General features: G+C 48.5%; 1 protein-coding gene across 1 annotated transcript; it reads left to right on the top strand.

The window, feature by feature from the left end:
* Window positions 1-30,354: 30,354 nt before the first annotated feature.
* Window positions 30,355-50,807, top strand: LOC119435409 (multiple C2 and transmembrane domain-containing protein 1-like). Its single transcript, XM_037702277.2, has 4 exons — window positions 30,355-30,696; window positions 45,824-45,909; window positions 48,401-48,623; window positions 50,525-50,807. The coding sequence occupies exons 1-4, from the start codon at window positions 30,368-30,370 to the stop codon at window positions 50,790-50,792; spliced, it is 906 nt and encodes a 301-aa protein (XP_037558205.2). The 5' UTR covers window positions 30,355-30,367; the 3' UTR covers window positions 50,793-50,807.
* The last annotated feature ends 9,194 nt before the right edge of the window (window positions 50,808-60,001 follow it).

Consider the following 60,001-nt stretch of genomic DNA (forward strand, 5'->3'; position numbering starts at 1 on the left):
TTTTCGAGAGCTAGTGAAGCTATACTAGTCCAGGTGCAACCAAATTAGGAAGGCCCACTCAGCTTCAACAAAGTCGCGCCCACACCAGAACAGGAATCGGCCTCCCTGGTGCAGTAATCGGCCACTACCTCCCTCATGACTCCAACATATAACCCATGGCCCTCAGTACCCAGCAGCTGCGGAGCACCTGACCAAGGCGGCAGAGAGACCTGTGACGTGGCAGAGAGTGCTAAGAATCTCTGGGTCCGGACTGGCCTCCACTGGAAACTGAACCTGGCAACGTTCAACACGCGCACCCTCTCCAGTGCGGATAGCTTAGATGGGCTATTTGAGGAATTACCAGGCATTGCCTAGGATATTATTGGTTTTAGTGAGGTTAGCAGCACTGGTGATGCTTATAAAGTGCTGAATAACGGCCACGTCCTCCGCTACAGAGGTCTTCTAGATAAGAGAGAATTCGAGGTAGGATTTCTAGTCCATGAGGACATAGCGGGCAATATTGATGAATTGTACATAATTATTGAGAGGGTAGCAGTCGTCGTAATAAACCTGAATAGAAGGTATAGAATGAAGGTAGTACAAGCCTATGCCCCAACCACCAGTCACAATGATGAAAGAGAGAGAGATAAATGAGATGCGAAAGACAGGGAGGTTAACTGGAAGGTGGATATCCAGTTTGCTACCCTACACTGGGGAAGGGGTAATGGGAGACAGAAAGATAAAGAAAAATGCACACACTTAGAGACGGAGATTAAAAAACATACAAGGTGTTTGTGCAAAGTCAGTTTGTGCAAAGATGCAAACTCAGTATACCGTAGTCATGGGCGACTTCAATACAAAAGTGGGGGGAAAGCAGGCTGGTGAGCAAGCAATTGGCAACTACGGCATCGATTCTAGGAGCGCCAGAGGAGAGATGTAGGTAGAACTCGCGAAAAGAAATAGGCTCCGAATAATGAATACCTTCTTCAGGAAGCGCAGCAACATGAAGTGGATCTGGGAAAGCCCTAATGGAGAAACAAGGAATGAAATAGATTTCATACTCTCTGCCGATCCAAGCATAGTGCAGGATGTAGAAGTGTTAGGTAGGGTAAAGTGCAGTGACCATAGGTTAGTGAGGTCTAGGATTTCTCTCAATTTGAAGAGAGAAAGAGTAAAATTAGTCAAGAAGAAACAAGCCAGCTTAGACGCAGTAAGGGTAAAAGCAGACCCATTCAGTCTGGTGCTCGCAAACAAATATGCAGCTCTAGAACAGGAAGATGAAGACAACATAGAGGTACTGAATGAAACCTTAACTATGCTGATCTCAGAAGCAGCAATTGAAGTGGGAGGTAGGGCCCCAAGGCAACCAGTACGTAAACTCTCCCAAGTAACAAAGGATCCAATAAAGAAACGACAAAACATGAAAGTGGAAAGCTCGAGACGTCACATAGAATTCGCTTAACTGTAAAAACTTATCAACAAGAAGAAAGTAAGGGATATTCGAAATTATAACGTTGGAAAGGTTGAAGAAGCAGTAAAATACGGAGACAGCATGAAATTAGTGAGAAGAAAACTTGGCATAGGAGAAGGCAAGATGTATGCGCTGAGAGATAAGCAGGGCAGTATCATCAGCAATTTCGATGACATAGTAATAGCAGCGGAAGAATTCTTTAATGACCTGTACAGAGCCCCAAACAGCCAACCTACTTTCATTCGTAGTAGTGATGAACGTGATACAGAGGCTCCTTCTATAACTAGCGTTGAGGTTAGAAGGGCCTTGAACGACATGAACAGGGGAAAAGCTGCTGGAGAAGATGGAATAAAAGGCGATTTATTCAAACAATGAGGAGATATCATACTTGAAAAGCTTGCGGCCCTTTATATGCAATGCCTCACGACTTCAAGTGTGCCAGAAAGTTGGAAGAACGCCAACATTATACTCATCCATAAGAAGCGAGACGTTAAAAATATAATAATTATACACCCATTAGCTTGCTTTCAGTATTGTATAAGATATTCACCAAGATAATTTCCAATGTAATCAGGGCAACACTTGACTTTAGCCAACCAAGAGAACAGGCTGGTTTCAGGAAGGGATATTCTGCCATGGATCATATCCATGTCATCAATAAGGTAACCGAGAAATCTGCGGAGTGCAATCAACCTCTTTATATAGCTTTCATGGGTTATGCCAAGGTATTTGATTCAATAATACCAGTAGTCATCGTGGGGTCTCACATGTGCTCTTGGGACAAAGGAACGACACATAGTAGTGCAAACAATCAAAAGGGCATTTATTGCGCCTTTCATACACTAATGCACACTAGCCGAATTACAACCAATAGAACATTCACATGGGCGCGCGACAAATCAAGTAAGTCCGACTCACCGCGACCCGATAGCGAGCGAATACGTTCGCCCCATGCTATGACACCATCGCCTAGTCGTTCACGTGTACAGTCACGCGAACGGTGGCGCGCTCGAACGATCCGTGTTCGTCCATACCGGTGTCCTGCTCTAAGCCTCGCGCGACGGTCGCGCGAAGCGGGCCGGCGCACGCGCGAAGCGTTCGTGCGTGTTGGTCGCCGATCCCCAGCCCAAAGAGAGAGCGCCTCCGACTTTTTTCTCCCAAGTGACCTCGCCGTTCGGTGGCGTTAGCATCGCGACACTAGCGCCATCTCTCGCAACGCGCCGCAACCACCGCCGGGCTTAGCCACGCAGAGAAGCCGGACTACAGGAGACATGCGGGGAAAAGAACATCAGGGTACGCGTGAGAGTCGCGCATCCCCACATCCCCCAACCTTAAATCACTGCACATACGCCGGCGAAACATGTCACAAGGCCTATCAACGCGCGCGTCGCGAACAAAAGTTAGTACATGCGACAGTGGCGCCGCCGAGTAAATCTCCACGCGTTATCCACAACGTGCGAGCAGACATTGACTCTGGGGTTCACCGCTGGCGTCCGTTGGTCACAGCACCACGTCTGCAGATTTGATGGCACGACTCCAGCCCAGGACTACGGAAACGGCGACGCAGAAGTCGGCACGAGCAAGCGTCGCTCGCGCCCTGCTGACGAGAGCCGCAGCAGCCGTTGGTGACTGCCGGCTCTTTTCCCAGCCGCCGAGGGTTGCGAGCCGGACATTGGCGGCCGCCGAAGTCGCTGCGCCGAATCGACCACAGGCATCTTCAAAGCCTGGGGTAGCTCGATTGTAGTCCGGGGCAGCAGCGCTGACGATGTGCAGGTGACAGCAAACCAGGGGTGACTCCGCTCACGCTGCGTACACTCAACGCACTCGACAAACACTAAAGTAGTGCAAGGGAGAGGAATTCGGCATACGCATCGCCCACGTGGTACGATGTTCAATTCGGATAGCAAAAATTTCGGGTGGCATTGCAGATGCTAAGTTCACGTGTACAAAGCTTGCTTTCTTGAGTCGAACGAGTAATTTCAATTCGTGCGAGGTGAGCTAATGAAGGAAGCAATGTGGACACCTCAACACCACGGTCCACCAGGTTGTGTCCCTCAACGTGCGACAGGCGGCTTTATTAAGCCTTAGGCCTAATGCGTCGCTACTTTGACAACAACCGGCATCCAAAAAAAAAAAGAAAACATCACCCAAAATGGGCACAAGAACAGGCAGCTGCGAGGAGACGTTAGCTCTGTGAGGTGGTCCTACTCCGCTCGGTGCACACAGCATCCGAGTTGACGGCGCCCACCGTCCCAGACGGTGTCGGAGCGCCTGGTGCCAGGCCGCAATACCAGTCAGCCCGAAGCGGCACCCGTGGCCCGCGGCCACCCGGCTCCCTGAGCCTCGACTTCCGAAGTCAAAGATATAGAAGAAGCTATTTACATCAGAAATTCGGACCACCCACGAGGCTTCCGTACTCACTCGCTTCAGGCTTGCCAATGATCCGCGGGCGCTAGGCCTTGCTCTCCCAGGATGCAGACCACGTGGCTCTCGTACCGACGAGTGTACTTCAAAACACTCGCGAAAAGGCTTAGCATGTTGAAAAGTTCAAACACGCTACAGCAACCGTCGCCTCGCTCAAGAAAGCACACCGCCGACACTAGCGATCAAAATCTACGCTAGGACTACGCTTCGGTTGAAACATCTCGAACCGAGCAAAACTGTTAAAATTATCGTCCGATGCCCCAAGAGGTCCACGTTGGGCAGCCAGATGTGGGGTCTCTTGATGTGGTGTACTCTTGGGACAAAGGAACGACAACACAGTAGTGCAAACAATCAAAAGGGCATTTATTGCACCTTTCATACACTAATGCACACTAGCGGAATTACAACCAATTGAACATTCACACGGGCGCGCGACAAATCAAGGAAGTCCGACTCACCGCGACCCGATAGCGAGCGAATACTTTCGCCCCATGCTATGACACCATCGCCTAGTCGTTCACGTGTACAGTCACGCGAACGGTGGCGCGCTCGAACGATCTGTGTTCGTCCATACCGGTGTCCTGCTCTTAGCCTCGCGCGACGGTCGCGCGAAGCGGGCCGGCGCACGCGCGAAGCGTCCGTGCGTGTTGGTCGCCGATCCCAAGCCAAAGAGAGAGCGCCTCCGACCTCTTTCTCCCAAGTGACCTCGCCGTTCGGTGGCGTTAGCATCGCGACACCAGCGCCATCTCTCGCAACGCGCCGCAACCACCGCCGGGCTTAGCCACGCAGAGAAGCCGGACTACAGAAGACATGCGGGAAAACAACATCAGGGGACGCGTGAGAGTCGCGCATCCCCACATCATACAGGCATTGCGTAATCAAGGAGTACAGGAGGTATACGTGAATATCTTAGCAAATATCTACAACGATTCCATATTTACCTTGGTTCTCCACAAGAAAAGTAGAGTTAGCTATCAAGAAAGGGGTCAGGCACGGAGACGCAATCTCTCCCATGCTATTCACTGCATGCTTAGAAGAAGTATGCACACTCTTAAACTGGGAAGGCTTAGGAGTGAGGATCAACGGCGAATATCTCGGCAGCCTTCGGTTCGAAGATGACATTGTCCTATTCAACAACAATGGAGACGAATTAAAACAAATGATTGAGGCCTTAACCGAGAAAGTGTAAGAGTGAGGTTGGAGATCAATATGCTGAAGACAAAGATAATGTTCAATTGCCTGGCAAGGGAACAAGAATTCAGGATCGCCAGTCAGCCTCTAGAGTCTGTAAAGGAGAATGTTTATCTAAGTCAATTACTCACAGGGGACCCTGATCACGAGAAAGAAATTTACAGAAGAATAAAATTGAGTTGGAGAGCATACGGTAGGCATTGCAAAATCTTGACTGGGAGCTTACCACTGTCGTTGAAAATAAAAGTGCACAATCATTGCATTCTACTGGTGCTAACATATGAGGCAGAAACTTGGAGGTTAACAAAGAATCTTGAGAACAAGCTAAGGACTGCATAAAGAGGATGATACGAAAAATGTTAGACGTAACGTGAAGAGACAGGAGCGGTGAAGATCAGAGAGCAAACGGGGATAGCCGATATTCTAGTTGACATTAAGCGGAAAAAATGGAGCTGGGCAGGCCATGTAATGCACAGGATGGATAAGCGGTGGACCATTAGAGTTACAGAATGGATACCAAGAGAAGGAAAGCGCAGTCGAGGACGGCAGAAAACTAGGTGGGGTGATGAAGTTAGCAAATTTACAGGCGCAAATTGGAATCAGCTAGCGTAAGAGAGGGGTAATTGGAGATCGCAGGGAGAGGCCTTCGTCCTGCACTGGACATAAATATAGGCTGCTGCTGATCATGATAAGAATATCTGATCGTTTCTGCAATCCTTCAATTGCTGTTCGTTCGTGGAGGTGCAGGTTTTGTTTGAACGAAATGCGTCTACCATAGGCCTCGAGAATGCCACGTTGCACAGCAGAAATATACAAACCGAGAAATGTATCCCGTTGAGTGGGCGGGGCCCAGTGTTGGCAGGAAGATATGTAATTGGGCGTGTATCGCTCGTGAAAAAAAACTCCTTTAGCCTCATATTTCCCGGGAAGTCATCTAAATCTTAAGCTAGCTGAAATTCGTTATAACCACCTGCAGCCGAGTAGAACTTCAAACCTCACGAAAGCACAGCCATTTCCGAGTCAGATAAGACCACGTTTTAAATGTTAACTATGTTAGAATATTTGGACAGACACGTACATTTGCTACAAAAAGGTTCAGCATCAACAGCTACTTCCCTCAGCTAGAGATGTTGAAGGCTAAAGCTATCACGTAGAAGCTTCTTGGACTTCTTTTGTATTTTTGATTGTTTTTCCTGCTCGTACTCAACGAGCAAGGGACATTCAAAGGGACTTAATACACAACCTTTGCGCAACTGTCGTTCACTTTTCAATAACCTTTTGACGAATGATCGATAATGATCGATAACAGTTCACATGATATCTAATGATGCCCGTATCAAGGTGTCATTCCATTTCGCAAGATTTCAGCTTGCCATTTGAAGGGTAACTGGTTCAAGGGAGACAAGAATTACCTTAGGTACAGTCAGGGCAGCCAAGTATACATTCAACGTACACGCGTGAACTTCATATCTGACACGCTTAAATAATTTTTCTAATTTGAAACAAGCACTGTTTTTGGTAGTACCTCTCGGTTGAAGTAGTTAGTAGTCCATTCCAAGAAGTCGCGGTTTTGGCTTGGCTGCTGTTTCTTAGTGAATACTGGTGAGATGGAGGAACACAACCAGACATTTTCCGTGTGGAGCATTATTGTCTCTTGAGCTTGGGAGTAGGGATGATGTTGGTGGAGTACTCTTGCAGAGGCTGTTGTAGGACGGGGGGGGGGGGGGGGATGACACCGCGTAGGTAGTTCCGGTGCAGAAGGCCAGAATACCGCGGACACTTGCCCTGCGTGACAGAGCAAGTGTCTGCCGGGCAGGTGATAAAGCTGGGCAAAGCTGGGCATGTGATCCAGCCAGGAGGTAAACGGCCCGTCGGCAGTTTTTCGGAAGCACAGCTGTTTAATGTGGCTCGTCATCAGCGCAACGCTCTCGCAACTCGGGTGAAGTCCATTTGCAACGAGGACGCGCACCAACGCAAATCATTCCAAGCCATGGTCAAGAAAGAATACTCGTCGGCTCGTGACGACGGTGGCGCCGTGGGCGACAGTGCAGGCCATAGAAACTCTATGGTGCAGGCGCAGCCGTGAAATTGGCTTTCCCTGAAACGGATGGTTTTTGCCCATGCGACCAGATTTGGCAAATAGGGGCGCGAGCGGCGAGTTCAATCAGATGCGCAACTCGTCTCCCCAAGGGGAGCATATACAGTAACTCTACCGCGAACACACGCAAAGGGCCTCGAGCGGCCAGTCGCGCGGCAATTTTACGTGTATTCGCGGGCGTCTTTCACGCTCGGAACAATGACAGGTCGATAATCTCGGCGACCGTAACTTCTATTTTCGTTGTCAGCTGAAAGATGCGCGCTCACTTCTCATAGTTGTTGGCAATCGCCTCGAAGAGCTGACTTACCCAAGAAAAATCATAAAAGGCGGTTTGCTTCCACTCTTTATGCGGCTAATCGGTGCAGCTGTGGGATAAGCGATTTCGCGATATCCAAGTTTTGCGCTGTGAGTACTTTCGGAGCCACACGGTATTGCGTTCCCTACAAGGAATCTCTTTCACAATCACATTTGTTGCACAAGATACACCCACGGTTTTTTTTTTTACTAGTTGCAATAAACCCCCATAGTGAATCACCAATGCAGAATTTCCCCTTTGGCACATGGATTTTACTACCACTGCAATAAAACAACAGCGCGAAGTACTTTTTTTAATTAAACAACACATGCGCTAATTAAACAACACACAGTTCCACAACAACGCGCTTGCGTGGAAAGCTCGAACATGACCCTACCTCCTACTCTGAGGCCTCCGGATTTGGACGCCTGGCGCCTTCCCACTGGTCCCCCCGAGAGACGGCGCCTCATATTCCAGTCGTTACTTCAATTTTTACAAGAGTCAAAAATGATGAATAATATTTGAACCTCCTCTTTTATCCCTCCCCCCGCCCTGATGGATTCATTTCCTGGGGGCGGAAACTTTCTATGATTATTTTAATAAACGTTCTAACAACAACAACAACAAAAACACCGACGCTTATGTTATCTGATTGTATGACCGACGCGAATTGTCTAGAACTTTCTGGAAGACACGCGGGCATCAGGGATTAATCTGGAACCTTCGATGACTCAGGTAAAAAAGCCGACGCGTTTCGCCGCTGATCCGATTTTCGACGACCGCCGTCTGTGTTCGCCGCTTTCATTGTGCTTTGAGTGTAGCTTGCTTTTGTGTGCACAGGTTCGCCCAATAAAGAATCAGTTTCGTCATACACAGTTTTACTACTGTTTACTTCAGCGTCACTACTACGTGACATCTGGTGGAGATGCTAGTGCGTTCATGCAGCGAACGCCCCCGCAAGGCCGCGATCCAAGCCCGAAACCGAAGGACAACGTCAACGTCGCCAAGGACCAGCGAGCTAGCCGTAGGCAGCAAGGACTTCTGCCGGAGTACGGACTTCTTCCCGAGAAGACCACAGCGACCAAGAGGACAAAAGTCATGACCTCGGCAGCAGCTACCGTGACAGCCCCTGCGCCAACATCTGCAATCGTGATGCAACAACCCAGGGAGCCGCCGACTTTCCGCGGTTCGCCATGTGAAGACCCCGAAAGCTGGCTGGAGGCATACGACCGGGTCGCTACGTTCAACAAGTGGGACTGCGACGACAAGCTGCGCCATGTTTACTTCTCGCTTGAAGACGGCGCCAGGACCTGGTTCGAGAATAGGGAGCGTGCACTAACAACCTGGGACCTCTTCCGAGCCGCATTCCTGGACACCTTCACTAGCGTCGTCCGTAAAGAAAGAGCTGCAGCCTTGCTGGAAAACCGTGTACAGCTCCTGAATGAGAGCATCGGTATGTACACTGAAGAAATGACTCGATTATTCCGGCACGCCGACCCCGCTATGCCAGAAGACAAGAAAGTTCGCATGCTCATGCGGGGAGTTAAGCAGGAGCTATTCGCCGGACTTGTGCGGAATCCACCAACGACAGTCCAAGACTTTCTCTCGGAGGCTACGACGATCGAGAAAGCACTCGACTCGACATGCGCAACCGGCAATACAATCGCCGTTCGACGCCACAGTACGCCGAAGTCCAAGGACTCTCCCACGACCTACGAGACACCATCAGGGCGATAGTACGCGAAGAGCTGCAGAAGTTGCTACCGTCGTCGCAGCCTCAAATTGCTTCCATCGCCGATATCGTGCGGGAGGAAATCCAGCAATCGCTAGGACTTCCCGAATCACCGCAACCCCAGCCGGAAGCGATGACCTACGCCGCCGTCGCCCGTCGTCAAGGCCCCCCTCCGCGCTCGCGCCAGGGCCCCGTAACGCCGCAGGTCCGTCGTCCACCGCCGCCGCCGCCAGCAAGCCCGCCCGTCGCCCAGCGCAGCTACCAAAGGAAGACAGACATTTGGCGCGCCCCCGACCACCGCCCGCTCTGCTATCACTGCGGGGAAGCCGGCCATGTCTACCGCCGATGCCCATACCGCGAGATGGGCCTACGAGGGTTCGCTGTCAACGCACCACGTCCACAGCTTGGCGAGCGACCACGTGACATCGCCGACTACTTCACCGGAGCCCAGTGGCAACCACGACGACCCTCACGCTCGCCGTCACCGGGCCGCTACATCTCGTCGCATCGCCGTCAGTACACCGGTCCCACCCGGGGCCGATCTCCGAGCCCGAAACTAAAGGCAGCAACCGATGGAGGTGCGGTTGCTGTACGACGCAATGCCGAAGATCCTCCGCCGCCGACGACGACGACGATTCGCGAATCATCACGACGAGATATCAGCATGCCGCCTAGCAACAGCCTTGACAGCACTTCGCCGCAGAAAGAAGACCTTCCGACGCGACGTAGCAGCAGCAGAGCAAGCCGACTCAGCCGTGATCCGACGCCACGAATTAACCGCAACGCCAGACGCCGCTCTACCGATCTAAACGCGCTCATCGATGGTCATAACGTCACCGCTCTCGTCGACACTGGCGCCGACTATTCCTTCTTCAGTGGCGCGTTCGCCGCCAAGTTGAAGAAGGTGAAAACAGCCTGGCAAGGACCCGATATCCGGACAGCGGGAGGACACCTAATAACGCCGACTAGAATCTGCACAGCGTGAGTCACGGTAAACAACCGCACTTACCCGGCGAGCTTCATAATCCTGCAGCACTGTTCCAGGGATGTCATCCTAGGCATGGACTTTCTAAATCAACACGGTGCAGTCATCGACTTAAGGTCCAAGTCGATAACGCTTTCAACGCACAACGCGATACCACCGGCTACAAGCATAAGTTACCATGCCTTGAATGGGCTTGAAGAACAAGTCACCGTTCCGCCTCGCTCCAGCGTAATGATTTCCGTCGGTACCGAAATGCCTGCATACATGGAGGGCGTCTTCGAGGGTGATCATCACTTACTGCTCGACCGTGAAATTTGCGTCGCTAGAGGCATAGCTGAGCTACGTGCAGGGAAAGCAAGGGTGTTGCTCACGAACTTCAGCCCCGAATACAAGCACATCAACAAAGGCATTACGGTCGCCTACATCGACAAAATAGTACAAGCCAGCAGTGCTTTCGCCTTCACGGATTCCAGTGCACCTGCAACGACGACTATAAGACCTGAACCAACTTTCGACGTCAATCATAACCTTCCCAGGCATAAGAAAGAACAACTAAAAGCCCTGCTCCTGCAATACAAGGACTGCTTCTCGTCGTCGTGAAAAGTTCGACAAACCCCTGTCGCGAAGCACCGCATCATAACCGACGAAAATGTCCGCCCACTCCGTAAGAGCCCGTACCGAGTTTCGGCGCGCGAACGCGAGGCCATAAGGCAACAAGTCGACGAAATGCTACGCGATGACATCATCCAGCCGTCCAAGAGTCCGTGGGCGTCTCCCGTGGTGTTAGTGAAGAAGAAGGATGGAACCCTACGTTTCTGCGTCGATTATCGTCGCCTCAACAAGATCACGAAGAAGGACGCATACCCCCTCCCACGGATTGACGACGCCTTGGATCAACTCAACAACGCAAAGTATTTTTCGTCAATGGACCTCAAAACCGGCTACTGGCAAATCGAAGTCGACGAGAGGTACCGGGAGAAGACTGCCATTATAACACCAGACGGACTGTTCGAATTCAAGGTCATGCCGTTTGGTCTTTGCTCGGCACCTGCGACTTTCCAATGCGTCATGGATACAGTACTGGCAGGCTTGAAGTGGCAGACTTGCCTCGTCTATTTGGACGACGTCGTTGTGTTTGCCTCAAGCTTCGAAGAACACCTGCGGCGCCTTGAAACAGGTCTTCAAGCAATCAAAACCTCCGGACTCACGTTAAAGCCAGAAAAGTGCCGCTTCGCTTATGAGGAGCTCTTGTTTTTGGACCACGTCATCAACAAGTCTGGAGTGCGCCCCGACCCTCAGAAAACTGCGGCCATCTCGAACTTTCCTCCGACCGTTGACAAGAAGGCAGTGCGTAGATTTCTTGGACTGTGCGCTAAACGACTAAAACCAACGAAACCAATCCCAAACAAACAAAAACAAGGGCACTAAAAAACCTCGCGAAAACATAGATGGTTCGTGACGGACGACACCGAATCGGAGGACGACATGTGGCCAAGGCTACCAGCTAGAACCTCACGAACAAGATCTCCATCGCCGGAGGGACACCAATCCAGATCAAGTTCCAGATCGAGATCAAGACAAAGACCTGACATAGACTATAAGAATCAACCCAAATCAAGATCGAACTCTAAATCAAGACCAAGCATCAGTGCATCCGAACAAACTCTTTTTCCTTACCCAAACCACATTCCCAGGATCCAGAAGGCCGGTGCCGCAGAGAGACACACGCCCGGGCAGGGAGAGGAGGACAAGGGTACCAGGGTGAGTTGGGCGGAGGTGGCAAAACCGCAGGCTCCCATAACATCCAATATAGCATACCAAAGAGTGATAGCGGAAAACCGCGCACTCAAAGTGAGCTTGTCGGAGCTCAAAAAGGAGATCGCGTCTCTTAAACAACTATTAGACAAAACAGCAATCGCGAACTCTTCCACAACGGGTGGCGCGGAGAGTAACACAACAGAGCCTAAAACAAATTCAACGGAGCAAATGTTGCAACAATTAGTTCAACAGCTGCAGGGAGTACAAAACTTCCAACAACAGATGTTTAATGAAATTCAAAATCTTAAAACTTACGTGGACGAATTCATCAACAATCTACGGCAAATTAAAAGGAAAAGAGCCGGGGATAACCCCGGGACTCCACAACCACGCAAAACGAAAAAATGTAGTAGTCTCCGGCTCCTCCGATAATGAATTATCGACCCCACATGGCCAATAGATCACGGGTATTGGAGGAAAACATCGAAATTTGGCACTGGAACTGCCGCACCTACCAAAAGAGGGCAGCAGCCCTACAACAATTCATTAATACATCGTTAACCCGGCCAGATATAATCTGTCTCCAAGAGGTAGGAAATAAGCCGGTAAAGCTACGGGATTACTATACATATCAGGACCCCAAGCATTCGAAACTAGCGACGTTGGTGAGAAAGAACATCGCAACTAGTATTCATGAGCCCCTTGAAGGCTCAATTCATCACCAAATTATTGAAATTCACACGAAAAAGAGGGGGAAACCTAAATTTTTCATTGTTAATATATACAGCCCCCCCCCCCCCCCCCCCCCAAAGAAAAAGGCACAGATTTTGATAACATCATTGAATTAACAATTGGTAAAATGAATCACAAAGATAAATTAATTGTTGCCGGTGACTTCAATGCATCCCCCTCGCACTGGGGATACGTAAGGGATTCGGCACCAGGCTGGTGCAGGTCGCGGACAAGTTCGACCTAAAACTAGAAACGCTGCCGCTAGCGCCTACTAGACTGGGGAACAGTGTGAGTTTAGACACTTACCCCGATCTGACGTTTACCAAAAACATAGAGGCAGCGTCTTGGAAGAACCTAGATGAAACACTAGGCAGTGACCATTATATTGTCAGTCTATCAACCTCGTCACCAAAAATCCGTAGACAGCTTGGAACAGCCAACATAACCGATTGGGAAAAATTTAGAAAGTATCTCTTTGCAGAAGGGCAGATAGAAGATATCAACCAGTGGTCGGAAGAAGTGCGAACAGCACACTCGACTAACTCCAAGAGCATCACTCTGACGGTGGAACACCCGTAGACCCACATTTATTACACTTATGGGACTGCCGAAGAGGCCTCACAAAACGCTGGAAGCGTCAAAGGCTTAACAGAAAACTCAGAGCAAGAATAGAGGTAATTGCACAAGAAGCAAATGATGACGCACAGAAACTAGAAACAGAAAATTGGCTGGAGCTCAGTGATTCCCTAAGGGGAAACCTCTCACAAAGAAAACCTGGAACATACTTAGAAGTATGTTAGACCCAGCAGCAACAAAATCAGAATCGTCACGCGCCCTTGCAACCATAGTGGGAGAATTCCAAGGAACAGAAGGCGAACTCATAGCCAAACTGAAAGAAAGATACATAGGGGAACCAATTATTCAGTCATACTCGAAAGCATACGATGGGCCTCCGAACGAAATTTTGGACGCCCCCATAACGGAAGCAGAGCTTTTCGCAGCAACCCAGGCAGCTAAGAAAAATACAGCGCCTGGAAAGGATCGGTTAACTAATGCAATGCTACGGAACATAAATCATGAACAAATTAAGAAACTAACTGAATACTTTAACAGAGAGGTATGGCCAACCGGGAAAATTCCAGAGCAGTGGAAAGAGGCAGAAATAATTTTGATACCTAAAGCCGGCAAGGCTCGTAACATACAAAACCTCAGGCCGATCTCACTCACGTCTTGCCTGGGAAAACTTTTTGAGCGAGTCATCCACACAAGACTTAGAAACTATATAGAAGACAATAACCTCTTGTCAAACTATATGTATGGCTTCAGTCCTACTTATCAGTAGCGACAGCCAGCGCGCACATCGCCTAAAGCACGTGTTATTCATCACTGCAGATATCCCGCTGATAGCACTACGCTGCATCGGACGGAAGAGGACGCCGCAGACGCTGCTTCAGAAGTGACGCAAGGACTACGCATCCCGCCCACCAGGACACCATCTGGACCGGCGTATACAAGGAGCGCACTTGCAAGGGGCCAGCATTTGGCAGCAGCGACAGCCAGCGCGCACATCGCCTAAAGCACGTGTTATTCATCACTGCAGATATCCCGCTGATAGCACTACGCTGCATCGGACGGAAGAGGACGCCGCAGACGCTGCTTCAGAAGTGACGCAAGGACTACGCATCCCGCCCACCAGGACACCATCTGGACCGGCGTATACAAGGAGCGCACTTGCAAGGGGCCAGCATTTGGCAGCAGCGACAGCCAGCGCGCACATCGCCTAAAGCACGTGTTATTCATCACTGCAGGTTTGTTCACTGGCCACGTTCGCCTGAACTCTGTTCCCCTTTTTCGCTGTCGTTGCTGCCATTGAGTGTTATTCAATCCTTGACTCTTTTGTGAAAGTGATATCTACTAACCGATGGCTAAAACAGACAGAGAGAACCGAAATGACTTGCGGGAGCTGCGCGCTGAATTGAAAGCGGTGACGGACAGTATTAAGTTCATTAACGATGAGTTTGAAGATATGAAAAAGAAATTGAAGGAAGCTTGCCTTGAGAGAGAGGCCTTGAGGAAAGATAACGACAGTCTCCGCGCAAAGTGCAAAGAAAATGAAGATGAAATTCAGCAGCTGCAGAAAAGGCTCGCGCAGTCCGAGCAATATTCACGTAGGTCCAATATAGAGATTAAAGGGCTTATGGAAAAAGAAAACGAAAATGTCGGTGCCCTTGTGGCGAAAATTGGTGATGTAATTGGAGAGCCCATTACCGCTACAGATATAGAAATATGTCACCGTGTGCCAACCAGGGAAGCAGGCAAATCGAATGTTGTCGTGCAATTCAGAAGTCGACAAAAGAGAGACAGTGTTCTTGAAAAATCCCGGAAGGCAAGGCTAAGGAATAACCAAGTTGGAATTCCCGACGATGCACAGATATTCGTTAATGAGCATCTGTGCCCAGCTCTGAAAAGGCTTCTGTCGTTGACCGTAGCAAAGAAACGCGAGTTTCAATGGAAATTTGCATGGACGAAAAATGGAAAAATCTTTGCGCGGAAGTCCGAAACAGCTAGGGTAGTACACATTCAGTCAGAGAACGACTTGCAAAAGATAGTGTGAAGTGAAATATTTTTTTGTGGTTACATTTGCTTTGGTTACTTCTGAAGCATAAAATGTATCACGAATACGGTCTGCCTTCTGAAATCACGTTACCTGCGCACACGCAGCCCATTGTTACTGCGATCCACATGAACGCCCGCTCTCTTGTATGCAAACAGAATGAAATTTCTGCCTTTCTTAGTAGCTTCCATTTTACTTTTGATGTAATCATGTTCTCTGAAACTTGGTATACTGAAAACAGTGTCATGTTAGTGCTGAATGGTTATGCACACTTTTTTTCGAACAGAATGACTCGAGGGGGTGGAGTGGCCATGCACGTTAAGAGCACTATGCAGTGCGATTTAATGCATGAGTTTTCATGTGTGACCGCCGATTATGAAACGGTATGCGCAACAAGTGCTAGCACTTTATTACTTGTTGTGTACCGTCCCCCTTCTGGGAACGTTAGCAAATTCTTAACATATCTTGAAAAAGTGCTCGACTATGTGGCGTTGAACTGCTATCAACTTCTTCTTGGTGGTGATATGAACATTAACGTGCTTGACCTCAACTTATCGCGTGACTTCTCCTTCGCGCTAAGTGCCTATGGTTTTTGTAGTGTAATCAACACGCCCACCTGCGTATCTGTACGTAGCCAGTCTGCTCTTGACAATTTCATTGTTAGCGTGGACACGTCAATCCACGCGGCCGGTACTATTAGCTGTGGCATTAGTGACCACTGTCCGGTTTTCATCGTGTGCTCTTACTTTACTCGCAAGAATCAACAACGTAAATCAACCATGCTATACAGGCCTATGTCAAGTGAAAACATCAATTCATTTCGCACATGCGTGCTGAACTGCGACTGGTCTTCCATATATTCCCAAAATGATGCTTCAGAAGCCTACAATCAGTTCCTGTTGATCTTTCGTCGCATATACAACATTTCGTTTCCATACAAAACAGTAAAATTGAAAAAGAAGATTAGAAAGCCGTGGGTCCGTCCTGAACATGTAAAAATGATCAATGAAAAAAACAAGTTATTCAGGAAATTTCTGCGTTCGCGCGAATCTTCGGACCTTGCAACATTTAAAAAATACAGAAACAAATTAAACAAAGATCTCAGAAAAGCTAAGGATTCTTATTATCATGACCTGTTTTATGATGCGCAAAAGAAACCAGACATAACTTGGAGAATTATAAACGATGTACTTAATCCAAAAGTTCCGATTCTCCTGAGTTGGAAATAACTTTAAATAATAACAAAATCTCTGGTACCCCATTGGCCGAAGAATTCAACCAGTACTTCACAAACGTGGCGCCAACTACACAGGGCCCCATAGACGCGGGGATCACAGATAAGTGCACGCAAACTATTTTTTTGGAGCCAACAGATAATGCAGAAGTTTGTCGAACATTCATCGGACTGAAAAACAGTAAAGCAACTGATATTGATGGGTTCCAAGTTTGTCCTGTAAAATACGTGATTGATATTATTGCACCCTACTTAACATACATATTTAACTTGGTTTTTGAATCTGGTTCTTTCCCTAGTGCAATGAAAACAGCCAAAGTGTCAGTCATATTCAAGGGTGGTGATAAAAACGACTTGGGCAATTACAGACCGATCTCAATACTGCCAATATTTTCCAAGGGTCTGGAAAAAATTTTTCTCTCGTCTAAATGGCTTCCTTATCAAACATAACGCCCTAAACGACTGTCAACATGGTTTCCGCAAAGGACGCTCTACCGAAACCGCACTGCTTATCCAGAAGGAATTAATTATCAATAGCCTAGAAAAAGGAAACTTAGTTCTCGGAATATTTATTGACTATAGTAAGGCATTTGACCGTCTACAGCACAAAACTCTTTTAACAAAGTTGACGGCCTACGGTGTACGCGGAGTGGCTCATTCTCTGATGTGTTCGTATCTGCTTGATCGCAGGCAGAGCGTTGTCATAGGAAATAGTATTTCCTCCAGCAGGGCAATAGGGTCAGGTGTCCCACAGGGCAGCGTCTTAGGCCCACTTCTGTTCGACATCTACATTAACGACATGATAGACACGCTGAACGATGCAACAATCGTTCTATACGCGGATGATACCAGCCTGTTTGTCTCTGGTCCAGTGGCTGACGAGGTCATTCGTAAGGCGAACGCGTTCCTTTCCACTTTATTAGAATGGTCCTGCCGCAACGGTCTCAAAATTAATAACAAAAATACCAAAGCAATCCTGTTTAGGACCAGGGGCAGACAGATATCTCTATGCGACGAACTGCTGCTTGATAATGTACCAATTGAGATTGTTAGCGAACATAAGGTACTTGGTGTCATTTTCAATACTGTACTGAATTGGACACCCCATGTTGACATGTTGTCGAAATCCTTGGTATCAGCAACAGGTGCCTTGTCACGATGTCGCCATTTCTTTCCGGAAAACGTGAAATTGCAAATTTATCAGGCACTATTTGCGTCACATATTAACTACTGCACGCTAGTGTGGGGCACCACTACAAATACTAACATACACAAACTTCTTGTTCTTCAGAAACGTGCACTTCGAATTATAGCCAACGTTCCATATCTCCACACAACATTACACCTTTTCACCAAATTTAACATAATTAGAGTTACTGAGGTGTATTACTTTCGTTTGCTGTATTCATACTTATTTTCCTCTAAAAAGTTCTCCTCACTTCTGAAATCGCTGTCAGGACTACAACGGCAGTTAAGTGACCAACGCACCCGTAGCCAGGACAAATGGCTTGTCCCGATAAGGCGTACTAATTACCTAATGCAGTCACTAGTCTACAATGTCCCTTCTCTTTTCAATAAATATGAAAACGAAGGTATTGACGTTCATGCATTAACCCGGAAAGAAATGAGACATCATTTTTTGTTTTCCAGTGATCCATGACGCCTGTGCGTGAAAACAAGCGCGCAGATCTAATAACTGTTGTTAATGTATCGCTATCTTTCTTGGTATACTTATGGTATTTACTCTAGTTTTCATTATGACATGAAGTTGGGTTGTTTTTCTGCTTTTTACTTTTCAAAACTCTGTCAAATGACCACTGTTGTGCACGAACTGATATCTAATCTGTTTTGATTAATACAACCCATACACGCTTATATACTTTATTTTGTTGTACGCTGTCTGTAGTGCTGTTTTGTCCAATAAAAGCTGTTTACACAGCTTTTCGCCTGAAGGACCCCCAACAAATTGCAACAAAATGTTGGAAATAAAGATTTGATTGATTGATTGATTGATTGTCAGGTGCACGATATTTCATCCGAATACAGACGCGCCCGAGAGGACACGCTTAGTATTGCGACAAGCACTGGAAAATGAAGCGACCTCAGAAAAATCGCTGTGGACACGTGTTTGCTTTTTTTTATACGTGGGCATGCGCGTGTGCTGTCCGTTTGTGTGTGTGTGTGTGTGTGTGTGTGTGTGTGTGTTTGCGTGTGTGTGTGTTTGCGTGGGTTTACGTGTGCACATGTGTGTGTGTGTGAGAGACTTCATCGCTCGTGCGCAAACATTTTATTGCGATAGCAATTATATGGACACTTAAACCGGATTTCTGCCGTCGCCGTCGCCGTCAGGTTCCCCATAGATAAATCTTCACCGCGCGCCGTATGCCCGAGCGGAAGCGTGCGGGGACGCGCGCTATCACGGAGAGCGAACGCACTCATCTCCCACGCGCAAGCAAGGAAGCAGGAAGCCAGCGCCGGAGGGAGCCGGGGGGGGGGGGGGGGCGCACTTCTACTCTGCCAACAACCGCGCTCGTCGCTCGTCCGCACCGTCTCTTATCTCCACACGGCTCTGACCTTTATGCGCCGTGCATTCGCCGCTCAGTTTCCGTTGAAGCGATAGACTGCACGTACCTTCGCCCGCTGCGGCGTATGCTTGCTGCCAGCGTTTTGACAGTCGTTGTCTGCAGTCATTCAGTGTGATCTATTCGTGTTTGTTTGTGCGCGCTCACACCACGCTTGTTCATTCAGTTAGTAATAGTCGGGCCACATTTTCCAACGCACGCTACACATGCAATGCTGCCCGGATCGGCACTGCAGCGCTACAGGTGTGTCCCTTCGCACGCGCTGCCCACGGGAAGCGCTTCTCATCAACACCACCGTTTCACAAGCGCCTTCTCGTGGTCATCGAGTCTCTCTTCATGTCGGTCTACTTACGGCGCAGCACACCTGCTTACTTAATCAGCTCATGTTTACTACAATTCACATTGCTACCAAAGCCGCTCACCTTACTTCGTATGACATTGCTGTGTTGCTATCGCATTCATTGCTTCGCCCTTAGGGCGAAACTGTGACATTTTTTTTGGAAACCCCATTTATTGTACCCGCTGTCAGAGATGAATGTATATCGTGACGCAGGGTGTCGAACCGTACCGAGCCGGAACTGAACCGAAAACCGAAGCTGAACCGTTATTTTCAGCCCAACCGGAACTGAACCGAATGGTTATTTTTTCCGCCATCTTGGAAACGAATGCGAACCGGAACTTATGGGAAGAACCGTTCCGAATCGGTTCGACAAAGCGTTCAGAAGGCACTATAGGCGCGCTGCTATAGGACATTTCAGAGGGGAAGCCGGTCCCGTATTCTGCAAAACAATTCCCGCGCTACGGGCAAGACTCAAATAACGTCAGATAACCTCAACTCAGTTGCGACATTCGTTATGTCGTTAATGTTTTTAATTTTTGTGAAACCGGAGATGCCATTTACGCGATGAAAAAATCTGGGCGCTTTGCACAGGCTCGCGCGTCTTGGTCCAGCAAAGGGATCGCGGGACAATAGTGTTCCACTGTGTGTTCTGTTTTGATGCTGTACGCGGAGCGGCAGTTGTAATCCAACTACTCACGAGAAATATTCGTACATACACCTGACGTCCTTTCCGATGCTGCTTGGCGTCACGTGTGGTTCGACAGTGCTTTATGCGACGATGACGGTGAAAGAAAGTGGAAGGAAACGACCCCCGGTTTAATCTTCAGACCGGGACCCGCATTCACAGAAAGGTTATGACGTTACAATTGTTCGTAAGAGCTGATGTCGGCAAATCGTATTGCCGGACATGACAATTATTGCCAACGAAGCCGATCAACAGCAAGAAGCACTTACGAGAGGAAAGTTTTGTGAATTCGGCCCCAGATACATACGTGACAAAGATGTAAATATTTCTATACAGAACTCCAACGAATATTCCCCTTTTCCAGTGCAGTATACCCTACTGGGCTCAGCCTGGTTAGCCTCTCTGCCTTCCCCTTATGACTTCTCTCTCTCTCTTGAGCGTGGCGCAAGCTTCCTCTACTTGGTACAGGTGCCAGGCCATTACGTTGCTGTAACTGCTAAATAAGGCAACTAAACTAGGGGTAATGCAACCTCGGTAGCTGCTTTTTAGGTTCAGTGCACCACTGACATGAAATAATTGTTCTCCACCAACTATACAGCAAGCCACAAAATTGAGCAAGACCCCGTAATTTAGTAGACGCGTTAATGGAAACACTTGCGAAAAAAAAGAAGAAAAAAAAAACATACTAGCTTTTAAGTTTAAGCCCTTTGAAATGACAGAACTTTGACGGGTGCGTCGTTAGGACTTGGAAGCAGGCGAGCAGAACATCCTCTGTAAGGGCAACTCATCTCACACAGGTCTATATCATTGCCAAATCCTAATATACTAGTCCGTAATTGGTCCCTCAATCTCAATGGGCGGGGTGCTGCATGTGCACGTAGGTGTAAGGCAGCTTACATACCCAAGTAAATGGAATTACATTTGTTTTCAACGCACTGTGGGCACTGTGGCTTTCGAAAACAAATCACTGTAGGCCTCTGCGTCATGGTTCACAGTGTATTCAATTCGTTGCGTAAAATGCTGACGACACCAGAGATACGAGGTCTGTCCAGATGTTCGTTCGCGTACGTTAAAAAAAAAGCATTTCGGAAACGTTCAGATAAATCAAAGTATCCACCTTCAAAATACTCCCCGTTAGACAAAATACACTGATTCCACCTCTTATTCAATCGCAGAAAGCGCCATTGTAAGTCCTGTTAAGTGCGTCAGCATCAGTGTTGTTACTATTGAATTGACGTCACAACCCCAAATTGTAGCCCCTGGGAGCTCCAGTTCACATTTGGGGAGAAATAAAGGTTGCAGGAGGCTAAATCCGGCCATGCACAGTGATGGGAATTGTGTGCCTTAAACACACGCACTATCAGTGTAGATTGCGTAGGGGCATTGTCATGGTGCAAAATCCAGAGCCTCTATTTAACAAATTTCGTCGGACTAGGACGAATCCCTTGGAAAGCGGCATTCACAGCTTGACCTTCACGTATACAGATTCGCGATGCAGAATTCCGTGGCCGTGGAAAAAAAAAAAGACAAACAAACATGATCAGCATGGCTGATCTTTGCGCTGTTCTACCTGCTTTTCTTTCTTTTTTCTTTCTTTTTTTGGGCCGTGGCTCATATTTTTATTTATGCGAAGCATTCTTTGCCTCATTCCGGATACTTTGCGGTAAATAGGTAGGTTCTGTGTCACTCATTTATGGTCTATTTAATAAAAACAAATCCGTAACCGACAGTGATATCTAACCTCTGTCTTTGAGCAATGCTGCCCGAGGCTTAACCAACAACCACCAGGCCACGATCGCCTTTTCTCTTTATTTCCCTTTCTGGACGCATTACAACAACAGACAAAAATATTAAAGTTTAGGTGGCAACCGCTGTGAGATGGACACGAATTAGTTTTCATATATATCAATCATCACATCACATACATTAATCTACTCAGGTAGTTCAGACTGTGCCCCGTATACATCTCTTACATATGCGACACTCTCGATAAAGTTTTTGCACGCAGAACGTACGTTGACATCTGCATGCCGCACTTATATATGTGTCTTCTATTTACTGTGGAGGCCTAGAGGAGCATGGTAAGGTCATACTTTACGCCTCCCTTGTATTCAAGTGGTGTAAATCTGAATCTAAAGGAAACTCCTCATGGACAGCACGCTGGAGCATGTCCCAGAAAAATATGGGATCCCAACAGGGGGCTATGAAAGCACGTTCTATCGTTTCCGGTTTCTTGCCAAGTAAGCATTCACTGAACCAAGGTCCGAATAAGCCTTTCTGTTCAATCCAGGTTATCACAGAGAGAGCTTTAGTACGCAGTTTTTTTTTGGCACGTAAAACGCTCTAATTTAATTTTTTTAATTTTCATTTACTGATACAACATCCCGCGTGCTGTCCTTGTCTGAACAAAACACAGCGACATCATCAGCATACGCGAGGACCGTCCCGTGTGCCGATTGTAGTACGTAGCCAGCTATCTTATCACTGCTTAGGATAGAGAGGCACAGCGGTTCAAGGTATGCAGCGACAAGCAAGGCCGATATTGGCAATCCCTGACAAACACTTGAAAGCGTATGCACAATATCTGACGCGTCACCATTAACAACGACAAGCGTAGTACAATTTCCATAGGACATTTTTACACCTTCGAAAATAATGGACCCACGTTCAGGTGATCAAGGATCGCGTTAAGTATTTCACGAGACACGCGGTCAGTGGCATTTGCCAGGTCGAATTGCAGCGAGGGAACCGGATCTTCATTCGAAAAGTGTACGAGCAACACGAGTATTTGCAGCAATAGAACGAACTTTTATGCCTTTGATCTTTGAGCTATCGTGGCCTGATTGATACTATAGTTGAATGAAGCACGTCATTCAGGCCACGATCGCGGCCATTCTCCTCTCGTGCCGAAGGCGACTAGCTCTTTGAGAAGTTTCGTGCGTGCGTCACGTGCAAGTGTCTCGCATTGTTCTCTCGTGGAAGCTCGCGCTTTGAGACGCCGTGTTTGACTGCTCCGTGATCGGGATCGGCCCGGATTGCCCTGTCCTTTTCTCGTAGCAGCTAATGCTACGTAGAAATGGTGTGACGTTGCACTGTCTTCATAATCGGCCCAGGCTGATCATGTTTTAGCGTTTGTTCGCCTGAGTACAAATGTCATCGTCGTTTTTAACATAGGTCACATGACTTCGACATAGTTGCGTAAGACTGTATATAGAACCTTTAGTCGCAGGTGAAGTCAACATTCCGTGCTTCTTTCGCTTAAGCCCGTCGGGTATCTATGGAGAATCGAACCATCGACAAGTCATAAACTCGCGTTGAACGGCAGGAATACAAATCACGCCGTTGCCGGCATACGACCGTCGTCGCTGTTGTCTTGCTGCTGTAGTAACGCATACGCACTCGCGTCACGCCCACAATCGCTCGCCTTACACAAACACGTTGATTCACCTAGTAACGCTTTGCGGAACACCGAGGGATGCTTGATAGCCAGCCGCCAGCGAAATGCTTTGCACAATATCGACTCCTCCAGTGCGGGGAATGTGTGCAATTTTTAACGCGACATCGTTAAGGGTCCAGTGTCGCAGAAAATCCGGCGTCGGCGTCGATGTCGGCGTGAGCGCGGGCGCGCCGGCGTTGTTGGCGGAAATTTACCCGCCGCGGTGGCTCAGTCAGCTAAGGCGTTGCGGTGTGAGCACGAGACCGCGGGATCGAATCCCGGCCGCGGTGACCGCATTTCGATGGAGGCGAAATGCAAGAACGCCCGTGTGCTTGCGTTGTAGTGCACGTTAAAGAACCCCAGGTGGTCAAAATTAATCCGGAGCCCTCTACTACGGCGTGCCTCATAATCAGAACTGGTTTTGGCACGTAAAACCCCAGAAAAAAAGAAAGAAAAAAAGAAGAAGCAAATAATCACCCCGAACCACCCCGACCGCGCAGGGGCGCCCTCCAAGTGGCGCAAGGCGTTAGTTATCAAAATTGAATTTCTCAAAGTAAAATCTGTCAGAAAAATCGTAAAGTACGACTTAACCACAACCTACAGACGTGGTAGCGTCGGTTTGTAATTTGAATATACGAGAAAACATAATTCAGTTGCCGGGAAGCCTGATAAGCAGCCAGGGATGTTTGAATGCTATCGCGTTCCACTCTTAAAGGCGAAGCTAACTCCAAATTTTTTAACGCGACAGCGTTAAGCTAGGGCCCCGTGTCGCAGAAAACCCGGCGTCGGCGCCGGCGTCCGCGGCCGAGAATCTCATCCCCAACCACGCAGGCTCTCCGAATATATATAGGTATATGTATATGCCACGCCTTCTTATATGACGTGCGGTGTATGTTGGTTATATTGCCACACCATTCTATCACTAAAATTGCTCATACGTAGTCCTATATTCTTGACAAAGTTTATCCTCGGAACTTGAGAATGACAGCCGACACACAAATGTCACGAAAAAAACACCGACAGCAAAAGCCTTTCATGTTAAGTCTTTTTAGACTGAAATATTAAATTGCGAAACAATAACAGAAGCCTGAAAATTATGTAATTTTTCTGGCGCAGCTGTGCAGTACCTCCTGGATCGGCTCACCCAAGAGGCCGCGTTTCTACCAGAAAGCTCGCCTTCGTGCATAGCGTTCGCCGCCAGTGTTTACCGGTACCCATTACGGTTGCATAAACTGCAGTTGTCGGGAAGCGTGAGCAGCAGTCAGGGATCTTTGAATGCTATTCGAGAATGAGTCCTAGGATTCTTATTTGTTCCACTATGGGGATGGTCCTGCCGTTTTTGGTGCGAATTTGAATTTCTTTGTAGGCTCGGTCCCGGTTGTAACCCTTGGGTGGTCTGCCTTTGAGCGTGGGTTGATAGAGGAGGAGTTCGGAAATTATCCGGCGAGCACTCGAGGCCAGTATCTTTGAGATACTCCTCGATCGTGTCGACGGCCTCCTGGAGTCTCTGCTCGATCTCTCCATCGCTACCTTCAGACACCCAGATGGTCATATCACCTGCATATAAAGAGTGATGTATTGCGTGTACAGAGTTGAGCCGTTGCGGGAGTCCTATCATTATCAGATTGAACAGCATGGGCGATATGACTGTATCCTGCGGGGTGCCAGCTCTGCCCATGTGTCTCTCCTCAGATCTGAGTTCTCCCACTACGAGGGATGCCGTTCTGTCCACTAGGAAGACCTTGACAGAATTATATGCTATCGATCCTAAGCTTAATTGGCTGATTTGATTTAATATAGCTGCATGCGTTGCTTTGTCGAAGGCTTTTTTGAGGTCTAACCCTAGTCGATCTTGTTTTATTGTCTAGGATCTGCTGTTTGATTTGCAGCATGGCGTTCTGTGTGGATAGCTGGGCGCGGAACCCCAGCATGGAGTCTGGGTAAATTTACATCTCCCCAAGATAGTGATTGATTATATTGAAGAAGGTGTGTTCCATCAGCTTTCCAGCGCAGGACATGAGTGAAATGGGACGTAAATTCGATAGATCGGGGGGTATTCCGGGCTTGGGGATAAGGATTACTTTAGCATCTTTCCACTGTGTTGGGATGGCGCCTTCGTCCCAACACTAGTTTATACATTGCGTGATGTTCTCTATTGCTTGATCGTCTAGGTTCTGGAGAGTTCTATTGGTGATTCCGTCTGGTCCCGGTGCGGATTTGGTGTTGAGCTTCTGTAGCGCTGCCCTGATTTCAGTGCAAGCCGCCCCGGAGTTTCTGCGACACGTGGTCCTTAACGCTACCGCGTTAAAAAGTGCACGCGCAATATTCAGACTTGTCACGCAGCAGTTCGCCTCGTACCAGGTTTGAAAAACTATGGTGGCCGCTTCTGGTGCAGCACGTCACGAACGTGCTGGGTCAGGAGGCATGAGCTATATCAGGAGGCCCGGACTTGGGCTTTAGTACCTTGATAAGTGATGATAAGTGGTTCTTGAGGGAAAGGGAAAGGTTGGCGCTATCTTCTGCAGCCCTTGAGGGAGCACGGCTCAGTACCTTCGGGGCTAATAAATGTTATTTCTCTCTCTCTCGTACCAGAGGTCAACTGAGTCATTTCGAGTGGATAGAGCGGTGCTTCTGCGCCCTCTCCCACTTTTTGCGAACTCAATTATTAGACTTTTGGGACGTCATATACATGCTGAGGTGCTGCAATGGTTTGAGATGGCCTTTCTACAGAAAATATTTTACCCAATCCGGATTACGGACACCGTACGTCTGCAACGTTTCCGACAATGGAGCCAGGGTCTCAGATCTCATCCCAGCATATTGTTTCAAGCAAACCCCGTTCTCGGACTGCTTTCCTGAAATATATTTTTTTCAATAAAGCTTTCCGAATAAGATGCAGCCTTGCAACTGTAGCAAACACATGAAATAATTTGGTGTAGAAATTAAGTCTTTTTATCTAGATACTCCGAACGGCTTACTAGTTTTCTTTTTCTAGACGCTTGTATTTGTGGTCAATATTATGACATGTCCCTCTTATGATAGAGAGAAAATTGCTTGCTTGTTTGCTAGTTTACTATCTTGTTTGCTTGTTTGTTTGTTTGCGATAGAATGTAAAACTGGGTGAGTTTGTTGATCTTCATAGTAAAATGAACGAAAAAATAACGGCAACACAAGCCAGAAAAGTACACAGGACCACACAAGACAGAAAAGTACACAGGACAAGTGCTGTTCCCGCCGCGGTGGCTCAGTGGCTAAGGCGTTGGGCTGCTGAGCACGAGGTGGCGGCCGCATTTCGATGGAGGCGAAATGCAAAAACGCCCGCGTTCTTGCGTTGTACTGCACGTTGCACACAGGAAAGAACACATACAAACAGTCCGTCTGCGCGCGCATCCTGACGCTACTGGTATTTGCCACAACTTTCGAAGAGGCTGATTGCACAATCGCGCAGGTTTATGGATGCGATGGTAAGGCAATGTTCATAGTGTTTCTTTATGTGAAGAGCGTCAATGATCCACGTGCCTGAAGACGACATGCGTTCTTTAAAAAAAAAAAAGAAAAATTGCTTGCTCCCCCGTAATCGAGAGTAGATGTAAGCATGAAACGGCTACCATTTGGCGTCTTTGCTGCCTGTGGTGCCGCCGCCTTCAACCGCTTTTCTTCTTCCAACAGTGCAGCGCGCTCAGCGTCTGTCGCTACTTCTCGTCGCGTCGAAGTGGTGGGCTGCAAATGTGCCGCCTTAGGTAGGTGTCCGCGGCGCGCCGTACGCTGCAGGCTTGGTCACGCAGCGTTGCGCCATCTCTCGAGGCGCCGCAAAACCCGCGCCGCAGAACTCACGGACCGCTTGAAAAGAGCACAGGCATGCCGGTCTGAGCGCCAAGAGATGACAATCAAGTGTATGGGGCCCTGTATCTGCCTTTCGAATGTCGCTATTGGAAATGACAAATACAACTTGAGCGTACTAGAAATACAGCTTGAGTGATATTGTGAACAAACGTTAGGGAGAAATCGGAAGCAATATTTCTTTTGTAACTTGTTTGGACAGTAACTAGCGTGTGTAATGCGGTCCCGTACAAAGGGTTGGGGGCCAGAGACTGCATTTGACTGGTTGCCTGGATGATCTCGTTGTGTTCTTCCGACGATGCCCGGATGTTCTCGTTTGAGTGCCCGGATAACGGCTCTGGCTTTTGGCTCAAGATCACTTGAAGGTCACCGACAAGGGGAGCTAAAAGCGTTTGATGCAAGTGGTTTACAGCTACACATAAATGACAATTAGCTGACAGAGCTGAGGAAGGTGGGCCCTTCTTCGCCACTTTTCTTCGAAAGGTTTCTACGCGTTCACTTTGCTCCGCTCCCGTCGCAGCTGAGTGCAAGACGGTTCTGTAGAAGGCCAAGGCTTTCGATGCTCACCGCCCTCTGATGACTGTTTAATGCGACACACATTTCTCGAGCACCATAATGAAACTCTCGTCATAGCTTGTAATGCGACCGCCGTTTCGGATTTCTGTTGCTAGAGCACTCATATACGCCAGGGCACCTGCGCGGTACAGGGCATGCAGTTGCGCTACAACTGTCGCGTACACGCGCGAGGATGCCGTTTGGAGAGTGTTGGCTATTCGCGCATACTATTGACAAACGTGAGGTGCTGAACACGACGTGGAGAGCTGACTTTCGCGGTTTAGTGTTTTGTTGATCACATCTTTCTTTGTCGATCTGGATGACTGCTGATTGAAATGAACGTGCTACCATATCCGGCATACGGACCATCGCTGCCGACATTAGCAGTGATGGGGTCGAAATACAAAATAATTTCATGGCGTCTTACAGTGAAATCTGCTAGGGTAGCTATGCAGCCTCTCTTTGGGGCGATTGCAACTGTGGACGAAAACTATCATCATCGCGTCGTCATGGCAAAAAGAAGCCCACAACAGTACTTGAATGTCCTACTATATAAGTGAAAAGCAAATGAACCTAGAGGTCGACCTCGGCTGAGAGCCTTGAGCGACCTGTGCCATTTGCTTTGGTACGCAAACTGCATGTTTAAGACGCTATCATTCACATCACGGACGCAACTTGGATGAAGGGCTTAGGCGTGGCGACCCACTTTGCTGAGTGGTTAGCATAACCTAACGTGATAGATGGCTCCGTTTGATGTCGGACGCATTCCTCTGTGGGATCAGGCAAGATCAATAATGACAGCATCGCCGTGAACATGGAGCCAGGCTTTAGTGCCGCAACGCCCAAGGGTTAGCTTTCAGCGCATTTACTCTTTCGTTTTTCCTACTTCCAGACAAAATGAATTCTTCAGTCCCCGCCAACTCCCAGAGGAAAAAAAAAAGAAAAGAGGGATAGCGTTTTTTAAGCAGTAATATTGGAGGAACTGCCACTCAAGAGAAAGAAAATAAGTTGAATTACCTGTTTTATTGCGCGACCCACGCAGTGGCTCGACGTTCACGGAAATCTGGCGTTGATCGAGCACGATGATGGGGCGCAATATTGATGGAGACGTAAGCCAGACAAGTTTGTTCAAGGTATACGTGTGCATTAAAGAACCCAACATGCCCAAGTTTGATTCGAAGTCCTCCGCTGCTGCGTCGCCCTGATATTCCGCTGTTCAGAATTGGGACGTAAAATACCATGACTTATGTTCCTTTCAGCGCACCTTTATGGCATAGAATTTCCTACAAAGATTACTAGAGGTAACTCTGGCGCTGTAATCGCTCGGATACCACGGGAATGGGTAGTGTCCAAAACATGGCGTCCATGACATGTTTCTGGCACTGCGATTGTATCCCACGCGTGCAGTGAGCAAAAGCATAGACTTCGAGATTGGTTTCTTTTACTCTGAGCGAGCTGTCGCCGAGGCGTGCATGGATGTTCATATACCAGGCTTGAGTCGTTCTTGTGGCGTTATTTATTACGTTATAGCTTTCGAAAATGTCAAGAAAGCATTTTTTGTCTAAACGGACAAGGCAACATGTTTATGCGCTCATACCGTAACCAATGATAATTGTTGCATTAATAATGCCATATTTGGTTGAAAATTATTAATTTGAAAAGCCACAAAGCCGCTTGAAGTCAGAAGGCCGAAGTTTCGGCAAATGTGTGGACTACCCTTAATCCCAATGTCTTCTCATTCGCCATACTTGTAGCTCCCGTAAGACGCTAGCACCGGAGTAATTTTTGCAGATGGCTAAGACTGGCACCGACGCGAGGTATCTGTTATGTGTCGGTTCTGATAGAGAGTTGCATTCGCGTGGGCTATTCAGCGTTAATTGCAATGACTGACAGTGCTAAGTGTGATGTCTGCAGCGGCGAAGACAACGTCGACCTGATATTATGTCGCTGTTCTCGATTCGATTTACAAAGACTATCCCTGTACGACGCATTGCGGCTTCTAAACGATCGACCACAGTCCGTATACAGGCTCCATTGGAACGCTGTCTCCGCCGATCAGCGGCCCAGTAGGCAGTGAAGGCACTCTTGTGCTTTTCGAAAACGACTGGCTTGTGCAAGCGCCTTTCACTACGTGGCGCTGTCTGCGCACGGGTGCACATTCACCACGTTCCTCTTACTCTTCTTTCTATTCCTCTGTTCTCCTTTCCCCAGCGTATATAGGGTAGCCAACCCGATGCCTTTCTGGTTAAAGTTCCCGCCTCCACTATTCCTTTTTTTTCTCCCTACGCTTTAAATGGTTCTTAAAATATGCATTGTTTTATCTTGTGGAGATGTGTATTCGAGAGCACGGTGATCATCTGAAAACCTCTTGCCGGCCCGCGCGGCCAATGCTGCTGCGTGCGCAGGGCGCCTGAGTATGAGCCATCCGGACGTGTCGTCTTCGGACCTCGTCGGGTTGGCTCGGGACTCCGTGGCTTCGACGCCGTGCCAACGGCCCGTGCCCGGTGGTTGCCGGGACCAGGCCTCGTACTCGGACCCCACGCTGTTGAGGAGCAGGCGGAGGCTGCGCCAGCACCAACAGGGAGTCTCGGTGGACGAAGACACTTCGCTGGACGTCACCGCCACAGCGCCGGCATTGTTGCAGACTGCGCAGCCGGCCCCGGCGACTCCACCGGCATCGTTCGCCAGGGGACTTTTAGCGGCGGCCGAGGGCGGAGAGGAGGTCTTCCCTTTCAAGACCCGCAAGTGAGCGTATGCAGATTCGTTTTCGCGCGTGTGGGTTTTCGCGCGTGTGGCCCCCGTGTCGCAGAAAATCCCGCGATGGCTTCGGCGTCGGCAGTTAAGCATCGGCGTCTGGCGGAAATAATAACGCCGAACCACATCATCCCGAACCACCCCGACCTCAGAAAAATCGTAAGGTACGACTTAACCACAACCTACAGGCGTGATAGCGTCGGACTGTAATTTGAATATACGAGAAAAAACCTGATAAGCAGCCAGGGATATTTGAATGCTATCGCGTTCCACTCTTAAAGGCGAAGCTTAAGCGTCCTCCAATTCTGATGGTGTTTCGCTGTATTAAATGCGAAGCATTTCTTTGCGAACATTTGCTACTTCGACAGTATCTTTGGTATGACAAGAGTGTATGACGAACATAAATGACAGGTCATGACATGAAAATCATTACATATGTGTCATGTAGGTCATGAAACAGCTGCCAACGTCTTGGGCCTCTCATGGGCGTTTCGTTAACTTGGTAGGTACCAAAATTGGCCTAGTATGACAAAGTGTATGACGTAAATAAATGATAGATCATGACATAAATGTAATGATGTGCGTGTCATGTAGGTCATGAAACAGCCGCCTAAAATGACAATAATCCAGCGAAAAAAATTTAATTCTCAAGAACCACTGAAATGGGTTCGGACGTTAGCACTAAGTGAAGGAAACACTAGAGGATGATGGCAGAAGCCATAGTCATGAGCATGACTCAGCAAAAATGACAGTGACTCAGCAAAAAAAGTTTAACACTCAAAAACCAATGGAGTGGGTTCGGATGTGGTACTAAGTGAAGGAAAAGGCTAAAGGTTGATGGTCGAAGTCATAGTCATGATGATGACTAAGGCTTTCGCCTGAAGGTCTCTTAGGCGTAGCTAAAGGGACTCCTAACGACTCATGACATGCGTGTCATGTAGGTCATGAAACAGCCGCCTCTCATGGTCGTTTCGTTAACTTGGTTATCTCCCTGCACACTTATTCGCGTAACATCAATTCCAACAGGGCGTGGGATCTGCCGGCTTTTTTGGTTCTAAGGCCTTCATATTTTGATATAAGACGGCTTAAATTGCTCCGGTAAAAATGTTTTCCCAGCAATGCATTTGTGTTTAAAAGTAAAGCCGACTTTAAGGGGATCAGTACATGCTTGGTCTTTGTAAGCGGGCTTTCCCTCGTTATCTGTTGTAGTGATACCTACTATATAAAGACAAATGTGATGCGAATGGAGCCCGATAACGTTATCGCGTTCCACTCCTAAAGGCGAAGCTTAAGCGTCCTCCAATTTTTATTCTTCTACTTTTCAAACAAAACAAATCTTTGTAAACGCGCAGCAAATTTCTGTCGTTCTATGCGGGTCGTTCATTTCCTTCGTTCAACATCCCGCATTCTTCGAAAGTGTCGAAGGCCAGCAATATTCGCTGTACAAAATAAATAGCTAATTTGAAACGAATATCTCTTCTGTGGTCTACGTTATTCGTAGCGAAGTCAGCCCGGTGCCGACAGCTGCGCCTAGCAGCGATATGTATTCACCTCCCAGATACCGCAACCCTACAAAGTGGAGAACTACGGACGACAAGCCAATTTGCTTCCGTTACCTCCGAATTGGCCACGTTGCTCGCCACTGCCGCACCTCCTGGACGTTCCGGTATTCTAGCTACTTTTTCCCGTCTCCTCGCCCGTATGCCGACCCTCGCCGCTACTCGCCTCGTCGTATGCCTCCTACGTCTGACGTATCCGTCGATGACAGTCGTCCCGCTCGCTCACCGTCAGCTCAGCACCGTCGGTCCCCGTCGCCCCAGCCACGCCGCTATTCGTTGCCGGCCAATTATGGACCCTTCCGGACGGAAAACTAGACCACGCAGCTCCTGGGGGTAGTGATGCCCTATCTTCGTCGTGTCAAAATCCTCCATAGACGCTCCCAACGAACCAGAACTTACTTGATGTTCACGTCTACGGTGTCCCTTTCACGGCGTTAATAGATACTGGAGCCCAGTGTCCATAAGTTATAACATCCGTCGTCGACTGACGACGGAGGTTATAACTTATTATGGACGGAGGTTACAACGACGGAGGCGCACTGGTTCCTGCGGAGGGCCCTCCTGGGCATGGGCGGACGTTTCGCCTATAGGCATATACTGCTTCGCTGTTAAACCCCTCCGCGACGTTTTCCCGGTCGTAATGATTTTGAGCCCCCGAGTTTTCCTAGGCGAAAATGGGTTGGCTCGAGCTTCGCCTTTCGTAGACCCGGACTGGTTGTCAAAGAGAACTGTGCCTTCTTGCCTCCTGAGGCGAGCATGTGTGCGAGGTCTATATAGTCTGTCTCATGCCGAGAATACGACTAAACATGGCTATGTCTTTATAGAGTATCATGTGCGGTAACATATGCAGGTTTTGAGCACTTCGCGTCGATATAGTTTGCGGTTGTTTACCGAAGAATAGACACGCAAAGGTTGTGGATTAAAAAAAATTCACCGACGTATACGATACTCCCTAATGGGAAATTCGAGCGCAATTCTATGCATGTTTTCATTTCGCGATATATTGAGGCATCGCACCGATCACCGCAGCGACTGGCAAAGCCGCCACGCGCGGCGCTGTACTTTATAGACAGGCCACACAGTTGCTGCTTCCCGGCAACTGCAGCTTATGCAACCAATATTGATCCGTCGACCTTCATTTCGACAAAGCTATAAAAGGCGTTGCACAAACGTATACGCATAACATTCGTCCTTGTCACACAGCAGTTCGCCTCGTACCAGAGGTCGACTGAGTCATTTCGAGTGGACAGAGCGCTGCTTATGTGCCCTATCTCGATTTTTGCACACTCAATGCTTACACTTTTGGGACAGACCTCGCATCAGTGTTGTACACGTTCCTCTAAAACAGGAACGAGAGCTCGTTCCTGGTTCCTTGCCAATATTGAAACGAGTTCCCGTTACAAGTTCCTTTAATGCGAAAGGAACGTGTTCCAGTTACACTTCGAATATTTTAACGTGTCGTTGCATTAACGTTTCATTTAATTTTTTTTCTTAATTAAAATATAGACTCGGATAATCCTCAGGTGAAATATAATTCAGCAATTTAAAACTCACATCGAACTACGTATATTATACAAATTTGAACATCGCCGGCAGCAGATTATCTGGAGATAAAGAGAATCTAAATAAACACTCCAAGACGATCGAACTTTTTCAGGGAGCACCGGACATACTTCAGACATGCCCAACTGCAACTTTAGTGCTCGTCTATTACAAGTGAAACGCTATATTGCACCTTCCACTTCGGTCTTCAAATGTGCAGTCAGGATACTGCGCATGAGTGGCGGTCCCACTCCGGCGGCACGAGCCCCCCGTTTTCAGTACTTTTGGAGCAACCGTGGCGGCTCTTCTACTTAGGATATAGAGTTGTCGTATATACCATAAAAAAGCTTAATTATTGTAGATTCCAACTATATATAATATAAAAAATTCATTAATGTGATTTAGAAATAAATTTTCAAGAACAAGCATGAGATACATGGTTTTTGCGAACTGTGTCTCAGTTGTGACCATATTTAGAAGAAACTATCGTACGTACTGTATTGTGGCTTGCTCTGTAGCTTTAGGACATATTTATCGATTTCCTAGACGCAGCAAAATAATGTTGCACTTATACTTTTTGGATAATTTGCTTTTGAAGATTGGAAAATATTGCAATCTTCTGTTGTAAACAGTCCGGCAACTACACTTTCGAGGAAGCTAAATTTTGTATAAATTAGAGTTGATGGGATTTCCATTTAGGACGCAAAATTTCATTTTCTCTGGGTACACAACACAATCCGAGAAGTAGTGGAAGGCCACCTTAACATCCAGTTACAACGCCTCCAACGAACAAGGCAGGGGATAGGATAGGATAGGAATAAACTTTATTTGTCCAGCGGTTAAGGCTGTTGGTGCCCGGGGCTAGGCTGCCAGGGGTCCATCGCCGGAGAAAAATCTTTCGAGATCCTCGGCAATGGCCCTGGCCCGCTGGACGGCCCACTCCTGGTCCTCGGGTGCCTCGCTGAGGAGGGCTGCTTGCCATCTCTCAGCGAGGCGCCCCGCTTCAGAAGGTCCTGCTGTTATCTTCCCCCTTCCTCGTGGTCCTTCTTCTTCAGGGCGTTGACATTCCCAAAGTATATGGGCCATATCAGCCCGTTCGTGCTCGCACCACGGGCAGCCGGGCGACGGGTGCAGCGCGGGCCACAGGCGGTGCAGGTGATAGGGGTTGGTGAAAGTGCCCGTCTGCAACCGCCTCAGGTCGACTGCCTGGGACCTGTCCAGCCGCCCGTGGGGTTGTGGATATGTCATACGTTCTTTCCTATAGTGTGCAAGAACCTCTCGGTACGAGGCCGGAAACTCCTCGATATCACAGTCGGCGTCCCCGTGGCCCCCAGCTCTGACCGCCGCGATTTGGGTTGTGTTGATAATTCCTCCGGTTGGGTCCCGCACAACAACGGCGGCTGCCCTCTGGGTGATCGCGTCGCGGCGGGTAAGTTGCCTCGCGACGAGATGGGCACGCTCGTTGTGGTTGGGCGGGATGCCGGTGTGTTTTCCGCCGTTAGTATTGTTGTTGTTGCGGCTGTTGTCTTTTTTAGTACCAAGCTCCCCGACGTGCGCGGGGAACCATTTGAGGGACTTGATCGTAATCCTGCCGGACACGAAGTCTCCGGCTCTGGCGTTATGCATGCGCGCCACATCCGCGGACACCCAACCTTTGGTGTAGTTCCGGATCGCTGATTTGGAGTCGCTTATTATCAGGCTATCCTCCGTACCTCCGTGGAGTACCGCGAGGGCTATGGCCATCTCCTCCGCTGCTTCGGCCGACGGCAGCCTAGCTGATGCCGTGACTCGGATCCTTCCCTTCGTATCTACGACCGCCATAGAGAAGGCGGGCTCCGCCGCCGTCGGCCGGCTGTGTCGTTGATGTTGCTGCTGTTGCTGCTGCCGTTTTTGTCGTAGTAGTAGTAGAGATGGTGGTGTTGGCATCCCCGGTTCGTCTCGCACATTTCGTTGTAGTGGCGATGGTGGTCGTCGTCCCTCGTCGCCATCAACGTTACCGGCGGGCCGCGGGTACCTGGCTGCATCGACAAACAGGACGCCTTCTCGTCTTCCGTGCTCCTCGAGGATTGCTACCGCCCGTCGTTTACGTCTTTGCACGTCATGCACCGGGTGCATGTTCTTCGGCATGTTTTCCGTCTGTATGGCGTCCCTGACCTCCGGTAGCAGTGTTTCCTTCAGTCCCCGCGCCTCATGATATCGAATCCCGAGCAGGTCGAGGATTCGCCTTCCCGTTTTGGTGCCCGACAGCCTCTCCAGCTGCGCTATTCTCTGCGCCTCGGCGACCTCCTCGAGCGTGTTGTGTACGCCCAGCTCGAGGAGCCTGTGAGTTGGCGTGTACTGGGGTACCCCCAGGGCGGTCTTGAACGCCCTGCGGATCGCCACGTTCAGCTTGTCGGTTTCGCTCCTGTTCCAGTCGGCATACGCGGCGACGTACGATATATGGCTCAGCGCGTACGCCTGTATCAGCCTCGTCACGTTGTGTTCTTTCATTCCTTTCCTCTTGTTCGCGACTCGCCGCACGAGGTGCGTGGCGGCGGCTACTTTCTTCTGCAGTCGGGAAACCAGCTCGCGGTTGGCACCGTTCTCTTCCAGCCACAGGCCGAGCACTCGCAACTTGGACACCGTCGGTATTCGGGTCCCCTCCCTCGTCGTGACGTGGACGCCCAAACGACGGGCGTCGAGCACGCCCTGCGGGAGGGGTCCTTTCTTGCGCGGTCTGTGGAGTAGGATCTCTGACTTGTCGGGTGAGCAGACGAGTCCCGTGTCTTCAAGGTGCCGCTCCACCTCCCGGACGGCCCGCTGCAGTCGGTCTTGCATTTCGCCAACGCTCGTGTTCTCCGTGGTCCACACTGTCACGTCATCTGCGTAGATCGTATGATTAATGCCCTCTATCGCGTCGAGACGCTCCGGCAGGCTGATCATGACGAGGTTGAAAAGCATGGGGGAGAGTACGGAGCCCTGCGGCGTTCCCGCACCGCCCATTCGGACCGTTCGCGGCGTGGCCCCGTCGATCTTGACCGTCGCCTCGCGTTCATTCAGGAAGCTGCAGACATATCGGTGAAACCTCGCCCCGAGATCGAGTCGGCTGATCTTGTCCAAGGCAGGGGTGCCTCATTCTATCCCGGCTAGGATACCAAACACCAAGAAAGTCACAACAGGAAGAAACAGGAAGACTTTGCACTTCCTGCGCTGAGCATTCAAAACAAAATTCACGTGGCCCCAATTCCTCGGAATATGCACACTGACCGTCATAAAGGCCGCAGACAGGCAAGAGCCCAAGCCCTGGCTCGACTCTGGCGATGACACATCGGACACACCGGTCCTTTACACCGACGTGGCCCAGTACCCACAAAGACTTGCCCTGGGTCTAGTCGTACTAGACAGCACTGCCACACTGAGAGCTTCGACCACGCTCAATACTGTGGGCAGTGGCAGGGCGGATAAGGCTGCTATCGCCCTAGCCATCGCACACGCTTCAACCACACTGGTACCGGATGGAACCATCACAGTGGCCACTAATTCACAAACCGCGTGCAGGACTTTGGCCCAAGGGATGGTGACACCCTACATACACCACATCCTTAAATCATTACAACCCACAGCGTTACACAGGGTGCGTATCGTCTGGATACTCCTCTTGAGAGGGCAATGAACCCGATAATGCAGTAGCCCGAGAGCGCGCTAACCGGGCGTCATTGGAAGAGCTGTCCGACCCATACGACGCGCCGACAGAACCACTGAACTACACTGAAACTCTACAACATTACAGAGGTAGCAGGAGACACACACACACACACACACACACACACACACACACACACACACACACACACACACACACACACACACACACACACACACACACACACACACACACACACACACACACACACACACACACACACACACACACACACACACACACACACACACACACACACACGCGCGCACACAGACACCATTCTCTTAACCGAGAAGATGCCGTCGCGTGACGACAGCTAAAAACCAATTCATTCCCCTGTATCTTTTACCTTGACCTCTTTCACCCCACACAATATCCCTCGTACTGCCCCTACTGTGGAGCAAAGCCCACAGTATATCATTGCACCTGGGAGTGCTCACACCATCCGGGCCACTCCCCTGTTCCTTCACCTTCACCTTCCTTCTGGGAGACTGCGCTGACCAGCTTAGACCAGCTTAGACCCGCAAGAGCAGCGACGGCTGACCCAGCTTGCACGCGGGGTGGCGCGAGCTATTGGGACCCTGAACTAAGGGCTCCATCCCACGAGGAAGTGGGCCCACTTCATCAATAAATGTTTTTTTTTTCTCTCTCTCTCTAGCTCAAGAGGAACCAAATGTGTTGTCCTTGGTGTTCATCTGGCGTCTGTGTTCCCTATAGGCCTGCCTTCGTTTGTGACGTCCTTTTCGTTCCTTCTGTGTTCGTGTCCTTATACGCCTGGCTTTTCAAACAAAACAAGTATTTGTCACCGCGCATCAGATTTCTGTCGTTCTGTGCGGGTCGTTCATTTCCTTTGTTCAACATCCCACATTCTTCGAAAGTGCCGAAGGTCAGCAATATTTGGTGTACAATATTTGGCGAAGCTTGTCGTATAGCCTCAAAACGCGATAAAGGAAATGTTTTTTATTTCTTTCGTTTTAGTATTTAGGGAAAACAAGGGGAATGCGGGAGATGGCGATTCAAGGCGATGAGTAACACGAGAACAAGGTGAGGGCAGGAACCAACGTTTCGACAAGTGGACTTGTCTTCTTCAAGGCCTTGAAGAAGACAAGTCCACTTGTCGAAACGTTGGTTCCTGCCCTCACCTTGTTCTCGTGTTACTCATCGCCTTTTTAGTATTTAGAAACATATTACTAGCTCCGTGAGTGAACGCACTAGATGCATATACAGTCGAATCCGGATATATCGAACCCACATATAAAGGATTATTGTGTATAACGAACCGAGGTAAAATCCTCTTTAAAATTTTTGTATGCAATTTTAATTTTATATATCGAAATACTTATACATCGAACGTTTTTTGTGATCCCCTTTAGATTCGATATATCCTGGTTAGACTGTGCTGATATATGAAAAGTGCAAATGACACTAGTGCATGTTCGCCTTCCTGTGTGGGCAGTTGTGCACGACACCAGCGTAATTCAAACCCGGAAGTGGAGTCGCCGCGATGCAGTAAGCATTCAGCGGCGACCTCCTTAGCGATGACACATTGCACTTTTCAAAAACTCTACGCGTCTCTAGCTCTAGCTGTCTTCTCAGTTAATTTTATTTTTTCATCTTTCGTGTCTGAATCTATGCCGCTGGTACTCATAGAAAAAGAAAATAAAAAGAAAAGAAGAACCGCTTCTCGACGTCTTTCCGGTCGCAATTTTTTTTTGCCTCCGGGTTTTCCTAGGCGAAAATGCGTTGCTTGAGCTTCACCTTTCGCAGACCCGGACTGTTTGTTTTTGGCTCCTGACGAGGGCATGTGTGCGAGGTCTATTATTGCGATAGCAATTATATGGACACTCAAAAGCACATTTCTGCCGTCGCCGTCGCCGTCGCCGTGAGGTTCCATATGACGTCATTTGGAGAAGAAATCGTCGCCGCGCGCCGAACGCTGTATGTGCGAGTGAAAGGGAGCGAGGGGCGCGTCTTTCAAGGGGAGTGAACGACCGGCGGAGAACAAACGCGCGTTCTGCGCCGTGCTCGCTTAAGGGCTGCAGAAGTAGGCGTCTCTGTTCTTCACAATCACCATGTATGTAGAGCAAACGCGCCTTCTTCCGACGAGCGAGATGCCGTGGGGGAGGGGGAGGGAAGGGAGGCGACGTTTAGCTCCGGCACGCAGTGCTTATTTATATCAGAGGCTCCGGCAACAGTCACCAACGCCGCACGCATTTTGAGCGAACGCGGGCAAAACGCCGATGGCGCCGACAACAGTTCTGCGTGTTACCGATGCTGCTGCATGTCCAAGTTTATACAGCTGATAAAGCTAATATCATTACTCCGTATAGCTCTCTACAAGTTTGCTATCGCAATTGATGCTTCGCCTTTCAGGTGAAACTGCGACAACTTTTTATAGTCCGGCTCATGCCGAGAATTCGACTAAACATGGCTATGTCTTTCTAGAGTATCACATGTGGTAACATATGCAGGTTTTGAGCACTACGCGTCGATTTAGCTTATGGTTGTTTACCTAACAATAGACACGCAAAGGATCTGGATTCGAAAAGATGTTTTTGTGGCTAGGATACTGCGATGAAATGCGGCTTTGCTTAGCTTTATCGACAGCAAGGACGATTGAACTGGTGCTAAATGCACAAACTAATCAGCGGTAGTTTCATTTCGGATAAGCCGCTGTCGTTAGGCGATTTTGTCTCCTGGCGGGGAAGACAAGCGTTGGTTTCTCCTTCTTGCCCTTTCCCCTTTGTCTTCCTGGAGGAAAGAAAAATGCGGGAGACAAAATGGGTGCCATTATTATTATTATTATTATTATTATTATTATTATTATTATTATTATTATTATTATTATTTAAACATACCTATATAAAAACGCCCCATTACACAAACCGAGTGTGACCAATATACATATAGGAGTGGAGCGCCGTAGTCTAGAAGCTTTCCCTAAAATGTATGGCGGAACGTGTGGAACCGTGTGAAGCACAGCACCCGAAACTTTATGGGATGCCTTTCGCGACCTTAATCGGTACGAGTGGGAACACTGCGAGAAACAGGAAATGTGGAAAAAGAAAGAATAACGCTGTCCGATTAAGTTTGACCTCCTTTTGTGGAGATTTTCATCTGTGTAGTGTCTGCACTCGGGGCTCAACCACGCTACCTCATTTGTAAATGCAGACGAACTTTTCATTTTACGAGTGGCATTTTTAATTGTGGTTTTCAACGTGGCGCAGTCGCACGGCAGGCATGTAAGTAAACACCACCGCCCCTTCCAATCCGTGAAGATGGTCAAACAGCGAAGCTGTGAACGCTACTTGCGGGTGATGGGACGCGTCGGCGTCCACGGACGTGCGCGTTCCTCACACTTATTTATGACGTTCCCAGACAAGAGTCCATGATCAAAGCTCCGTATATGCAACCAACGCTACACGCGAACTCCTCTCACACCCCACTCCTCCGTTGACCTACCTTTTTCGTACATCGCCATTGGTTGGCGCGCCTCACGCTCTCCCCCTCCAACGCGAGTATTGGACGGCGCGACTTACATCAACCCCCCTCCCCATTCTCTTTTAACACGAAAGTGTTTTATTCCGGGGTCCACCAAGACTTCACTGACGTATTTCCGTCACGGAAATACGTCATAGAACATAATACAAAGAAAGAAACCAGAAGAAAAAGTTCCACAAACATGCAAAATTTGGGAATCGAACCCACGACCTCTCGGTCCGCGACGATAGATCGCCGAGCGTTTAACCCATTGCGCCACAAACGCATTCGCAGAGAGCTACACAGACGCGCCTTATATATCTAACACTCCTCCGTGTACCCGCGCTCTTGCTCGGGGCGGTGCCGCCGCCTATGAGCAGAAAAGAGAAGTACTGCATTATGACACTAAAGCCCGGGATACATGGAGCGAACTTTCTCGACGAACTTCACGCGTCAAGTAACGACGCGGCGACACGACGCAGGATGTTTGCTGTGTTGCAATACATGCGGCGAACGCCGCCGCGCGTTGGCCGCCGTGTTGGCGGCGGTCCCGGCCGCCCGCTTCGAACTGAATTTGGCGTTGTCCTTGTAGAATTCACTTAGTTGGAAGCAAATGACTGCGTAAACGGCTTTCGCTTAGTCTCAGGCCGCTTCGACGACAGAGTATTATGGATAACCTTGAGTAGTTTTCGAGATCGCTTCTCGTTTCGAACGCGTCTAAGCCTAGCGAAAGAAATATCCGATGCCAACGCCATCTATCGGGGAAGTCGGGAGATAGGCATGACGACAGCATGTGGCCTCTGAGATCAGAAGATTTCTGTTGAAGGTTGTTGTAGAGAGCTTGCACTGCTTGTCTGTTTCCTCGCAGATCAGCGGATATGGGATGTACAAATACAACGCGATTCCTGAGAGATCATACTAGGAACTACTCAATCGGTGCAGAGACATGCAGACACGGCAACACCAACGCGATTGCAGACGACGCGAAAAGGCGCGCGCGCGCGAAACACCAGCATGCATTGCGACCGGAACTAGTGCCTCCTGATTGGCTGTCGTCCACCGCTGCGCGCTAGACGCTTCCGGCGGCGGCGTTCGCCCGACGAAAATGTTTGGACAGGCAGATCGGCTGCGGACGGCAAATTTCTTGACGCCGGCCGTCGGACGTTCGCCGCCCGACGAAGTTCTTCGCTCGGACGCCGGTTATTCGCTCCATGTATTCCGGCCTTAACGCGCACCGACAGTGAACGCTTCGGTGGTCTCAGCACTACGACGCCTCGATGCCAGCATTCGAAGGGACGCTGGCATCAAGAAGCACTACCAACGCCACCTAGGTGGCGTTCACCGTACTCAGCACAGCGGAGCGTGGCCTCCGCAATTAGCTCTGAAAATGTTTCTGAAGTTGATCGCGGAGGCTGCAATTACGACGCGCTGTACGCGCTGATTTGACTCGGTGACGATTCAGTTACGTGCTTTGTCTTGCGCGTTGTATTAGTGTGTCAGTTACGTGCTTCGTCTTTCGCGTTGTGCTAGCGTGTGCAGCGTAGTGCAGCTTCCATATGCACGACGGTTGCTCATGGTCATCGACGTTGGTAGTCGTGATGGAGGAGACGTGCCACCAGGCGTCAGCGTGGGTGCATCAACGCCTAAGGGCGCTTTAGCCACAAAACACCAATAGACATTATATATCAATGTGCAATAAACATTACACTACTTCTGTGAAGACACGTTTCACTTTCGTGTTCTATACCGATTCCTATATAAGAGGGATCAACCACATTTTTTTCATCTGCACCCTCTCACAGCATTCTCACAGGTTTGAGCCAAGTTGAGCTCTTTTTTCCCTCTCTTCTCCAACTAGGCCACGTTGTTTTTAGCGAACGGATGCCGGCACAGGGTCCGCAGAAACAGCGTCGCTGTAATAAACTCGCGAGCACTTCAAATCGGTGACGGTCATAGGGTTTTCCGATGGCGTGAGACAAATATGTAATCGCTGAAATGAAGTAGCGCTTTCAGGCTGGGCGGTCGCTTGGGATCACCCTGGTGTGTAAACTTGAGTAGAGCGATAGGAATGAAAAATTGCTTCTGAGGTGTTGATTATGAAGTGTTCTTTCTTTCTTTCTTTTTTGGGCGATCTATGCAGCTCAGGAGCACCGTCGATTTTTGTGCGAAATATAGTTATGGCTGCTTTCCTGTAATTAATCTCAGGTTGTTCAAACAAACGTCAGCCCATACAAACCTGCTTGAATAGTTAATTTCTTGCTCCCGAGCTGAACCGGAACTGAAATGTTTTTTTTCTGAGTCGGAACAAAAAAAAAAAAAAAACACCGCATATCCACGGGGTGAATGATGATGAGTGGGCGAAGCTCCGGAGGGAATCATCGGTAAACCGTGAATCTTCCGTGTAATTCGCCCAGTCTCGCCGCACTAAATCGAACTATTTACTTCCACCAATGACACGCGCCATATGTGACGTCATTCCTATTTTATAACAGCGCCCTTCATTATAATTGCACCATCTCCTGCTTAAGGGGACGCTAGCACAAACGCGTTAGAAACGTGCAGTACTCTCTAGTAAGGGGGAGAGGCCACAGCGTCTTACGCAGCCGTTTACACATGCCGGAACGTGCACCGCGTTTGCCGACGCCATCACATGACTGCTGAGAGAGTATAACCCCCGTATTCATAAACGCTCCTCGACTTGAACTTGACTTGCCACCGCCTTCAACGCGTTTCGAACGCGCTGCCCAAGGCGGTGGCAAGTCAAGTTCAAGTCGAGGAGCGTTTATGAATACGGGGGTAAGGCGGAGAGGCCACAGCGTCTTACACCAGCTTCTTACACGGGCCGTAACGCGCTAGCACAAACGCGTTAGAAACGCGCAGTCTTTCGTTAATGTTGGGTATTTATTGTCGTCGTGGTGCGTGTGTCCATGTGCGCTTCGTGGCGTAGTGGCTAGCGCCGCGCGTTCGGAAGCGAGGGGTCCCTGGTTCGATTCGGCGCTACGGACACAACTTTCGGATTTTTTTTTTCATAAAAGTAGACGTGGCTACCTACTACTACTACATACTACAGAGGAGGGACAGACCCACACCCTAAGGCGCTTCGCCCCTAAAAATCGCCGCCCCTTCCACTCCGTGAAGATGGTCGAACAGCGAAGCTGTGAACGGCTACTGGCGGAGGATGGGACGCGTCGGCGTCCACGGGCGACGGCGTTCCTAGCGCGTGCTTCACGCTTTTCTACGACCTTCCCAGACAAGAATCCTTGACCGAAGCTCCGTATATACAAACAACGCTAACGCGAACTCCTCTCACACTCCACTCCTCCGTTGACCTACTTTTTTCGTACACCGCCATTGGTTGGCGCGTCCCACGCTCTCCTCCAACGCGAGTATTGGACGGCGCGACTTACGTCAACCCCCTCCCCTCCCCGTTCCCCTTTTTATCTGCTCCCTCTCACAGCATTCTCACAGGTTTGAGCCAAGTTGAGCTCCTTTCCCCCTCTCCTCTCCAACTAGGTCACGTGGTTTTTAGCGAACGGACGACGGCACAGGGTCCGCAGAAACAGCTTCGCTGTAAAATGTTTCAGCTCAGCAATCAGCTGCCAGAACTTTGACCGGCTGCGGGAATCGACATTCGCAAGGGCTTCTTCGAACCAACGATACTGTTATCCCTCGACCACTTCCATAGCGTAGTTTTTTTCCTCCTTCCTTTTCTTTTTTTCCATAGTAAAATCATCATGCGCCGTCAATCATCCTTTTTAAACGCAAGGAAGTGCGTCTTCCTCGTGCTTCGCGCGAGGGTGTAGCCTCTGCGACGAATCGCAAAAGCATTGGAAACAATGCCGGCAACGAGGGAGGTTCCGGACTATTTGCAGAACATTGGATTGGACGCTTGGCTTCATGGAAGCCTCTGTTTTACGCGCTTATTGCAAATGCGCATCCTACTCGCCACGATAGTTCGGCGTCTATATTAAGTTCTGCTGTTGAGTATAAGGTCTGTAGTTGTTCAATTCCTTACAGCTGCGGCCACATTTCAATGAGGGCGTTACGTAAGAGCGCGCGTGTCTCGTTCTTTGGGTGCACATTAAAGAACCCCACGAGGCCAAAATTAATCCGGAGTCCGCCACAACGGCGTCTCACATTGTTCACGTTGCGGGCTCGGGAAGTTAAACTTCGCAATTTAATTACACAGAGAAAGGTCTTACTGGGAAACTTCCGGTTTGACTTGCTTGAACAGCCCCCTAAAGTTTAGCGGATAATCGATAGAATAGCAAGTCGCAATAGCATGCTAAAGTACTGGCGAGTCTTATAGCTTCAACGACTCTTTCTCCGCAGTTTTCTGAACAAATCTTACTCCTAAGTAATTCCTCATCCACGATTACGGAGCGAGACGGCTAAAAGTTTTTTTTTAAAGGAATGAACAGCTCAAGAACATGTAAAGTCGGCGTCAAAAGCTTACGGACAGTGGGATCGGAGAAAACATTGAATTTCCGAGCAGTTTATGACCGCGTAGCCGATAAAACCGCACCCCACAATGTTGTTGGCGTATACTATAGCACAGGCCGATAATGTGACTCACAGGCTGCACACAGTGGCCCGTAAACACTTTGACACAAACTTTACACGTATTCGACTACGGTACGAGGCACACATCTTTTTTTTCTTTGCAAACCTGCGTGCCGAACACATTATTTTTTTTTATGAAAGGGTGCTTGATTACAAGCACAGTGCTGCCCCAGTGCGGAGGAGAAAAGGAGCTGTGTAGCTTTTCTGTAACGAATTCTCTGTACATCTGTTGATTTCGTTGGCCGTGAACAACCCGTTTAGCCCGTTTTCTTACTGCTCTTTTCACCGCCAGGACGGAGTCGTCGTCTGGCGTGGTGCTGTACAAGCTGGATGTGCATCTTCGCTGCGGCAAGAACCTGATCGCCAAGGACGCCTGCGGTCAGTGCCCGCTCCTGCACAGCATGCACGCCTTGTCCCGTGCGGTTGTCCTGCGGCGCCTCTCTCGTTTGTCCAAAAAAAGACACCATGCACCACTCCCCTCCCACTTTCTTTATTTATTTCGGACCTGGTTTTTGCTTTGTGAGCAAGAGCTTTCAACTCTCAATGCAGGCGTCAATTGGATACATTGTTTTGTTGACATCTTCGTAAGAACTTGCATCATAAGTCGTCGCCGAGTTGGAAGAACGGCCACGTTCGTGCCGCTGGTGTGGCTGAAATAGTCACCTTCTGAAGCCGGCTTTGCGGGGAATGCGCAAACGTTATTGCATACATAACCTTGAGACGGATGCACGGTTGCAAAATCAGGGCGTATACCCCCATCATCATCATCATCATCATCATCATCATCATCATCATCATCATCATCATCATCATCATCATCATCATCATCATTATTATTATTATTATTATTATTATTATTATTATTATTATTAGTTTCACCATATTGTTCAACTTCCCTTCTCCATTTTATTATGTATGCATTTTGCGCCTTCCGTTACATGTATGTAGACTTTTCTTTTCAAGATTGATAATTTTTATTCATAGTTTTTTTTTCACTGATACTCCCCTGCTGTATTTCTTTTTCTATGTATACGTGCGCCAGCACCCAGACCTCACGGTTGTTCCTGGGCACGATAAATAAATGATTGATTGATTGATTATTATTATTATTCTGCCTTTTTCACTTATAGTCCCCTGAAGTTGTTTGGTTTTCTTTTTGGTATTTAATAGATGCGTGAGTGTGTGTGTGTGGGGGGGGGGGGGGGGGGGCAGCTGACCTTAGGGTTTTCCTTGGCACGGTAACTAAATGATTGATTGATTATTAATATTCACATTGTTGCGAGCTAAACACAAAACAAACATTTAGAGCCATGTTAGCTCCTGCCTGGTCTGAGGGACGGCCACAAAGACGATACGCAGGAAGACGCAGGAACCGAGGACAAATTCGAACAACAGAGATGTGCGGATATATAGTCGGGTGCTGGAGCAACCACTTCACAATACACGAAGAAGCACATGGCATGCAGCAACTTACACGGATTCATAAAGAAAAAAAAATAAAGATAACATCAGTGCGTTCTCGAGGTCGTAACAATAAAATGCATTGAAAAGGCCATTGACAAACACGTATAATGTAGCGGTAACCTAGTTCAGTAATGGGACTGTCACGATAAACGTCTTTGTCCTTGAGGGGTCATAATGCGGCAGTGTTTGCACCGAATAAATTGCGGAACGAACTGGTCATTTTTAACATGATTTATTTTTGTCATTTAAGTTCGACAGAAACACAAAGATCTCTAAACGTAAGCACATCTCTAAGAGGACCGAACGCGACTGCCCGTGATGATCCCTGTGGATGAGCGTCGCATTAGCGGCAGGACAACATGACTGCAAAAGGGAATGCTTGACCGGTATAATGTAACTATCATATTCAAGCGAAGCTTGTATTGCCTCACAAGTGTCGGCGGTAGTGGTGGTGTCACGCTAAAAAGTGGGCCGATCCTGGTGACAGTGCAGAAAGGGTCCAAGCTCGATGCCACATATACCCCTGTGGGCTCGGGGACCTGCAACGCGCCCTTACGCACTATTCGGTCAACGAATAGCCGCCGACCCTGAGTTCAGGGCAAACGAAGCGGAACGCCTGCGACATCGTCGCCTTGCCACAAGATTCGCTTACCCCCATTTTCTCGACAGGGGAAGGGCTGGTGATTTTCTTACAATGGTATTCCTTTATGCGCTTTGTCACTGGCCTGAACACCGCGCTCCACCCACGTGATCATCGGGATCGGCCGGCCACGCACGGTGGACGAGAAGAGAGGAATAGAATGGAGCGAGAGGAACCCTTACGTTATAGCGGTCCCTACATTAAAAAGCGTTACTAGCGTCCACTAAGGCTTTGGTAGGCCTGGCGCAGCGCCCGTTTCGACGGCGTTACGTCGTGGGTTCGATACTAACTGCCTGCAGTCGCCCATCGATGACAAAGTGGATACAAGCGTTCTTCGTCCAGTCCTTCGATTTTTTTTCTTCTTTTTTTTCGGGTTGCAATTTCGGGGGAAAAGCCTGTGCGTCTAGAATGCCGGCGAGCCTTGTGAGCAGAAACATTATATCGGGAAAGCGGGTGGATGGGGAAGACGAAAGCATAACGACAAAATCGGCTAACTCTAGTAAAGGGTGCTCCATTATCTTTTCCATTTTTTTCAGGCCTTATACAAAGCGTTATACACGATAATTCGTTTTATCCGGGATCAATATATCCGGGTTTGACTGTAGGTTTCCCCGGTGTCCTCGATGAAGTAAACGTGACGCCGAGTTCACATTTGGAGGAAGCATAGAGTAGTCCCCGGTGCAAGGAGCGGAGGCCGACTTATTGGAATCCGATACGGGATAGCAAAAACAGAAATTGTATTCCTTTATCTCTCGCTCGAAACAGGCACGAGCGACCCGTACGTGAAGTTCAAGCAGGGCGGCCGGCAGGTGTACCGCAGCCGCACGGTGTCCCGCTCGCTGGACCCGTACTGGGACGAGTGCTTCACGGTGGCCGTGCGAGACCTCTGGGACCCGCTGGTGGTGCGCGTCTTCGACTACGACTTCGGCCTCCAGGACGACTTCATGGGCGCAGCCACCGTAGAACTGCATACGCTAGAGATAGACAGGTACGTGCGCTGCGCATTGAAAACCCCGTCGATTGGCTGTTCGGTGGGGCTCCTTGTTACATACTTAGCTTAAAGATGACGCCTACGGAGAGAGAAAGCTTCACTTGCCCACAGTCGGTTGTTTTACCGTAAACATGCACGGATGGATGTGCAGTTTACAGGAAGTGAAAGCGACTTTTCGTTCAAATAGGCCGGGAACATTTTCGCGCAGTTTTCCTTCTTTGTCTTTTGTGTCCGAGAGAATGAGTGGTTGCTTTTATGAGGACTGTCATTCATGGGAAATTGGCATGTCTATGGAAGACCGCCATCGCGTTATCCTGCCCTTCCCTGCCCCCTCCTCATCGAGCAAGTAGTCAGTTCACCGACCATCTCCTACGTTTGTACCGCGTCGGTGCGCAGCTTCTTTCTTTCTGTCGCGTCTAGAATGCTTCTACTTTTGTCTCTAGTTCGCTGCACACGATGAATGGAGCTGCGCTGGTTCCTGTACGATGATTAGCAGTAACGAATATGATGCTGGAGTTAGCCATCGTTCATAGGCTTTCATAGCCGCTAAGGTCGTGCACTGTTGTGGCCTTTATTTCTTTATTTTTCTGCTTGCTTCTTCCGCCGCGATCATAGCGGACCGGTTGCAGCCCGGCTTCCTTTTCCGGGAACAGATAGTAGGCTTGCTCCCGCTCTACTCAGCCGCCCAAACCGCCACGAACGCTCACAATGTTACAGCTACATCGACCTTAAACCTCCGCAAGTTTCTTCGTTCTGGTTAATTGTCCTCAGTTTAACTATCCTTTCTGACTATAGTGTCGAACTCCAGGACATAAGGTACTGCAGTCAGGCGAATGTGGACGAACTATTTATTATACGCACGACAGAGAATGACGGAACTGATGGAGTGCCGGCGCGCGTCAGGCCCCTTTTCTGTCCAGCATAATAAGTCGGCATCGTGAGCGTTTATAAAATACCGTACTGTACGCAGTGGCTCATAATTTCTCTGTATACGTTTCACACTGAAACACGCTTAAAGCCTCGAGAAGCCAAACGTACGGCCTTGCGTTCTCCTGCGTAACGTCTTACCTGTGATCCATCACTTCGCATCATTTCTGATAATTTTATCAGAATTTCCCATGGTCCTTTTTGACAACGCTAGCATTTCCAAGAAAGCGCTATGTTAGCATCAGCTGACTACGTTTCTAAGTTGCAGTCACGGCCACCACAGTTTGCGACAGTGAGAGAAAGAGAGAGAGAGAGAAAGTAAGGAGAAGAAAGGCAAAGAGGTCAACCCCACAAGCCTCCGGTTTGCCACCCTACACGGGCAAGGGAAAGGGGATATAAGGAAGAAAGACGGAGAGAGTGAACACTGTGTGTGCACGCTGCAATGCGTGAAGTAAGGCGCCTTGAAACCAATGTGTCTCCACGTGAGACCTGCAAGCTCGACATTTGTTATAGTGGGCTTTCGAAAAAATAACATAAATGAATTACCCCTGTCTGCTAAGTAGTAAGCTTGACAGTTGATTCGATAGCGCTCATGTTGAGTGATTTGTAAGCTAGCAGGCCCTAATCTCGTGCATACTATTTCAGGAGTGTTGCGTCTCGCCGGTAAATGGGGCACTGTTACATATAGAGAGCGTTGTTGAACGCCCGAGTTCATGTTGTTTACTACAATACCGCCGTTTGCGTGATAAACAATTGAGAGAACAAGACTTTCACGGCATGTTAACGGCGCTCACTTGTCACGCTATGGATGTCGCGGTTGTTCCTCGTCTGGCCTGCTCATGCATTAAGCTGTTGTTTTGCCCAACTCTTCCTCGTGTTCGAGTCAGAGAAACAAAGTGAAATATGTTCGGCGAGATGAGGGAAAACATAGCGTCCCTGTGTGCGTCTGTCGTGATTGGTGCGGTGTGCAGGCCGACTGACATCCTGCTCAACCTAACCGAGTCCGGCAAGGCGGAAGACGCGGACGCCAAGGATCTCGGCTACATCGTGCTCACCGTCACGCTGCTGCCGGCATCGGCCCGTGACGACGTCGAACAACAGGTGAGCGCATTACGCGCGTATACCACGTCGCGGCCACGGTCGTGTGCTGGCTGCAGGTGGTGCGCGCTTGACCGTGGCGGCATCGATACATTGTTTCTGGGCGCCGGTAATACGGCTGTGTTCTTCTTATTGTTATAATTTTCTTTTTTCGAGAAAGCTGTCAGTCAACAGTGACCAGTCGCGGTGGCGCGTCACCGGGTGCATATCGATACTCAGAAGGAGGTCGCCGGTTTGACTCCAGGCCACATTAGTCGCATTCGTTTGGGGGGCGGAGTGCAAAAATGCCGTTCTAAAAAGCACAACCACGTGAGAAAGTTGGTCGAGGCGCTATTTAAGTTTGTAAGTTTTAACAACTTATTATTAGAGATAAACTAATAGTACCGCGTCCTTCGCCGCCTCCTTATTTTTTTCATGCCTTTCTTTAACTATCAGCTATTCTCTCCATATTTATTTTCTTCCCTTACCACACTACCAGCAACGCAAGGAAGCAAAGCAGAAGTGTCTCTTCAGATTAACCTCCTCCTTGCGTTTCACATTTCTCTCTCTCTTTCTACATGTGGCAGAAATTTACGCACTTCGCCTGAAACGTCACATTAACTTTCTAAAAGCGCGTGAAGGACACAAAATGCAAGCAATGCCGGTGCAATTTGCCTAAATCTACCCGGAACGGAAGGAAGGAAAAACAGGGAGCTCAGCCAGTTCTCAGATCGGCTGGCTACCCTGTGCTGTGGAAAAGGAGTAAGGAAATTAGAAGATAATAGAAAAGAGGTGTTATAAAAAAAGAAATAAAGAAGAGCAAGATACAAAATGAAAAAAGTCGCAGGCCTGCGTGGCACACACAGCACAGTCACAGCGTAAGCTGGTAGAGCGGCTCAAGAGTAGCTCCAATTCCGGCACCACGCACAACAGGGTCTTCGCGGCAAAGTCTGTTCGCCTCGTTTTGACGAGAACGACCTGAACTGTCCCCCCGGCGTCGACGGCGAGCTGCGGCTTGTAATGCTATCTGCACAGCAGTCTGCTGAGCCCGATATGATGCCTGGTTGTACCCGCGCACGTAGCTCTATGATTCGCATGTTCAACAGCGATTCGTACCTTGCGAGGAGACGCCATAATGTGTACCGAAGAGGTATCCAGAATACTAGGTACATTTACATGCAGCATGCAACTGCTATATACAACTCACTTGTCGGGCACGATGCGTTTGCAGGCGCCTTAACTAGATGGCGCCACCATACTGGCGGAGGTTCGGGATTGCATTGATAGTGCGCCTCGCCTGAACCGCATCTCGTCGTCTGCGCCTGCGCGCCTGCCTAGGGAGCGTTTATAGGGCATTTTTGCGCAGCCTCATTGCAAGCGCTTGCGTGGCTCAGTGGTAAAGTATCCGACTCCCGCGCAGTGGGCCTGGGTTCGATCTGCGCGGGGACTGGGTACTTTTTTTCGCATTTTCGGCGATAGCGGTTACGGTCACCGGCATCGGCGGCGGCGGCGGACGCCACCGGGAACCGTAATGACTATTGGAATGAGCCCATAACAGCTTACGCTGTAAAAAGGAAAGGAGAATACGGCACAGCTTAAAGACAGTCTCTAAGACCCGTTCTCTGCAAGAGCGCAACAACGCTTTCAAAGCCTTCTGTGCTGAGGACGGTTTCGGCCAGTGTCCCAGGACCCTTTCCTCCGACAAAGGGAGTTTATCTAAAAGTCTATCTAACATTCTTGAAAGTTCTTGCCTGGGCGCACTGAAGTGGGGACACTCACAAAGAAGGTGGACGATTGTTTCTTCGGCAGCTACAGTCGTCACATCTAAGCTGTTGGCCATTCCGATCTGAAATGAGTAAGCATTCGTGAAGGCCATGCCAAGCCACAAGCGGCAGAGAAGCGTCTCTACCCGGAACGGAGTTCCTTAAGTTTCTCTCTGTGTGTGGGCGGCTGCTAGGGCAAAATACGGCGGGCGCTGCATCGCACGCTACCATGAACCTATGAAGGTCAAACTGAAAATTGTGTTAATGACTTGGCATGAAAGTATTGCACGGTCAATGAGAAGTAATGGCTTTATGCGCGCTCACCAGCGTGCTGCATTACTTGAAAATGTGAGCCACGCGGCTCATTGAGATAAAGGGCCTGTGTAGAGATAATACCACATTAGCGAGGGAGATGTTGGAGGCCTTTCATATTAAGAAGAAAGGCGTGGATTGTATTATTGACACGTCTGTTTATATATTCTGCAATGAACGGCAGTTGTTTGACACATTGCACATATTGCCACGATGAGTATACTTGGGTGATGAATGCATGCACATGTGTTGTTTACATTTCAGACTTTTGCCTGCAAATAAACCAGTTGAACTTAGCTCCTGCCCCGACTTGTATGTACGTTGTATACGAGTACTTTATTAGGTTAATATGTATCAAGTCATCATTTGTAAAGCTTTTAGAAGCATATTCCCTATTTTCCTTGTGATAACGTAACGAGTTTGGCGCTCACATTGGCGTCGATTTCACGTGCGCTTGCAAAACATAAAGCCCGATCGAGCCAGCCAGGTTTCAGCTGAATCGATCGACGATGCATTGCTTTCTCTACAAGGCTATATCCTCTTAAGAACCCTTGTACAATACATTGTACATGGCCTTCAACATTTTTTTTTCGAAATTCGCTCGGAAGTGATAACGCAAGATGTTCATTCTGCATGGATATGAAGTATAGTGCATGTGTAACTGTAAGGAAGGGGTTTACTCTTTTTCTTGTCATCCGATTTTGAGGAATTTGACATTCAATTGATTTAGACTTCTCTGTCGTCCCTGACGGCAGAAAGCAACCATGAGGTGTGTTTCGAAATCACTGAGATTGTGTGAAAATAACGGACGCGGCAGCCACATGGCAATGTACTACACGTAGTTCCATCTGCGTTTAAGCAATGAGATGCTGTTTTTACCATAGCAAACATGAGGAGATGATGGAATCTAAACTTTGCCAGCTTCTGGCACCTATAACCATGGTACATAAATTTAAACTAATTGTTTTTCAAGCTTCATAAAATAACAGTAGACAATAAAAACCACATTGAAGAGCAATTATATACCATAGTTGTGTTCGGGTCTCAGGAGGATATACCAGGATGCAAACAGCTAGGCGCCTATTGTTTACGTGCGTTCGAGACAAGCGTCGACACATTGCAACTGATAGTTCGGGATTCTGCAAGTGAAATGAACTTACCGGCTTTGGTATGCAGGCTATTTGAGATGACCCTTTTTTCACGAAGGCGTTCACTTCCGCTAGGGGGTCTTCGATCACGATCAAAGCAAAGGAGTTGTAGACGCAAGGCTTCCAAGCGTCAGGCGAACAGTTGTATAAGCTCTGTGAGCCTTCGTGAGCAGGGGCTGCACATGTTTTCTTCATCGTCGCGAAGTTGTTTGACTTGCCGGTCTCTGCTGTTTAAACACTACCTTTCTTGTGTTGGGTACCCCGCGTACTCCACCCACTGACGCTTCAGCTTGTTTCATTGTTTGTTCCACGCTTCATTGTTTCATCATCAGTAGTACACAAATATGGGAGGTTGCTGCCCATGTGCCGTCGTCTCCAACGGACGAAAGAGCTGAAGTGGCACGGTGCCTGGTCACGCAGTATCGAATGGGTCATTCGCAAATGCCGGTAACTCTCAGCAAAAGTCTAGAGAGCAGCTGTAAAGTTCACAATAATCACTTTAGTGCAACCTAGCATTTGACGGAAGAGGACCACCATGCAGCTGCCTCTGACAGTTTTGTCTGAACTTCATTACAGATTCAATGAACTTCAAAAACGAGTACAAAATATAGCGCCACTTTTTTTTTATTGCAAGCAAACAGCATTAATACATTTTATTTGGCCGAAACATTCCGTTTACATTGAGTGCTCTCTATGTCTCTTTCTTGTTTTTGTTTTTAGGACGAGCCGCGCTGCTTATTGTGGCTTAGCCTGTGGCACTGTTGCGCAGGTTAGACGAACACAAAGTATAGAGTAGGCAAGACAGCACGAGTTCTACTTTTCCTGCATCCAATTTGTGCTACGGTGCTTTTTTTGCAAAGTATCAGCCAACTTGCCCAGCAACGAGTTCTTTTGAGTTATTTAGGCTCGTTCTTAGAGGGCTTTTCATTTGTTGACCCGATTCTACGTATATCGTCACAGTGGAACCCGGCCATACGCGACCGTCGTATGCTCCAGAGGCCCACTGGCATAACGACACGGCACGAGGCCTCGTCGTCATTTGCCATAGCCAGGTATCTAATTCCACGGGTGTCTGACGGAAATAATTTCTTGAGTGTTTTCTGAAACTCGTTCCAAATGTACGGGATCGTCCACTGTTAGTGGAATCGCCTTATTATTCCAGCACTTATACCAGCCTAAATTTGGCATAGAATATAACAGTCGATAAACAATGGATAGTCGATAATGCGGATATATATAGACAATAGATATCCACAATAGGCCTTCCACAAGGCACATTTTCCTCGATGACGAGGAAAAAGAAATGATGATGTTGCAGTAGCTTGGATACGGATGAGACAGTACTGACACTTTTTTTTTTTTTTGCTTTAGATGAAAACTTTGCACCTCCAAAGCGTGGAGAACGTTCTAACAAGCAGCACCGTAAACAATTTACTGCAGTAGCTTTTCTACCAACCAGTTTCGGTTTCGTTTCCGGGGAGGTGTGTGCGTGCGTGTCACGACCCAGAAGGTGGTCACATGTGAGCAGTATATCGCGACGTTTCGGCACTTGCTCTGTCTCTCTCGGTGGTCTGTTATGCTGCTAGCAATCCGGGTAGCGCGACGAGTAGCAGCATGGCAGAATACCGAGCGAGCCGGAGCGTGTGCCCAGACGTCACGATGTACTGCTCACACGTGACATTCTCGTCGTGACCGCACGCCACACCTCCCCGGACCGAACCGAATGGGCACGTCAAAACATAGAAAAATAGATAAATAATAAATGACATAGTACTGATAGATGGCATAATTTCAAAATTAATGCCATAATGTCATTAATTTTTCTATGGCATTGAGGTCGAGCACCTTCAATAAATAAATAAAAAAAAAAACGATTCCTGCAGAAACCTAAGGATGACCGTCGGCATTAATACCGTTACCATTGAAGCAATGCAGCGACACACTGTATTGCCACCGCCGAAACGCGTCACGACGGATAGATAGACGTGTCCTTAGGTGAACTCGGACGTTTTAATATGCTCCTGATGGAGTGGGCTTCCGTACCATGGGTCGGTGTACATAATGTAAATTAAACCATTTTTCCTTATTCCTACTACTGGACGTACTCATCAATGGGCTTGGTGGATTCATGGACCAAACGCCACCTCGAGGCGCGATAATGGATAGATAGACGGACATATAGATGGATAGATAGACGGACACTTAGATGTGTAGATCGATATACGGGCAGATAGATACCGGATAGGGCGTTAAGATCCTGAGAATGCTAATCGCATTAAAATTAGAAGTGGAATGTGTCATTCCAAGACGCTCTTATATATATATATATATATATATATATATATATATATATATATATATATATATATATATATATATATATATATATAGTGGACGGCCCTGTACACTGTTGCGACCGGGGGTGCGGTCATGTGAGAACTTCATGCACCGGAGTAAGGATCGTGTGCCTTGGCATGACATTCAGGGCCTTTTTGAACACGCGTTTATATTTACATTTTGTACTAGATCATATAAGAATGATGCAGAGAAGACGTCCACTTCAAGCTGCCGGTTTCGATCACAGAGCGTCCGTTTCGTTTTTTATCTCATCCGACGTTCCGGCCACGTCACCTTCTCCTAATACGGTGTCAGGAGATGGGTGACATGATCTTTGGCGAATCCGAACGTTTGCAGCCCTTTCCCTCCGATGAGAGCTTGGCCCAAAACACACGCACGTCACTCTGCACGAACAGGGAAAGCGGGAAAGAGACCGAGGACACACGTTCCCCACTAGCGAAGCGATGCCAGGAGAGAAAGGCACCACGAGGTCATTTGAAGGAATGTCACTTCGCAAATCTCCCAAACCCGTTTGGCGGTGTCCAACTGGTTGCCATAAATCACCTCAGTTGGAACTGGCTCTGACGAGAGCGTTGGCTCGTTTACCATTGTCGCGTTCTCCGTGAGCGACTAGATCCGCTGGATAAACGATCGATCACAACAACACCTTCTCCGCGCGATGAAACAAGCGCCGTCAGTTGTTCCCGGCTGTTTACTTATAAGTGTACAAAGAAAAAAAAATTATTTTGTAAACATTCTCAAGGAGAGCTCGGCGACAAATCGAATTTCGCAGGCTGAGTACAAATAACACGGTGATCACATCTCCATTACGTTCCAAAACGTTTCTTTTTGTCCTTATTGATTAGCGGGTGTAGCGCCTCACGCCTACATTATCACGGTCGGTCTACCGTTTTGCAGGATCAATGATAAAGATGGCTTCGAATCAAAGAAGATATCGAAAAACAAAACGAAAAAAGAAACACCACCGTATTGTATAACATTACCGCCGAAGCGTCAGCCTTTCCGGCGTGTATAAGTACATTCAGTATTAAGGACACCGTGTCTTCGTTGAAGCGTAACGAGAGCGTGCTGGCAGCGTTAAGGTATCTGTCTTAAGGTGTAGTGGATTGTGCCCGAGTATTGACTGCTATACTTCGTTTTTAATCTTCCAGCGACTCCATCATTTACTTGTGTAGAGCAGCACACATTTGCCTTCATTGTAGTAAGTGTGGTAACGCTTACCCTGCGCTTGTGATTGATTAAATCGTACATCGACTCTCAAGTGCTTGAAATATTGTTTTTGAAAAATCGTCCGTCATTTCGGTCAGCGTAAGGGATCGCTTGCTAAAACCGCATGTAGCGAAAACATGTAACACTAATATCGCTTATATCTTTGCAACCGTACTACAAACGCACCTTATTTTCATATCGTTGTTTAGAAAAAAGAAACTATTACTCGATCATGCATGTGACCCTCGCGCAGATGGCGCCCTTGTCGCGCCAAGAATGACGCAATCGGAGCTAAATTTTGGCTCGAGCACGGCTGTTCAGAGAGGCATATCTTGTTGGCAGTGCGTTTGTCGATCCGAGCGGGAGTGATAGCGTTTGAGGGAGCTCACTTTGCCGACACAGTAGGTATAACAAATCGAACTCAAACCGGTGTTCATCAGGAGTTATAAGGCCTTCAATTGTGTAGTGGAAATTTCACGCTTGGTCGGTTATGACCCACCTGCGTTCGACACGTAGGGTGCAGAAACGGCTCGAAGAGACTAGGGCAGCAAGACACAAGGATACTCAACCTTTTTTGACCACGGCAGAACGTGTCCGTCTCCATATAGGGAGCGCTAGCGCAGTAGATTGAGCTGAACACAAGAACCTCACCTATTTAAAAGTGCCACGAGCTCGAGCAGCGCAGGTCAGTCTCGCACGTCACCAGTGTAGGGGAGTCATTTTTTACCCCAGTGCCCAAACACCCTCTGCAAAACAAACGGGCCTGCTACTTATAAGGAGTGAGCGTGATTGCAAAATAGGACCGTAAGACCCCCACTAGTTGTCACATAAGTGAAGCATGTAAGCGTTCTAACGCGTGAATAAATGTAACTTGTGCATTCGTTAACGTCCATTTCTGTACCCTAGTGCCCACACACCGCCTGCAGCACGCACAAGACGTTTCACGTACCCCGCTGCGGCTGCGTCCCTGATACTGCCTACCCGATTTTTTCTTCTCTCACAAATAAAGGTTAACAAAAAAGTCGCAGTTTCGCCCGAAAGGGGAAACATCGTTTGCGATAGCAAATTAGTGGCCGTATTAGGTTTATAGGTCGTATAAACTTGTAAACATAGGCGTACTAACTAACTTAACAAGCATGGTGACAAGCAAGCATGAACACATCTCACTCGATGACCGCGGAAACTCGCTGTCAAAACGCTGGAGTGAGGAAGCGCGGCGGCAGCAGCGAACGAATTGACATTCGTGCTGCGTCTCGCATCAACGCGAACTAAGCCGCGAAAACACAGCACGCGGTGGACTGTGCCCCCGTCGCAGATGGCTTTCAAGATACAGTGGCCCGGGCGGGCGCGCACGGGCCGCCCGGATGCGGTAGTTCGTAAGCGCGGTAGTTCAGTAAAGATGGCAATCTTCGACGCAGTTAACTCCTCTTACACGTATTTCATTGCAACATTAATCGCTGATAGCTCCGCAGTTGTTGATTAGGCTGGATTGGGTACATGAAATATACGTCGTACTTGAGTCGAAGGGCAGAAAAGAGCTGCAGAGGCGTCTTGACCGTCGCTGTGTACAGGTGCATCTGTGAATACGTGAAGATAATTTGGAAATCTTTCGAACATGTGCGACTGAGCGAATAGAAATATTGCCAAAACAGGCGTATGAGACTTTTTGGGTATGTGAAGGATTGTGAGATAAATGGGGAATACGTGTTTCGGTGATATGTTTAGGAGGCCGGAGGCATAACTGAAGCAGCACGTTCAGAAATACCAGAAATGTTCATAAATAATGCCGCCATTTCTCCCATGAGAGAAAACGGGCGGTGAATCAGACTATGAAGTAGCGATTGACCACTCGATGCGCAGTGCAGACGCTCAATAAGAGCTCTCAGGTCTACTTGCAGCCTCAGGGGTAACTGATGAGCTTCAGTGAGTAATGCAACAGATTGCGCCTCACGAGGTAATCCAAGCATTAGTCGGAGGGCAACGAGATGAGCAGCTAATTCAAAACGCCCCTATTTGCCGAATGGAACGCGCCATCATACAGACACACACTGCGACGATTCCCACGAAAGAACAGCGAAGCGTTTTTCGACGCAGCAGCGCTTATCGACCGCATGCACTTTAAATATGATTTTTGTAGATGCGGTACTTGTTCTTCCCAATATACACACATGAGAACATGGTAATTCATTGTTTCCAGATGTACTTTTTCTAGTTCCTCGAGAAAATGGGCCTGCGACGGGCTATGCAGTTTCTGCCGCTTTTCCGTAGTGCAGGTGACGATGATAGAAAAGCGCCCGTGCATGCATAGACTGTGTATACTGCGTCAGCGCTGAAATGCGACATCGTCATCTTGTTTTACCGCCGGAGTACATGCATGCCTCGCGGACGGGACGATTTTCCTTTTCTCTCCGTTTCCTGTCCGAAGTTTTGCAGACTCTGTCTTGTTTTGCACCGCGTCTCTGTTCTCTCTCGTTTCTTTTACGGCCGAACACCTGAGGCCTCAAATCGATCCCACTGTTTCATTCGCTGGGTTGAAATGTATTCACCGTTTTACATTACATATATACGTATACCTTCCTGC

The sequence above is a fragment of the Dermacentor silvarum genome, unplaced genomic scaffold (genome assembly GCF_013339745.2).
Source record: "Dermacentor silvarum isolate Dsil-2018 unplaced genomic scaffold, BIME_Dsil_1.4 Seq688, whole genome shotgun sequence".
Lineage (NCBI taxonomy): Eukaryota > Metazoa > Arthropoda > Arachnida > Ixodida > Ixodidae > Dermacentor > Dermacentor silvarum.

Excerpts from the sequence above, each read along its gene's own strand:
- LOC119435409 (XM_037702277.2), top strand. The coding sequence starts at position 30,368 with ATGAGCCATCCGGACGTGTCGTCTTCGGACCTCGTCGGGTTGGCTCGG. Across the intron at positions 30,697-45,823 it reads TTCCCTTTCAAGACCCGCAA|GACGGAGTCGTCGTCTGGCG; the intron begins GTGAGCGTATGC and ends TTTCACCGCCAG. Across the intron at positions 48,624-50,524 it reads CATACGCTAGAGATAGACAG|GCCGACTGACATCCTGCTCA; the intron begins GTACGTGCGCTG and ends TGCGGTGTGCAG.